Raw genomic sequence first — 50482 nt, 5'->3', positions numbered from 1 at the left:
TTCTGTCCCCCCTCAGTCCTAGAGCAATGGAGTTGGCTGACCATGGACTTAATCTCTGAAACCATGAGCCAAAAATTTTTTTTTCTGGGCTGGGGCTGTAGCTCAGTGGTAGAGCACTTGCCTATCCCATGTGAGGCACTGGGTTTGATCCTCAGCACCACATAAAAATAAATAAATAAAATAAAGGTATTGTGTCCATCTACAATTTAAAAAAAATACTGAAAATGTATATATATACTTTTCCTTCTCTAAATTGTTTTTTAGGGTATTTGAGTCACAGTGACCAAAGCTGACTAACACCAGCATCATGAGAAATGAAATCCTGGCTCAGTTTTTGTTGGAAGACATCATCAAAGATGTAGTCTCTCCTTCTTTTCCTTCTTCTTCATCTGTGATGTTCCAAATATATTCTGGGCACTAGAAATACAGTAGTGAGTAAATAAAAGTCTTTGTCCACGGTGACAGTTTTAAATATGACTGTCCCAGTTAGCCATTGCTATCTCACCAAAACTTAGTGGTATAAACTACAACCTTTCTATTCGATGATTCTGTGGGTCAGGAATTTGGGCAGGATTGGTGTGTGTCTGTTTCACAATGGCTGGGAGCCAAAAGTTCTGGCTTAAATAGTTGGAGATGGCTGGGATGTTCATCTGGGGTCTTGTATTTGAGGCCTTGGTTTTAGCTATTGGTTGGTGCTGTGGATGTTGAATTCTGTCCCGCCCCGAAATATATACTGAGGTCCTAACCGGTGTAACCATGTATGTGACTTTGTTTGGAAATAGTCTTTGCCAATCTGACTAAGGCAATGATTAAATTAATCGATATTGGACTAGGTCGGGTCCTAAATCCAATGATGGTTGTTCTATTAAAGAGAGAATGGGCACAGTGATGCATGCCTATAATCCTCACTATTCCAGAGGCTGAAGCAGGAGGGTCACAAGTTCAAGGCCAGCCTTGGCAATTGAACAAGACCCTGTTTCAAATTTAAAAAATAAAATAGGGCTGGGATTGTGGCTCAGTGGTAGAGTGCTTGCCTAGCATGTGTGAGGCACTAGATTCGGTTCTCAGTACTGCAGATAAATAAATGAATAAAATAAAGGTCCATCAACGTCTAAAAAATATTTAAAATTAAATTAAATTTAAAAAGGGCTGAGGATTTATCTCAGTGGTAAAGTGTCCTTGGATTTAAAAACTTTGGGGAGCATGGCTCTGCCAATACCTTGGTTTTGTATTGCTAGCACTGGAACTGTGAGAGGGTAAGTTTCTGTCATTTTAAGCCACCAACTTTGTGAGTATGCAGCAATGTGTTACAGAAGCTCTGGGAAACAACACAGCTAGGGTTCCTGGCTCTTCTCCATGTTGTATCTGTGGGACTGCTTGTCCACAACCTGACCTCTAATTTCAGGAGCCGGCAGACCCTGTCCCCCCACCCCACGAACCCAGCATTCATCCTCCCCAAGATGAATCTTAAAGAGAAGAGCAGACCTGGCTTGGTTCACTATTTAAAAAATTTATTTACATATAAAATAAATAATATGAATATTAATGGATAATAACACAATAACAATGACAAAAATATTAATAAAACCAAGAGTGTCCCGCACTGACCTGTAGTTTTCCCCACCTTCTTTCCCTGGTTCTCAGGAAAACGTAGTGAGCTAGGTCTTCTGAGCTGGGAAAGCTGAGTCCCAGAGAGGACAGCACACTGGCACCCAAGTCTGCGGGACGGGAGCTGAGGTAAGGGTAGAGTGCTACCCCGGGTCCAGCCAGGGTGGGGGCTTGGGGTTCAGGTTCAGAGAAGCACGCCTCCCCATAGCCTTATGGTCGCAAGCAGAGTGATGGTGAGGCTGAGGTGTGCAGGGCCAGGCTGGCCAGGGGCACCACTTCTGCGATACTGGCCATCTTGGACCGGGTGGTTACAGCCACTTTGAGAACAGCAGGAGACATTGAGACGGGTCAGGCTGAAGGTGTCCGCCACGTGGGAGCCATGGCACCAGGAGGCAGTCGCACAGCCTCTTATGGTGTAGCTCTGGCTCTCCAGCCCTGAGGAAAGAGAAGACCCAGTGAGACTCCCAGCTCTCGGGCCTGGGCCGGGAATTCTCAGGTGGCTGATGTACCACTTGCAGTGGGGGCTGTGTCCTCTGCCACCTGGGCAAAGCAGTAATTCTCAAAGTGTGGTCCAGGGACCCCTGGTGGTGCCTCAGAACCATTCCAGGAGTCTGTGAAGTCAAAATTATTCTCAAAATAATGCTAAATTGGGCTTTTTCAATCTCAAGGACACAGTGGAGTTTTCCAGAAACTCCAGGACATGTGATATTTCGAGAAACTGATGTAGAAGCAGAAATGAGAATACAGCTGTCTTCTATTAAGCCAGACTTTAAAGAGACAGTAAAACATGCCAGTCTTCCCATTACTTGTTTTTTTTAATAGTCTTTTTTTTTTTAAAATACTGGGATTGAGCCCCAAGGTCCTCTAACACTGACCTACATCCCCAGACCTTTTTATTTTTTATTTTAAGACAAAGTTTTACTAAGTTGATGAGATTGGCCTTGAACTTGAGATCCTCCTGCCTCACTCTCCAGAGTCACTGGGATTTCAGGTGTGTGTCACCGTGCCCAGCTTTCCTTTTTCTGTTTTGGAACACATAGTCATTCTTCATTTTAAAAAATATTACTTGTGTTAATGTATAATATAGAGTTTTTCTGTTATCTTATTAAGTAAATGTAAATCATGTTATAAATTTATTAATAGACCTTTAGTTTTTGTTTTAATTTCTAGTTAGTACACATCTACAGATATAACTGTCATAACAATTTTTGAGAGGTGAAGGAGTTTTGAAGCCAAAATGTTCCTGCCTGGCATGGTGGCACCCGACTGTCATCCCAGGGGCTCAGGAGGCTGAGGCAGGAGAATCTCGAGTTCAAAGCCAGCCACAGCAACTTAGCAAGGCCCTATGCCACTTAGGCTTGTCTCAAAATAAAAAATAAAAAGAGCTGGGGATGTGGCTCAGTGGGTTCAGTATTGATACAAAAAAGAAAAAAGTTTTGTCTTCAAATGTTAACCATTGGAATGAACACCTTCTCAGGATGTCAGATGTCCACAGGAAGTCCCACACACCTACAGGAAATCCCACCCCTAAAGAAGTCCACACCTGGAAGGCAGGAGGGTCCATTTCCTAATGGACCAGTCCTAACTCCTTACTACAATTTGGACCCTCCTGAAGGAAGTCCCGCCTTTTCCACTGGAAGATCCACCTTGGTTAAGTTCAACTGGAAGCCATCCTCCTTCAGATCCTTCTCACCCCCAGTAAGTGTCCCTTCCCAGCTTTCCAGAGGGCCTCACCATTAGTGCCTAAGGCTTCCAGACAGTGATCCATGGGGCCATGGCAGTCGATAAGGGAAGTCTCTGTGGGGGAACATCCATGGGTGCTGTTGCCCTCACAGCTGTAACACTGGATTCCATTTGGTGGCAGATTTTGAAGTTCCAGGACTAAGAAGAAAAGAGACACAAGAGACCAAGGAATGAGCAAGCGGATCCTGCCACAAGTTTCCTCTCCAGAATGCCCAAGTCCCCCCACCCCCAGACATCATAGAGCCACCTTGTGGTCGGGAGTTTGAACTGCACCTTCTTTTAGGGTGGATTCTCAGCCTATGGCAGAAACCCAACTGTCAGCTCCCCCTGAGCCCCACTTCTGACCAGGCACCATGCCTGGCCCTGGATAAGCAACTGTGGGAGACAAAACAGTCTCTGCCCTCTTGAACTTACCATTTAGAGCGACACTGTCTGATATAGAAGCTACTGGCCACATGTGGTTACTTAAATTTAAATTAATTGGTGTTAAGTATAATTTAAAACTTCAGGTCACATTTCAGGTGCTCCATAGCCACATACAGTAGGGGCTACCATATTGGACAGCACTGAAATAGACATTTCTGTTGGACAGAATGGGAGAGATCTGCATTGTAATGGGGAAGATGGATTGTGGAAGTCGCCCTGAGGATGCATGTGAAAGCTGAGATTTCAGGGATGAGAAGCAGCCAGCCAGGAGAGTTCCAGGGGAGTCCTCCAGGTGGAGGGTGGCCTCATTACAAAAGCCACGGCAGTTTGTAGAAAGTAAATGAAGTTCACCATGCAAACAGCTGCAGGGTTATGCAGATCACAGCAAGGCTTTGGGTTTGATTCTAAGAGGGAGAGGAAGTGATTGAAGTGCTCGAGGAAGGAGCGTGGCATGACCAGATTCACATTTAAAAGTCACTCTTGCTGCGGTGTCGAGCTTGGGTGGCAGGAGTGGAGAGTGGGCCCGGGGTGGCGGCAGCGGAGGTAATGAGTGGTGTAAAGAGTCCAGAGAGGCAGAGGCACGAAGCATGAGCCTTCTTGAGGGATGGATGGTCTCACTGAATTCTTATGAAATTCTTTGATGAAAGGCTTATGAAGCCCTCCTCCTCTTTTTTGGTACTGGGAATTGAACCTGGGGTGCTTAACCATTGAGCCACATCTCCAGCCCTTTTTTGTACTTTATTTAGAGACAGGGTCTCACTGAGTTGCTTAGGGCCTCACTAAGTCACTGAGGCTGGCTTTGAACTTGTGATCCTCCTGCCTCAGCCTCCCAAGTCACTGGGATTATGGGCTTGTGCTATACCACGCCTGGCTTGCTAGGCCCATTTTTTCAGAGAGGACATGGACAGTCAGAGAGGAGTGGTCTGTCCAAGAGTGGGTGAGTGGCAGTTGGCCAGGAGAGTCTGCCTGGGTGAACCTCCCTGTCCCAGTCCCAGGCCTCATGCCAGTTCCCATGCCCCTTACCTGGGCCCCTGTTGCATCTGGTGGTGTTACAGCACTGCAGGAAGTGGAAAGTGTGGTTGTTGTGAAAGCCAGTGGGACCTGGGCAGCCAGGAAGGTAGCCACAGCCCCGGGAGTGTTGCTCATCCCTTGTGTTTCCTGTGGGGTCAAAGAGAGAGGCCAGAGGTCAGATTGTGGATGAGGGGCCGAGACTGGGTTGCCCATTGCAGTAGGTATTTGGCCATTTTCTGCTTCTCTCTTTATCCCTTTGCCATTTTATTTTGGGTAGCCATAAAGTTTGCCAAAAGACTACATTTCAGCCTCCCGGGGTCTCACCGTCATGTGCTCAAGTTCTGGCTAATACGATATAAATGGAAGTACTTTATGGAAGAAGGAAAACTCTTACAAAACGAGGAGTCCTTCTTTTTGGCCCCTTCTTACTTCCTGGAACTTGAATATGAGGCCTGGCATTCTGGCAGCCATATCAGACTATGAGGCAGTCTTGAGAATGAAAGCGCTACGTAAGAAATGAGGAGACATCTAGGTTGCTGGTGACTCTGGAGCTATCCTAATGGCCCTGGACTTGTTGAGTGAGAGAAAAATAGATCATTTGCTCAAATGTCTGTTATGTTGGGATCTCTGCAAAGTGCAGCTTGGGGAGAAGCAGAGCAGAAAGGAGAGGTTGCCGGCAGGTGGGGGCTCACCTTCCAGGCTCCGGTGGGTCACCACCTCGACACACTGCTCTCCAGGGTAGCGGCATTGCAGGCTCTGCTCCCGGCCCCTCTCGCAGCTCATGTCCGATGAGGTGCAGGAGACACATTCAAGGTAACGGCCATAGCGGGAGTTGCGCGATCGAACTAAGTGGAAGAGGGACAAGTGGGTGAGACTCCACGGGTTGAGCCCTGGAGCTTCTGCTCTCTCAAGGCCGCACCTCCGCATCAGTTCCTCCTTATCCCACCACGAGGGCATGTGACTCCTGAGTCTAAACCATAAAGGAGGTTGCAGCTTCTGCCTGGTTCTTGATTTGGTGGAAGCCAGCCGCCATGTGGTACCATGGGGACTTCTGCATGTGTGGGTGGGGACCCAGACCTTTGCCAAAAGCCATCTGAGGGAATCTTGCCTGGGAGTGAAGGTACCCTGAGAGCCTTCAGACAACTGCAGCCCTAATTGACATCTGAACTACAAGAAAGACCCTGAGTTGGAGCCACCTTGCTAAGCCACTCGGGGATGCTTGACCACCAGATACTTTGTAAAATAGCACCTGCACATTTGTGGCAATCTGTAAGACAGCAATAGACACCTCGTACACTACCTAATTGGCGGAGCGATCAAAGTCTCCCTTGATTGATTCATGATAGCTTTGCCTTCCACTCAGACCTTCTGGTCGAGCCAACTGGATCAGTTACTTTTCCCTGGAAACACTGGGTCCTTCCTCTGCCCAGGCCTTGGCTCATGCTGTGGCCCAGCCTGGCGCGCCCTCCCCTTCCCGACCCAAGACATCTGAGCTGAGTTGGGGCCAAGACTTAAAGAAGGGACAGGACCGTGTGAGCCAAGGGCCTCAACTGGCAAGCCTGCGGAGATTAGGTGAATCATGGCATCCAAAGCCAACTCAGCTCCCTCAAAGAAAAATACCTAAAAGGCCAATAACCCGCGTCTTCTCCCATGAACTTCGTGAAAAAGGACAACACAAATTCCCATCGTGGCCAAGAGAGCTGTCTCACCCCACACAGGGGTCTCCTCGAGGACTCCTCTTCTCAGGCCACTCTGTGAGGGCTCCGTCTTAGGCCCTCTCGTTTCTCACGGCACAGATTCTCTCCCAAGCCATCTGTCAGCATGGCTTCATTTCCGTCCCTCTGCTGGTCACTCACAAACTTGTCTCCAGAAGTCTGAGCTCCAGACCTACATACCCAGCTGTCTCTCGGGTGCCCCCTGGCTGTCCCCACCTGAATCTCCACTGCTGTGGTTTGGATGTGATTTGTTCCCATAGGTCCCTGTGTCGGAAGTTTGTCCTCCGTGTGATGATGTGAGAGGTGATAGAACCTTTAAGAGGTTGTTGTTGTTGTACCAGGGATTGAACCCAGGGGCACTTAACCACTGAGCCAAATCTCCAGCCTTTTTTATATTTTGTTTAGAGACAGGGTCTAACTGAATTGCTTAGAGCCTCCATAATTTGCTGATGTGGGCTTTAAACTTGTGATCCTCCTGCCTCAGACTCCCAAACTGCTGGGATTACAAGTGTCTGCCACTGTGCCCGGCTCAGTCACTGTTTTATCTTTTCTATTTGACTTTCTTTAGAAATAGAGTCTGGCCAGGCACAATGGGGCATTCCTGTGATCCCAGCTTCCCAAGAGGCTGAGGCGGGAGGATCCCAAGCTCAAGACTAGCCTGGGCAACTTAGCAAAATCTTTTCTCAAAATAAAATAAAAAGAGTTGGGGTGCTGAGGCTGTGGCTCAGTGGTAGAGCGCTTGCCTAGCATGTGTGAGGAGGCACTGGGTTCAATTCTCAGCACCACGTATAAGTAAGTGAATAAAATAAAGGTCTACACATCTAAAAAAATATTTAGAAAAAATAAAAACAGTTGGGTTGTAGCTCAGTGGTAGAGCACTTGTGTAGCATGTGTGGGGCCCTGTCTTTTATCCCCAGCACTGAAAAAAAAAAAAAAAAGTGAATTCCAGATGCTCAGATTTATCTTCACCATCCCCATAAAAAATAATAATAATTTTTTTTTTTTTAAAATACCGGGGCCTTGCACATGCCAGGTAAGAACTCTACAACCGAGCTACATCCCCAGCCCCTCTTCTCTTGCAGTGTTGGGGATGGGCTTCATATATGGTAGGCAGGCGCTCTACCACTGAATACTCCCCTTGCATGGGGCTTTTTAAGGGCTGGTCCATTTCAGTTTTGCCCTCACCCCTGGGAACACCTGGGGTGCTTTCCAAAGGCTCTTCAGCTTGGCACCTGCCTGCTGCATCACATGTCTGCTGCAAGTCTGGCTCGGTTCTGTGGCTTCCCAGCTATTTTTTGCTGAGTTTCTTGAAGTCTCACCCTATGCACGTGCAGCTTGCCAATGGCTTGAGGGAAATATGTTTGCAGATTTGGGGACTCCCTTCTCTGTGGCCCCATCTATTCTAGGATTGTACTACCTCTCCTTTTCCAGACACACTGGCACCCCCAGACTCCAACCTGTCTTCTCCGTCTAGCAACTCTCTCTCTGGGCAGGACTCCATTTCCCCTTCTCAGCAACGAATTGCAAAGTACACTCAGGGGAGAAGCCAGGCTGCCCCTGAAACTCAACTTCTGAGCTTCACTTGTTTCCAAGACGAGTGCCTCAAGTGTCTCCCCCACTGGCTGCTCTCCAGTGACTTCCAACCATTGTCTGTCGTTTGTCCGGTGTTTACAGCTGTCATTGGCAGAAGCGTCACCCTGGCACAAGTGACTCCATCGCGGTCAGAATCGCACGTCTCCTTCCCACATTTCCCCATCACTAAGGCCGGCACCTATCTGCCAAAGAGCTCTTCGACCCAGTCCCTTCTGTCCCTCTGCACAGCTGACACCCTTGACCAGCCGCCCTCCTCCTCTGCACAGCCTCACCCACCTCCGACTTGGTTGCCCCTCATCCACTCTGTCTCCCATCCTGAGGGCAGAATGACTGGTTTCTAAACGTGTATGTGATTATGACAGTCCCTCCTGTGTGGGGTCCTGGCTTCCATCTGTGACCCCCTGCTCTCCCAGGGTGAGGTCCATGTTTCTCACCACAGGCCACGAGGCCCTATGGGATATGACCCGGCCAAGTTCACCAGCTCATCCCCTGCATTTCCGTCCTCCAGCCACTCCAATCTCACCCTCCTCCGGCCCTTTGAATGGGTTGCTTCCTCTGCTGGAAAGCCCTCTCCAGGGGCTCCTCACCTTTCACTCCCCAGCCACCAGGGTCTAGTTTAGCTGCTGCTTTCTCTAGAAGCCCTTCTCTGAGCTCAGTCAAGCATTCCCCCTGGGTCCCACAGACCCTGCTTTCCTCACCCCTGCCCGGCCCCCCTGCCTGGGCCTCTCAGGTCCAGCCCTGATTAGTCTCAGCAGACCCATCTGGTGGTTGGGTCTGACACCATTAGCACCCCACCCCACACACTGAACTGCGAGTCCCATGGAGGCGAGGCCCAATCCTGATCAGTTCTGTGTCCCCAGCATTACATAAGTACAGGATGTCATTTAACCAAGTACTTGAAGCTGTCACAGAAAGTTAAGATGGCATTAGAAGTGGGGGTAGAGGCATACAAATTATTAGATTTCTGAATTGACAGAGGGTGTCCCAAGCTCCTTGGGGACCCTTGATCATGCCCAACTTTCTCCCTAGAATGCTCATGTCCCCAGGATCCAGCGTGAGGGGAAACATCAGGCCCAGCAGAGGCCCACCTGGGATCTGTTCCTGCACTGACCACGATTGTTAAGTATCTTGATTGTCGTCTCTGATTAGATGCATTCCTTAGACCCAAGAGTTAGTGCTTTCCTTAAGCACATCTACCTGAGAAAGGAAGCCAGTGTCTTCTATTCTGACACTTCCTTAAAAATTGCCAGGCGCCGTAGGGCACTACTACAATCCCAGTGACTCAGGAGGCCAAGGCAGGAGGATTGCAAGTTTGAGGCCAGCCTCAGTGAGACCTCAGTCTCAAAATAAAAAAAATAAAATAAGAAAGGATTGGGGATATAGCTCAGGGGTAAAGCAGCAGCCCTGGGTTCGATCCCTAGAACCAAAATAAATAAATAAATATTCCTGATGTCATTTTCTTAAAAATAATCATCTGGCTCAGTCCTGCTACCAGTTAAAAGTTTGTGGTTAGGATGGAAGAGAATCAGGATGGATGAAGAAGGAAGACCCAGTGCTTTCTAATGTCACTGTGACTGCACTGACCTTTCTCAACTTCCTTCTTTACCAGGGCCAAAAAGAGGAATCTCTGCTAACAATGCAACATGGGTCCCTTCCTTCCTCACCCTCTCTTCTCCTGTGGAAATTTGTGAGAATTTGACTCTTTCTAAGTCTTTTTCTACTGACCAGAGCCTAAAGCCATGAAAGTCAGGGAAAGGGTTTACGGAAGTTTCTTCCCCAGCTCCCTTTTTTAAAATTGTCCAGATCAAGGACCAGGGGACTTTCCCAGCTCACTGCAGCCTCTCATTCTCTCCTTTCTCTCCTCCCCTTCTCTCTGGGTACACAGGATTGAATCCAGGGGCCCTAAACCACTGAGCGACATTCCCAGCCCTTTTTCTTTAGACACAGGACCTGGCTAAATTGCTTAAAGCCTCACTAAGTTGCTGAGGCTGGCTTTGAACTTGCAATCCTCCTGCCTCAGCCTCCTGAGCCACTGAGATTACAGGCATGTGCCACCATGCCCGGTGCATGGGCCTGTGCTCTCTCTCTCTCTCTCTCTTTCTGAGCTAGGGTCTCACTATGTTGCTCAAGCAATCCTCTCTCAGTCTCCTAAATAGCTGAGACTGCAGGCTTTTGTCACCAACGCCCATTTTATCTCCTCTGTTGACTTCCCTTAAGAACTTTGAGTCTCTGTTTGTGGCTTGGCCCCTTAGCATCTATTGCTTGGATCATTTCCTGTCCCCAAGGAAAAATTAGATTAAAAACACACACACACACACACACACACACACACCAGCAGGACACCTCATTTACCTCTCAAGCATGGGTGCGAGACTGTTAAGGAATATGTTGCATCTTCTACAGGACAACCATCCATGCAAATGTGTGGGCCAGGTGTGAGTTCATAATTGGGAGCAGGACTGGGGATAGTTTGAGATGAGGAAGGGTGGATTTGGGGATAGGTTGGAGTTGTAGACAGTGTGGGGATCAAATGAAATTGGGGCTGGGCTTGGATGGGTTTGAGTTGGGTTTGGTATCGGGTAAGGTATGCAGGGGAGGTTGGGCTGGTGTAGGATTGGGGACAGGATTGAGATGGTAATGAGGATGGGCTGGTTGGGTGTTGGGGTGGTGAGAGATGCCCCCCCCACTCACCAGATCTGGGTTGGTTGCACAAATTGAATCCACACACAGTCTCTGTAAGGCTGATGATCTGTGAGCCGGTCCGGTAGCTCATGGTCCTGTTGGTTTTCTCTGAGTGGGCACAGCCTCTCTCCACCACCTCCAACTCTTCTTCACTTGTGAGGAAGGTATCTTTAGTGCCCCTGAGGCTCCCCTGGGCCCAACCAATCTGTGACACTCCCAGTCTCTGGGCCATTTACTCCCAGGGCTGATCCTTGCCAGATTTCCCTCTAACTCTGTCTAACTCTGTGGTTTCCTGAAGTCATCTCCCACCTCATCCCTCATATGGACACACTGCTCTCTCTTAGTGACCCTATCACTGGGACATTCTGGATCCATCTACCCCTTACCCCTCCCCCACAGCTTAGTGATCTCAACAGGGAGAAGCCTCTAATAGACATTTTTGTTGTTTTTTTTGTTTTAGTACTGAGGATTGAACCCAGGGATGCTTAACCACGGAGCCACATCCTCAGCCCTTTTAAAAACATATTTTATTTAGAAACAGGATCTCAGTGAGGTGCTAAGTGCCTTGCTAGGTTGCTGAGGCTGGCTTTGAACTCACAATCCTCCTGCCTCAGCCTCCCAAACTGCTGGGATTACAGGCATGTGCCACCACGCCTGGCAATAATTTTTTTAAGGTGCTGAGGATTGAGCCCAGGGGCGCTGAGCTCCATCCCCAGCCTTTTTGTTTTATTATTATTTTGAGCTACTAAGTTGCCAAGGCTGGCATCAAACTTGCTAGTCTCTCAAGTCTCTGGGATCGCAGGAGTGTGTTACTGAGCCTGGCTTCTAATAGTAATTTTTGGAAATGTATAGGAGAATGATATAATAAATACTGGGTATTCATCACACACCTTTGTAAAATATTAGCATTTTGCTATATTTGTTTCAGATTTGCTTGTGTGCTTGTGTGTGTGGGTTACTGGGGACTGACCTAGGGCCTTGCACATGCTGGACAAGTGCTCCATCACTGAGTTACATCCCCCAGCCCTTTCCACTTTATTTTGTGACAGTTTCATCATGTTGCCCAGGATGGCCTGGAATTTTATTTACTTATTTATTTGGTACCAGGGATTCAACTCAGGAGCGCTTAACCACTGAGCCACATCCCTAGCCCCTTTTAATATTTTATTTAGAGACAAGTTGCTTAGGGTCTTGCTAAATTGCTGAGGCTGGCTTTGGATTTGGGATCCTCCTGTCTCAGCCTCCTGAGACACCAGGATTATAGGCGTGCACCACCACACCTGGCTGGCCTGGAACCTGTGATCTTTCTGCTTCTGCCTCATAACTAGCTGGAATTGCAGGGCTGCACCACCACAGCTGGCCCAAATATTTTTTAAAGGAATGGAAGAAAAAATATACTGGAAAGCCTATCATAGTGGTGCATTCCCATAACCCAGCTAATCAGAGAGCTCTGATAGGAAGATTGCCAAGTTCAACACCAATCTGGGCAACTCAGTGAGACCCTGTCTCAAAGTAAATTTTGGAAACAAGGGCTGGGGATGTCGCTCAGTGGTAGAGTGCTTGTGTAGCAGGTGGGAGGTTCTGGGTTCAATACCCAATAATAGAAACAAAAGAAAAAAGATGTAGTTAAAATGCCCTGTTTGAACTTCCCAAATCTAGCTCCCTTCATATCCAGTCCAGAGGCAACCATGTATAAGTAGCTCTTACACTATGTATGCAGAACCATATGTATTGCTGTGTTCTGTGTTGTATTGCTATTTTTTTTTTTCTTTTGGTACTGGGGATTGAAGCCAGGGGCACTTTGCCAGGGATAACACCCCGAGTCCTTTTTATTTTATTTCAAGACAGGGTCTCGCAAACTTGCTGAGGTTGTCCTGGAACTTTCAATCCTCCTTTCTCAGACTCCCAAGCTGCTGGGATTACAGGCGAGTGCCACTCTACCTGGTATGTTTTCCATTTGTTTGTTTGTTAGTACTGGGGATTGAATTCAGAGCGTTACCAAGGCTAGGCAAGTGATCTACCACTGAGCTGCATCTCCAGCCCTGTTTTCTATGTTGTCAAGCTAATAGAGGGTATCATGCTTTGCAACATGATTTTTTCCTCTCAACCTTATGCTTTTGATATGGGTCTACCTGTAGACACCTGAAGCTTTAGTTCCTTTCTTTCATTGTTGCCTAGCATCCCATTATGTGATCATACCATGGTGTCTCTGCTGCAGACTGTCTTGAGATTGTTTCCAATTTCCCATAGCATGAACACTGCTGCTGAGAACATCCTATACATGTGTCCTTGGGCATCTGTGACCAAGGGTCCCTGGAGTTTCTATATTCCTAGAGTTGAACTGCTGGCTAGGGTATGCTGATCTTCATCCGAACTAAATAGTGTCAAATTGTTCTGAGCAGCATAGGTGCTGATTTACCCCCTATCACAGGGTCTGTGTCTTCACATCTTCACCAATCTGCATGTTGTCAATATTCAACTTTATTTTTGGTATTGGGGATGAAGCCAGGGCTCTGCGGCAAACTAAGAATTCACTCTATCACTGAGCTATAACCCTAGCCACTATTCAGAATTTTAAATGACTGCCAGTCTGGCAGGTGTGAAATGGGGTGTGTCTGTCTGTTTCTCTCTCTCTCTCTCTCTCTCTCTCTCTCTCTCTCTCTCTCGTTTGCATTTCCCTAATTTCTGGTGAGAGAAGTTTTCTTGGTCAATTGCAATTCCCTGTTGCTCTTGAGTGGGGCTGGGGAAATCTCACCTTCCCCATACGTGAAGGACTGTGGTCCTGCAGAGGTCCTGGCCAAGGGCGCACTCTTCCGCCTGGTGGCACCCGATGCTGTCACACTGCATGCACCGCAGGCCCCAGGAGGCTGGGGGAGGGAGAGAGGGAAAGGAAAGGAGCGAAGCTTACACGATCTGCCTCCCCGCCTCCGCCCTTTGCCCCAATACCAGGGCCAGCTCCAGGCCCAGTCCACTGTGGTTTCTGTGCCACCTCCTTCCCGCCGGTCGGTTCCAGTGCTGGGTTCCGGCTGGCAGTAGTTCCAATCTATTCCTGTCCAACATTCTCTGTCCACAAATCCTTCCCCAAAGTCTCGCCAGAGCCCTTCTCTTTAATTCAGCATCTATCCTGAAAGCCCTACCCCCGCCTCTCAACCAGGACGTTCTGCTCCCTTTTAGGTCCCCTCCCCTCTCCTGGTGCCCTCGGTTTATTCCGTCTCTGAACTCTGCCAGGGCGCTCGAGCCTCACCCTTCCATTCGACCTAGAGGCTGTGCCCCCTCCCGTGCCCTTCTGCTACCGTCGTCGCCCTGCCACCCGCGCCCCAGGTTCTACCCGCCCCGCCCCCCCCACCCTCTCTCCCACCTTCCCTTCCGCCCATCGGTTCTTTCTAAAAAAGAGAAAGAATTTGTTTTCGGTTCTGGGGATTGAACCCAGGGGCGTTTTGCCACTGAGCCACACCCCCACCCTTTGTGTAAGTTGCGAGGCTGGTTTCGAACTCGTGAGTCTTTGGGATTCGGATCCCACCAGTCAACCCTTCCCAGCCCCAGCTCATCTAGCCGCCGTCCTATCCCGGCCCCTAGCTCCTCTCGGTCCTGCAGACCCCGCCCCTAGCTCCTCTCGGTCCTGCAGACCCCGCCCCTAGCTCCTCCCCGAAAGCCTAGTCCCCCAGACCCCCCGCCCAGTGCCAGGCGCTGGGTGGCTCTCTGCGTGAGGGTCTCTGCCCTCCAGCCCTCGGGCCGACTCCCCAACCCTGTCCACTTTCCTCTCCCGGGACCCTATTCCCGCCCACGGGCCCCCAGACGCCCCTTTCACCCAGTTTCTGAGTTATTGCTCATTCCCGGCCTCCCGCGGGGCCGAGAGCTCGCGAAGTGGCTCATTGAGCAGCAGCAGCTCATCCCCCGACCCCCCAGCGCGCCGCCGCTGCCACCTGGCCCTGACTCAGTGTGTTCCCAACTTCCTCTTATTTCTCAGACCCGCTGCCCTACATTTTTCCGGGGGAAGCGGGCGAGACCGTGGAGTCCGAGAGTGGGTACGGAGGGGAAGTGCCCTCGGGGGACGAGTCCAGGGGTCTCTCAGCACCTAGCTCTGAGATGCTGGGCTCCAGGCTCTTTAGATTTTTTTTTTTTTTTTTTTTTTTTTTTGTAAAATGCGACGCGGGGCGCCGCTGGGGAGGAGGGTGTCAGAATCGCACTTATTCAAGAATGGACTGTGCGACCTCAGACCGGTGACTTAACCTCTCTGCGCCTCAGTGTCCTCTCTGATATGGATTAATATAGTGCCCTCGGCCTAGTTTGAAATTGCAAAGGAGCTTAGAAGAGCGCCTGGAATAAAGAAAGCACTCGCGAAACGGTCGCCCCTGTTAAATATCGTCCTTCAAGTAGAATTCTTCTTTTATCTTTTTCTTCCCTCTTTCTTTCTTTTCTTTACCTTTTTTCTTTCTTTTCTTTCTTTCTTTCTTTATTTATTTTTGTGCCAGGGATTGGACCCAGGGGCGCTCAACCCTGAGCCCATCCCCAGCCTTTTCTATTTTTTTTTTTAAATCCCGAGACAGGGTCTCGCTGAGTTGCTGAGGCTGGCTTTGAACCTGTGGCCCTCACGCCCAGCCTCGGGAGCCGCTGGGATGACAGGCGTGCGCCCCGCGCCCCCGCCGGCTCCACTAGGATTCCCGGACGCTAGCCCAGGGCCGGCTCCGGAGCCACGTGAGGGTCCACGAGGATCATTATCATTTTCAGAGCCGAGAACTGAGCCCTGCGGCTCCAACCGACCAGAGTCCTCCCACATCCCGCCCCCACCCGTGGCAGCGCCGTGTCGCAGGCCGGGGACACCCAGCCCCTACCTGGAACGCAGGTCTGAAGCAGCAGCAGGAGCAGCGGCAGCGGCGGCAGCGGCAGGCGGCCCATGCTCGGTCCTCGGCCGGCCTCCGGAGCCTCCCTTCTGGGTCTCCGCTCCCGGGAAGGAGACAGTTTTGTGGCCCTGGGGGCGCTACCCAGACGTTTCGCTAAAGGTTCAGTCACCGCAGAGGCGTGGGCGCCTCCCCTTCCTCTCCCTGGGTCCCCGCCACACCACAGGACTTCCCCTCCCAGGGGCGGGGAGCTGGGCAGTTACGTGGCTTGGCCCTGACTCACCGCGGTCACGGCTCCGTCATCCAACTGCCTGGGTTCAAATCCCGGCTCTTCCTCTTCCTGCTGGACCTGGGGCCATCACTCTTCCGAGCTGTAAAACGAGGATAAAACTTGTGGCCACGGTAGATTGAATGTAGCTGAGTGCTAGATTTTTTTATTAGTTTTATCAGGGGTGTTGGTGGTATTGTGATTACGGGAAAAAATGCCTTCGTTGCTGAGTTGTGCTCGGAAATATTTGGAAGTGAAATGACATGAGGTCATTTACCTTAAAACATTTTAGCTCCAAATAGTAGATATGTCCGTTAAGAAAGATGTTTTTGCAGTTATGTGGGGAAATAGTTCTTATTTTTTATAGGTCCTCATTGAAGTATCCAGGGGTGAATATCCTCGATGTTGATTTGCTTTAAAATACTTTAAAAGAAAATAAAGACAAAAAAAAAAAAGGCCAAGAATTGCATTGACTATATCATATTTATAGGAGCTTATTATGCCATTCTATCTTCATTGCTCTGTGTTTCTAAGTGTGTATAATAATGGGAAAACAGTAAAATAAAATGGCAAAAAAGATAGCCTCCTGTTTCCACCAATCAGCAATTTAATGCAGGGGAAATACCCAGAACAGCTGCTAGCCACGGCGGAAGCCAACATATTCCTTCACATTGACCAAGGATCTAGTTTGTGCTGGGCACTGGTCCAGAAGCCCGAGACACAGCAGGAAACAAAGCGCAGTTGCCACCCTTGTACCCGGTCCCTGGGGAGTAGGTGTTCGCTATCTCGTCTTCCACTGTGATAAGCAGATGGAGAAAACAAAGCAGGCTGAAGGGACACAGGGTGCAGGTGAGGAGTGGGCTGCTTAGGTGGGGTGATCCCAAGCTGGTGGCATTTGACAAGTGAGGGAAGAAATCCTGCAGAAGTGTGGGGAAACATTTTCGGGGAGCGGGAACAGACAGTTCAAAGGCCCGGGGGTGAGAATGTGCCTGGTGAGGTCTAGGAACCACGAGGACTAACTACCTCTACCAAAATGATTATATTATTGTGATTCTTATTAATTCACTGAAGCTTTGAGCTAATACTTATAAGATAAAGTAAATCCTTTCTTGTAAGAGCTGGGGCCCAGTGGTTCACTGTGCAGGTTGTCCCCAGACTATGACAGTTTCAGTGAAGCTCACCCTGGGTAGGTCACCCTGAGCCAACACAGTCCTCTGTTCTGAGCCTGTTTCCTCATCTGGAAAACGGGGCACCTCTTGGGGTTGGCGTGAAGTCTGAACAAGACGGTAACGTGAATGAGGTGGGGAAATAGAAAGCGGGGGTGCTGGTCTAGGCAGGTTTGCGGTCTGGCTCAGCCCCGTGCTCCAGATGACCTCAGGAAGATGCTTTCCTCCACTGATCCTCAGTTTTCCCACCTGTAAAATGGGTCTGGGGTGGGTGGGAGGCCGACCTCTCCCAGAGAAAAGAAAACTCAGGGGAGAGGACCCTCAGAGCTGTAGGTGAGCTGTGGTCACCTGGTGGGTCTTTCCTTTTTTATTTAAGGATGAGGGAATGCACCTGGAGCTCGCTCACCCCACCTCACAGAGCTCTGGCCCCTCCCTGCCCTGTGTCTCTCTGTTTCCTCTCTTTCCTTTGTTACTGACCCTCTCTCCTGCTCTCTCTGGCTCCCTCAAGTTCTCTCTGCCCCGTGTCTTTCTTTCTGTCTTTCCGTCTCTCTGTCTCTCTGTCTCTGCTTCTCCCCTCTCTGTCTCCCCGCGCCACCTTCTCTCTCCGTTTCTGAGTCCGTCTTTTTCTCTGACTCCTTCTCTCTGCCTCTCCCTCTACCAGCACACACCTGTAAGGTTCCGGGTGACGCAAGGAGGGAGGGACAGGCAGGGGTCAGGGCCCTGACAGCTCAAGGAAAGCAGCAGGAATGTCCCCTCCTTCCTCCCTGTGACTCACCTGGGCCTCACCCAGCGCGTGCCTGCCGGGGCTGTGAGCGAGGCCCCTGGGTTTCGGGGGCTTCCCCCGACGAAGGAGAAGAGGAATTTGTGCAGAGACAGAGACAGTGAGAGAGCAGGAGAGACAAAGCAAGGGAGAGACCTAGAGACAGCAAGAAAGATAGGAACAGACTAGAAGGGCGACAGACAAAGGGTCAGAGGCGCAGAGAGAGAGGGGGTGGGGAGAGGGAGATGGAGTGGGGAGGAGTGACCAGGCCTGAGTAAGAATGTGACCCCTAGTGGCCCTCAGAGAGACAGAGTCATTGTGAGTCTGTGACTGTGCCCCTGTGCGTGTGTGCGAGTGTGCATGTGCCCGTGTCTGGGACTCCCTGACGTTCTTTCTCTGCCCTGAGGAATGTCACCACCATCCCCCCAACGCCCGGCTGCTGGGGAGACAGGGTCCTTATCTGGTTTGGGGCACGGATGGCAGGGACAGGGCTACCTGGCCACCTCCTGGACACAGGCCCTCTCTACCCAGGGCCTCCCTAGGGAGAGGAAGAGCTGGGAAACCCTTGAGGCCAATACCCTTCTCTTTCCATTTTCCAGGCAGAGATCCAGAGGGGAGTCTTTTGGGGGCTCACTGGAGATTGAACCCAGGGGCGCTTAACCGCTAAGCCACACCCAGAGCCTGCCCCACCCCTCCCTCCCTCCCTCCCTCCTTCCTTTCTTATTTATTTTGAGATGGGGTCTCCCTAAGCTGTTTGGGGTCTCGCTAAATTGCTGAGGCTGGCCCCTTGCGATCCTCCTGCCTCAGCCTCCCAAGGTGCTGGGGTTACGTGCCCAGCTCAGAAGGGAGTTTCTTCCTCACTCAATTTTGTCGAGTGCTTATGTGATGTAGGGTACGTTTCCAGGGACTTTATCTGTATTACCTGGTGATTCCTTACCATGTCCTATTTTACACATGAAGAAACTGAGGCTCAGAGAGGTGTGGTTGGCTGAATAACGCCCCCCAAAGATATCCAGGTCCTAAACTCTGAGACATATTGATGTCACCTTATAGGGAAAAAAAGGGGGGGGGATCTTAGCTAGAGTGATTAAGTCAAAGATGTATGTGTGTGTGTGTGTGTGTGTACCAGGGATTGAACTCAGGGGCATTTAACTCCACAGCCACATCCCCAGTCCTTTTTCTTTTTTTATTTTGAGGCAGGGTCTCACTAAGTTGCTTAGAGCCTCACTAAGTTGCTGAGGCTGGCTTTGAACTTGCGATCCTCCTGCCTCAGCCTCCTGATCCGTTGGGATTACAGGTGTGTGCCACCATGCATGGCTAAATTAAGGATTTTAAGATGGGGACATTATCCTGCTGATCCAGATGGATCCTCAATAGGATCACAAGTGACCCTGAACAAGGACAAGGAACTGTGACCATAGACAGACGTGAAGAAGGTCGTGAGACGGAAGCCAAGGAAACCAGGGTCGGAGAGGGCAGCTGGCTGGGGCTGTGAGGACCGGTGGAGGGCCGAGAGCCAAGGGGAGCAGGAAGACAGAGCCACTGGAAAGCACAAGAAAATCACTCCCCCTGGCATCTCCTCTTGTAGGAGCAGGACCCTGCTGACACCTTGCTGAGACTCACTCCAGTACTAGAGGACAATGAAGTTCCACGGTTTATGCGACTCAGTTTATGCTAGTTGGTTCGAGCAGCCACAGGAAACTGAGAGGAGAGGCACAGTCACCCTGAATTAGCTTGCCAGCTGGGCATGGTGGCACCTGCCTGTAGGGACTCAGGAGGGTGAGGCAGGAGGATCTCAAGTATGAGGCCAGCCTGGGCACCTTGGCAAGACCCTGTCTCAAAATAAAAAGCAAAAAGGGCTGGGGATGTCGCCCATGGAGAGCGCCCTGGGGTCCCATCCGCAGCACTGCAGTTGGTTAGCCTGGGCGTGTGGGGGCGAGGATTCGAACCCGGGCAGCTGGCTCTACTGCCCAAGCTCATAACCACCGTGCCGAAGGCTGCTGGCCTGGAGGTTGGGTCAGGACCAGGAGCTAGAAGTTTCCTCCCACTCTTTCTCCATCCCCAGCCTCCTTCAGCTCATCCTCAATAGACCTCTTTGGCCTGCCTTTCTCTGGCTTCATGGGGAGAGGGATGATATAGGGAGAAGAAGGGACCCAGAGAAGAACACAGTTTGTGGAGGGTGCAGAGAACAGTTTCCTTGCCCCTAGCACTCTGCACCACCCGGCTGCATGAGCAGAGACCGTCTCAGCAACTCACGGACCGGTGCCTCCAGTACATATGGAACTTCTATCAGGGCATGGATGTGTTTCTCCCCAAAGGATAAGCTGACATCCTGACTCCCATGACTCAGGAAGGAACCTTATTTGGAAACAAGCTGCAGATGATTCATTAGGCTGAGGTCATAGTGGAGCAGGGTGGGCTCCTCATCCAACATGACTGGTGTCCTGGTAAGAAGGTGGCCATGTGAAGACAGAAGCACAGGAAGGTGGCCATGTGACAACGAAAGCCGCGACGGGACTGATGTAATTATAAGCCAAGGGATACTGAAGATTGACAGCCAATCATCACGGACTGGGAAGAGGCGGGGAAGGGTTCTCCTCCAGGGTTTGGAGGGACCCCAACCTTGCTGACACCCTGATCTTGGATTTCTTGACTTCAGAGACTTCAGGCTGGTAGATGACCGGGTTCCTGTGCTTTAGGCCTCCTGAGTTGCTGGAACTTGTTACAACAGTCACAGGAAACTAATGAGACTTCTGTGAACCAATAAAACCACTAGCGAAGGACAGGAAAGGAAGCACAGTGTAAAATAGCCATTTACACCATTTAACTTCTGTTGTTAAAACCAGCCCAAAGGGCTGGGGTTGTGGCTCCGTGGTAAAGTACTTGCCTCGCGTGTGTGACGCCCTGGGTTCGATCCTCGGCACCACATAAGAATAAATAAATAAAGGTATTGTGTCCAACTACAACTAAAAATATTTTTTTTAAAAAAGGGCCCCCCAAATAGGACTTAAAACCAATAGGTATGGCCTGGGGTGTAGCTCAGTGCGGGTTGTTAGGGGAGCTTGGCCCTGGGTTTGATCCCCAGCACCACAAACCACAAGTATTAAATTTCATGGTTCTGTGAGTGGTTTGGGCTACTCTGGTCTAGGCTGCTTTGGCCAGGCCTGGTTAGATTCAGATGTATTATGATCTGAATATTTGTGTCTCCCCCAAATCTCAGATACTGAAATTCTAACCCCCAAGGTGATGATATCAGAAGGTGAGCCTTGGGGAGGGGATTAGATCACCAGGGCAGATTCCTTATGAATGGGTTAATGCCCTCATACCACTGCCTTGAGCCTTCCACCACGTGAGAAAGCAGAGAGAAGACGCCTCTGTTAACCAGAAAGCAAGGCCCCGCCAGACAACCAATATGATGCCACCTAAATCTTGAACTTCCCAGCTTCCAGAAAGGAGAGAAATAAATTTCTATTCTTTATAAGTCACCTGGTTTGTGGGATTTTGTTATAGCAGCTCAAACTGAGACAGACGGCCTCATTCACATTACAGTGATGGCCGCAGTCCAAGGTTTCTCCATGGAAACCGCACGGTCTCCCGTCCTGCAGGAGGCCATCCAGGCCCCACTCGCCCACTGTTGCAAGGGTGCCTGCAGCAAGAGGGTGAGACAGAAGCTGCAAGTCCTCCAGGCCTCGGCTTGGAACTCAGGTAACATCACTTGTGCTACATTCTCTGGGCCAAAGGAAGTTATGAGACCCACTCAGATTCAAGAGAAGAAGAGAAATAGACTCCATCTCTTGTTGGCAGGAGCTGCACATTGACGCCTTCAGGAGTCACAAAAAAAATCAAGGAGTTTGAGAATATGTGGAGTTGGGAGAGACTGTGAAAAAACAGATATTTGTCCAGGGTGTGGGTGTAAGTTTACATTGGTACAACCCTACGGAAGGTAATTTTGCAATTGCTCTCAAAATTATAAACATGGAAAACCCCTCTGGATGGGGGTAAGACCACTTACCACTTTTGGGAATCTGGCACGTTTGCAAAATGAGACGGACACAAAGTTCTTTGCAGCATAGTTTGGGATATCAAATGGTGGGAAGATGCCTGCCTAACCCTGCAACGTGTGGGCACCCAGCAGAAAAAAGAGAGAGGACGTGCCTTATGTAACTCAGGTTACGTGACTGTCAAGTGTGAAAATCTCGGGTCAGAATAGTAGGTCGAGAACATAGCAGCGTAGAAATGCAGGAAATGTGCCCATACTTGCTTAAAATGTGTGTGCATTAAGTAACTTGATGCCTGACGTCCCCTTACCTCCAGTTCCAAACGAAGGACAGGGAAACGTCCCTGCATGCCTGCCCTTCACTCTTTACCCCACAAGCCTTTGTTTGTACAGTGACTCCTTATTCCCAGCCTGATAACCTCTGGGGAGACTGGCTTCTAATCACGAAGCTCTGGGAGCTGCCCTGACTCCCTCTCCCTTCGGCCCACCTTTCCTGAATCAAGGGGTCTGGATGGTCCAGGAGGGAAGTGAATGAACCCAATCCCCAGACTTCTTCCTGCTTCAGTAGCCATTCAAGAGAAGTCAGCGCCTGCCAGGATTCTGTCTTTCCTCCTCCGGGTTGGCACCTTTCCAAAGCAAGCTCTTCAAATGTACACACTGATGGAGGGACCCTGCCCCGTGTCTGGAAGCCCCAGAGGCTGCGGGTGACCTTGGACTTGTCCTTTCTCTTGCTTGGGATCTCTCCTCTGAGCCAAGGGGAGCGGCGACCTCAGCCTGCCTCTTTCACCAGTCAAATTTATGTTGCTCAATTATCGATGATGACAGTGACAGCCACAGCTAGTGCCTGCTGTCCTAAGTGCTCTGTATGCATCAACTTGTTGACTCCTGGCAGTAACCCCTTGATGTAGGTCCTTGGAGTCACCCCATTTTACAAACGAGGGAACTCCAGGCTCCAAATGCCTTGCCCAAGGCCACGCAGCTCAGAGGCAGCAGTGGCAGAACTGGAATGTCAACCCGGCTGCCTGGCTCCAAGCGTTCTTCCCCCTCTAGAAGCACCTTGAAGCCGGGACTCGGCTGCTGTGAGTTCACACAGCACTGAGCCACTGGGGAGCATTCGCTGGGATCACCCCCGCCCCGGCCCCGCAGCCTGGGGCTAAACCCGTTCAGCAGATGAACTCACTGAGGCCCAGAGAGGGGAAGGGACAATCCTAGGGTCCCACCTCAGAGAACTCCATCTTCACAGAAGGGCTTTCGGCAGGAGTCCAAAGCTCCAGGAAGGGGTGACTTCTACAGAGATGCCCCGAGTGCCACCACAGGGCCCTCTGTTCATTCCCATTGAACAGATGGACAAATCAAGAGGGCCCATCCGTGGGTATGGGCAGGAGGGTGAGAAGGACGTCACCCAGCTAGGGTAGGCCAATCTTGCTCTTGTTGAATCCCGGTGGATAATTTAGAGAGACTGAGGTTCAGATCCTGAGGGTTGTTTTGTTTTATTTGGTACCAGGGATTGAACTCAGGAGCACGTGACCACTGAGCCACCTCCCCAGCCCTATTTTTTTTTTTTTTTGGTATTTTATTTAGAGACAGGGTTTCACTGAGTTGCTTAGCACCTTGCCATTGCCAAGGCTGGCTTTGAACTCTAGATCTTCCTGCCTCAGCCTCCAGAGTCGCTGGGATTACAGGTGTGCGCCACCGCGCTCAGTTCAAATCCTGAGTTTTGTGGACCTGGACAAAGCCCTGGAGACTCAGTTTAGATATGTCCAGATTTGGCTGGGAAAAATCTGCCGCCTGGAGACCTTGAGAACCCCCGTGGTTTCTGGTTCCTCCCAGAAACCCCCCGTTCCACAACTGCAAGGCTGTGGGTCCGTGGAGGCCGCCATATGCCACCCTAGCTATGGGGCAGAATTGCCACTGACAATAACCTATGCGGACTGGCAGCCAGAGATTTTGCGTCTCTCTCCTGGGGTTAATAATAGGGGCTTGTCCAGGTTGAGTGTCTCTTAACTGAAATGCCTGGGACTGAAAGTGTTTCAGACTTCAGATTTTCTGAGATTTTGGAATATTTGCATTCACATAATGAGATGTCTTGGGGATGGGAAGCAACTCCAAACGTGAAATTCATTTGTTGCCGATGCACTTTATACACACAACAGGAAGATCATTATATACAACATTTTAATAATTTCATGCATGAAACAAAGTCTTGTGATGGGGGCATTTTCCACTTATAGCATCATGTCTGTGCTTGGAAAATTTCAGATTTTGGAGCATTTCACATTTTGGGCTTGTGGATTAAGGAATGATCAACTGGTGGGACTATTGCAAGGATTTAATGAGTTAACTTCTGTCCCGAGTCACTAGGCAACCCGATATTATTATTTTTTTTAGTTGTAGGTGGACACACTACCTTTATTTTCTTTATTTTATTTGTCTGTGGTGCTGAGGATGGAACCCAGTGCCTCACACATGCCAGGCAAGTGCTCCACCACTGAGCCGCAGCCCCAGCCCCAGACAACCTATTATTAATAATAATTATTAAAATAACAGCACGTCCATATGTCCTTTTGCCTCATGAAATAGCTTGAGGCTCCTGCCATGTGCCTCTCAGGACTCAGTTTCCCCACCTGGGTGTACCCTCTGCCCCTCCCTCCTACTAGGTGTCCTAGCAGCCAGGAGGCTGGGTGGGGCCCCTATCTCACTGGCTATTTGCTTTCCCTCTTCTGGGGCTGCCACCCTGGACAAGGCCCTTGAATAAAAGGCCGGGACACCTGTGTCCTGCTTCCTCCTTTCTGGTCTCAATCATGCTCCGGCTCCTCCCTGCCCTAGTGCTCCTGGGGGCGCTGGCTGCCCCAGAAGGTCAGTATGGTGTGGCCCCTCAGAGTGGGAGACCAGCCCAAGGTCATACAGTCGGTGGGATTTGGCTTTAGAGTCTGAGCCGCAGACCCTGCCACCTGGCCTGGTGGTCAGCGGAGGCAGCTGGTTGAGAAAGAGTGTGGTTCTGGAGGGAGGCTGTGTGATTCTCAGCCTGCCACCTGACTTCTCTGTGCGTTAGTCTCCCCATGAATGAAAGGAGCTCTTAATGACTCTCTGGAGCCATTATCACTAGTCTTTGACTTTGCCTGCCTGTCTCCCCTTTGGCTCTAATTCCGCCACCTTTGGCTTGGGGTGGGAATTGAGTGGCCTGGATGCCAACCAGGATCCCATTGTGTGATCTTGAATGAGACCCCGAGTCCATCTGGCCTCAGTTCCCTCATCTGGACTAGGAAGGCGTGAGGCAAGGTCAGCAGCTGTCAGAGGGGGCTTTCTTGAGCCTTGAGGTTTCTTTGAAGAATCTCAGAGGCTCTGGGCAGATCAAGAAGCCTGGGCAGGAGACAGAATCTCCCCTCAGCCTGGCCTCCAGGGGCAAATTCCAACTTTGCCTGCTCAGTTCTGGGTTTGTGAGCAGGATGGGTGGCAGAATGTCCAGTGGGCATGACCGGTGGGTGAGACAGGAACGGACAGCAGCTGTGGCCTGGAGTCCTCTGGGTCCCACCCCCACACCTTGGCCATACTGTGTCCCCCTCTGGAATGGTATTCCCAGGGCTCTAGGAGAATAGCCTGCCTTCCTTCTTTCCTTCTTTCCTTTCTTTTTTTTTTTTTTTTGTACTGGAATTGAACCCAGGGGCATTTTACCACTGAGGCACATCCCCAGTCCTTTTTTTTGTTTTTGAGACAGGGTCTCACAGTGGCTTAGGGCCTCGCTAAATGGTTGAGACTGGCCTCAAACTTGTGATCCTTCTGCCTCAGCCTCCCTAGTATCTAGGATTACAGAGTGTCCACTGTTCCTGGAGGAAAATGTTTCTTTATCTTTTCTCAACAGCCCTCCAGCCAAGGCAACCCCCAGTTGTATTTCTCAATCCTGGTGTGTGTGTGTGTGTGTGTGTGTGTGCTTCTTTCTCCTCTCTCCTAAACCACAGGGTTTGATGGCTCCTCTCTCCCCACAGGGGCTTCCAAGACGTGTCCAGCCTGCTCTTCGCCGCGAAATTGCACGGATATCGCTTGTCCTTCTGCCCAGGACTCCTGCTTGTTTAGCCAGATACATCTGGGTGGGGGACCGGCCGGGGTGGGCGGAGAGGGTGGACAAAGGAAATGGACAGGGGTGGGAGGGGACAGGCACGGAGGAGCAGCTGGGGACACCTGGGGCTTGTGCACTGGGTCTCACAGCTCAGCGGGGCGCTGCTGGAGCGGGTGTCGGGGTCGGGTGGACGAATGCCATGGGGAGGCCCCACAGTGGCCTCCGGGGAGGGCTTCAGGGGAACGGAGGCCCCAGGAGGGCTCGGGAGGGGAGGCCTTTATTCTCCCCTCCTTGGCTTCCATCCTTAGAAAATGGCACCGTCCTTGAGAGCGGGTCCTGTGTGGTCCCTGGGAGATGCCGAGAAGGTGTCTATGCCCTGACCTACGGTCCCCACTCGGGTCTCTGGATCAGCACCTCGTGCTGTGAAAACTGCAGCTCTCCCCAAAAAGGTTTGTTGGCGGCGGGACCTGGGGGCCACACAGCAGCCAGGGTGTCATGGGGACTTGGCCAGGAGTTTCCTGCCCTGGAGCTTTCTGTCTGGTGGATGGGGGCGAGAAGGGGCACCTCAACTTTCTCATCTAGAAAATGGGTACGAAATAAATTTTGTAGGGAGGGATCCCCTGGTTTGGCCCACGGTGGGCACTCGGTATGTTGTAGTTACGCTTCTTGAATTTGGGGGGGACTGGGGAGAAGCCCAGAACTCTTTTCTCTCCTGAGCCTCTTCTCAGGAATCTCCCTGAGGGCTGGGGCAGCAGAATGAGAAGGTTCGGGGGTGACACACGGGTCTAGGGTGAGACCAGCCGCCTGCCTCGGGCACCAGACTTAAGGAAGAGCTCACCCTGCCCTTGCCCACCCCTGAGACTGAGCGTCCACTCAGGTTTTGTGTCCCTGACATCACAGTAGTCCCAGGGCTGCGTGGGAATCAAGATGATTTTTTGTTGCTTGGTTATTTCTTTAAAGAAAGAATTTGTGTTTGGCAGAGGAACTATGGGGCGAGACAGCACTCAGGGCCACCCGGCGTCCTTCCAAACCGCGAGGGGCCCCGCTTTCTATGTCGGGCACCTTAACAGAAAAACCATGAGGTCCAAGCTGAGAAGTGGGCCTGCTGATCAGGGATTAAAAGGTCAGTTAGGATCATAACCACATTTAAACATCCTGTGTGTGATGGTAGGTTGAAAGGACCACACCTGTTTTTTGTTTTTTGTTTTTGGTGGTACCAGGGATTGAACCCAAGGGGCTTAACCACTAAGCCACACCCCACCCCTTTTTATATTTTATTTAGAGACAGGGTCTTGCTGAGTTGCTCAGAGCCTCGCTAAGTTGCTGAGGCTGGCTTTGAACTCCTGATCCTCCTGTCTCAGCCTCCTGAGCTGGTAGAATTACAGGTGGTCGCCGCCATGCCTGGCCTGGTAATTGTCTTTTGATAAAGGGTCTATTGCCACATTGTCCAATAGAAATGTAACATGAGCCATCCCTGTAATTAAAACTTCTCTAGTAGCTGCATTAAAAAGTTTTAAGTCAACTTATTCAAGATGGGCCTCTATTAAGATGATTTTTAAAAATTTTTTTGTAGTTGTAGATGGACAGAACGCCTTTGATTTATTTGTCTATCTTTATGTGGTACTGAGGATCCAACCCAGTGCCTCACACATGCTAGGCAAGCACTCTGCCGCTGAGCTACAGCCCCAGCCCTTCTTTTTTTTTTTTTTTTTTTTTTTTAGAAAAAGCAAAAAGAAGTTTTATTGATTTGCTAGCAAATGAGAAGGCAGAGACTCATGTGTCAGGGGAGCAGAATGGGATACAAAGGCTAAGTTCCAGATGTGCATATCAGCAGTCATAATTCATAACCAAATGGTAGCCTGGAGAGATAGCTATTTCTTAGACTGCTGGTACCAGCTCCCGAGTCTGGATTTCTTCAGTCCTGTGGTCAGTGAGCCAAAGGAAGGACAGGTAACTTGGCCTAGGATTGGGGGGAATGTTAATGGTTTCAGAGGTCTCCATCCATAGAAGGCTGGCTCCATTCCTTGGGGCTCGGGATGAGGAAGACATCATGGCGGAGAGTTTGGCAGAGGGAAGCAGCTCACATGATGATCAGGAAGCAGAGAGAGCTTAAGATGATTCTTGGCTGGGTTTTTACTTTACTCATACCTAAATGACTTCCTTTTAAATGTTTCCGATCTCTAAGGAAGCATTCAAAATTAATCAGATGGCGGTGAACCTGGAAGGCAGAGTTGTACTCTTTTGCAGAATACCACAACATCTTGAGCCCGAAATAACAGGATCACTTTTGTAATCAATTTTGAAATTCAAGATCCCTAAGAAAGGGCTCTCACCTGTTGTCATTGCTGTGTCTCCAGGGCCTAGAAGAGTGCTTGGTACACAGTTGGTGCTCAAGAAGTGTTTGTGGAATGAATGAAAGAAACTTTAGGATCCAACTGGAAGGTTTTTTTTAGAACAAATGAACAGAACTGGGCTGCTGTTAGTGGCTCCCTAGAATAAATCTTTGGGGGTTGGAAGGAGGCATCTGAGACCAGACTGGTCCCATTTTGGCAGAAAATGATCTGGATTGTTCCTCGAGGGCAGTGAGGGTGGGGCGTGAAGACACATAGAGGGGGAGATAGAATAGAGGGCTGGTGGGGGAAGGAGGGCTGGGGGAGGGTTCCCTCATCTTCATCCCACTCCGAATATACCTACTTCCACCAGAGGCAGAGCCCAAGGCCCAGCCCAACGCAGTAAAGTGTCCTTACTGTTCCGGGGACAATTTCACCTCATGTGACTCCATTTCGATCATGAACTGCACCGGGAACCAGACTGTGTGCGTCACTCTCAACGGGACATGGAGCAAAGGTAAGGGCTCCCTTTGGGAGGTCATTTGCCTGGCAGACTCCCCTCCTACCCGCCCAAATAAGTTTTGAGGTTCATTTGCATACATGTTTGCATTATTTCTTGTTATTGAAGAAAACACCTGCAAACTCTGAGGCTTCACCTGACCATCTTTTATGCTTTCTATGGATTGGGAATTCAGGAAGAGCTCAGCTGGACAGTTCTGGGTTTCTCATGTGTTTAGACTCAGAAGGTGGCTAGAGCTGGAATCAAGAGCAGGGCCAACCTGGGCGCAGTGGTGCATACCTTTAATCCCAGCAGCACAGGAGGCTGAGACAGGAGGATCCCAAGTTCAAAGCCAGCCTCAGCAAAAGTAAGGCATTAAGCAACTCAGTGAGACCCTGTCTCTGAATAAAATACAAAAAAAAGGGCTGGGGATGTGGCTCAGTAGCTGAGTACCCGAGTTCAATCCCTGGTACCTCCACACCCCTGATAAAAGAGCAGGGCCAAGAGCAGTAGGGCGCTGGCTGAACATCTCTCACACACGGAGTCCCTGGGCCTTTCCATGTGATCTGTCCACATTGGTTAGCTTGAGCTTCCCTCACATCATGGCTGTCTCAGGGTCTTTGATGTGGTAGTTGAAGACTTCATTCAGCAAATGAGGTGGCAGCCTCCAGAACTTTTATGACCTAGCCTTGGAAGTCACATAAAGTTACTTCTACCATAGTTTATTGATTGAAATGGTCACGAAATTTCATCTAGTTTCGTGGTGGGAGGTGTAGATAAGCACAGATGCCACCGGTTAATGTGTCAGAGAATTTGAAGATGCATCTTATTTTATTTTTGAAGTTCTGAGGATTGAGCTCAGGGGCACTCTGCCACCAAACTACACCCCCAGTCCTTTTTTATTTTTATTTCAAGACAGGATCTCACTAAGTTGCCAAGGCTGGCCTCAAGCTTGTGATCATCCTGCTTTAGCCTCCGAAGTTGCTGGGATTTTACAGGCATCCACCATTGCACCAGCTGAAGATGCATTTTAAAATTACTAATGTAGGTTTGCAAAACGTTGAGGCAGAGGCTTTTTCAGCAAAAGCCTTAGGATAGAACCATCCTGCTCAGAACATAGACTAACTCTGAAGCCAATAAAGGGACAGAGAGAAGTGGCCTAGACTTCTGCCGCTGGCAGTAAGGTAGACTAGATATCCAAAGTGTCTCCCTGCTCTAAACAGTGGCATGCTGGGAAGGAGTTGGGGAGAGGGATCCACTCTGGCAGGGAGGAATATTTTATCACTGACATTGTTTAAAATTGTTGGTGCATGGTGATAATAAAAAGCAGATTTACTTTTAGTTGATTTTTTTTAATGCTCTACAGACATACACTCCCTTATAGCCTGCTCCCGATGACAGGCTGCTCCCACTAGCCACCCTTGTCTCTTAGTATGTCACCATTTACAGATAAGCTAGATCTTGTACAAAAAAAATATGTATTTTTCATGCCTTTGGAGCTTTCAGGAAGCTAGGGAAATTTCCAAGGGTCCCTAAACAAAACAAAAATGGGAGCAGAAGTCAGAATGAGAGCAATGAGAGAATGTGAAAGTCACAATGGCCCCGAGAACAGATGCTGATAATGGCCCGCTGTGGGTGAATAGGTCTTAGCACAGCAGATTGGTCAGGGAGCTGACTCTGTGTTCCCACATAAGATAGGACCTTCGGAAGAGGCTGAAAAGACCACAGGTTGGTAACATCACCAGGTCTGTATAGAAACAAAAGCAAAGCCTCCCAGGGGAAAACCTCCAAGGATTCCCATAGATCAACATCAACCAAACGTGAGCTCACCATCTGAGCTCCTGAGACACAAGGAAGTAAGTCACCATGAGGAACAGCAGGAACAACAAATCACAGATGTGGACCCACGAGGAACTCAGCTATCATAATTATCAGCTGCAGAACGTAATATACCTCTATGTGAGAGGCCTGAAGGCATGAGTTTGAATCACAAAAAAGAGCAGCAAGAAGAGGCTGTTAAAAAAAAAAAATGGCAAAGTGGGGCTGGGGCTGTAGCTTAGTGGCAGAGCGCTTGCCTAGCACAGGGTTTGATCCCTAGCACCACATAAAAACAAATAAATAAAATAAAATAAATTTTAAAAATGGCAACATAGATTTGAATATGAATCATACAGAACTACTGAGAGGCTGCCAAGAGATGGGAACTTGCTGACATAAAGAGACAGACATGAGGTGGAGTCTTTGACTCATGAGTCTCACCCCTCAACTTCCCCTTATTTCTACAGGAGGTCCCCAAATCCTGAAAGGCTGTGCTACACCAGAGATCTGCCACCTGAAAGTGAGTGACACTCTGGGCCCGGAGGAGGCTGGATTTCATCTCACCACGAAGCCTGATTGCAGTTCCCTGGCTCCTCCCACACAACCAGGTGCTTTGAGCCCTGCCTTCCGGGAACCCCACCCTGTCAGCCCTCCCCAAGCCCCACATTCTCTTCCCAACCCTAAATGTTCATTCCCCCAGGGTACAATGTCCCCTACTCTAATGCTCCCAAGGAGTACAGTTATCCATATGCACACACAAACAGCAGCCCACACACCCAGAAGCAGAAAACCATGGGTACATCCACAGACACGCACAGTTCTATCTCAGCACCCACCACACATGGACAGAGGTGCATGAACTTCAACGTGAACATCCTGTGATGTGTAGAGATCTGAACTCCGTTTAAGGAACAAATATGATGTTCTTTTTATTTCTTCACTTCCTCGTTTGTGAAAGAAGACAGATTTGTCAATCGTCTTCTTTTGGATTACGAAAGAACATTCACAATCGTTTTTTGTCTTCCGGAAAAGAGAGATGCTAATTGGAATAGTATTTACTGGGGTGACAGTATATAAGCGATTTGTTTGAACAGCATCATGGATTTTTTAGAGGTCCATAATGAAAGGCAAAGTTCCCTGGACAGAGCAGCGTTCTCTCAGTTCTAGGGACGTAGAAGATGCCTTTGTTGGCAACTGCTCAGGCAGGATCGTTCTGCGAGGCAGAGAAAGATCTGCTCCCTTACCCTGCAAGCAGAGCAGGAGCATCCTCACCTCAGCTTCCTCAAATTCCCAGCTGCCAACAGTTTCACTTTCCCAAACTAAGCAGTGGATCAAATGAATTATCACAATGAAGGGAGAAAAAAGGCAGACTTGGGAGCTTGAAATTTACAACACACAAAGAAAAAGGGTCAAAAATGATTGCCAGCTACAGGAACTTGGGTCATGGAAATTTTGCCTACATGATCTCTAGGTATAGAGACAAAACACAGCCATGCATGGACATGTGGATCCTCAGATCCATGTTCAGGGACCGGGAAAGACAGGGACAGACATACACAAGCATGCTGAAATACCCATTGTCCGCAGGCACACTGACGCACATTACTGACATCTGTGAACACTCACAGCTGTACCCTGACACATCCGAGTACCCCAAACCTCACTGGAAACAGACACAGCCGGACCCAGCAGCACTCATAGACCCACAAAACCAGCCTTAAACACACACATAGACACATAGATCCACTCATACCCATATGCACATAGACACTTGTGCAGGGGCGGGGGCACAGGAGCACACACAACACCATCGCCCCAGCCCCCAACCAGTTTCAGACACACCCAGACAATTCAACACAGGCATGTACAGCCAGATGTGCACCCAGGAAACAGCCCCCACGAACAGCATCACAGCAAATGTGCACACACAAAAGCACTTTTGCACTCTAAGGGCACACACAGATGTGCCCAGAAAATTTTGCAAGTACACATGCACAAGCTCGCTCTCGCATGCACACACACACACAAAGATTTTCTTTCTCTCCTCAGGTCCCCATGCAAATGTGACCCATACCAAGGCAAAGGCCACCATCTGTTTCACCTGCTCAGACCTCTACCATTGCAACCCTGTCTCCTGCCCGGAGGACAGGAACTACTGCCTTCAGACGGCAGGAATCACAGGTGAGTGCCCACAGGAGTAGAAACAGGCCCTAAGGCACAGCAAGACTTCTTGCCTTTCTGTGTCTGCGGCCTCCACTTTTTATGGCCACTCAGGGAAGAGGCTCGGGGCAGCAGAAGGTGTGAGGTGCAAATCTAATGACATTTGGTTCAGCTCTTGCTAAGTAGCCATCCCCTTGAGAGGCTGAGGCAGGAGGATCACAAGTTTAAGGCCAGTCCTAAGCACTTAGTGAGACCCTGTCTCAAAATAAAAAGCAAAAAGTTCTGAGGATGTGGCTCAGTGGTAAAGTGCCTCTGAGTTCAATCTCCAATGCAAAAAAAAAAAAAAAAAAGGCTCAACCTGTCATAAGAGGACAAATATTAATCAAATTTATTATATATGACAGCAGAATGCATTTCAATTCACAGTACAATAGAGCACAATTTTTCATTCTCTGGTTGTACACAGAGTAGTACACACTTTTCGTGTCTTCATACATGTACTTGGGGTAATGATGTCCATCTCATTCCACCATCTTTAGGGTTTCAGTTTAAAAAAAGTCTAGAGATCTGTTACACAATACTGTAAGTATAGTTAACCATTGAACTGTACACTTAAAATGGTTAAGAAGGTAGATTTCATATGATTTTTTAACCACAATTTTGTGGTTTAAAACAATGGCTTAGCTGGGTGTAGTGGTGCATGCCTAATCCCAGCTGCTCGGGAGGCTGAGGTGGGAGGATCATGAGTTCCAAACCAGCCTCAATAACTTAGGGAGATCCTGTCTCTAAATAAAATATTTAAAAAGGGCTGGGGATAGGGCTCGGTGGTTAAGCACCCCTGGGTTCAATCCCCAGTACCAAAAAAAAAAAAAAAAAACCCAAAAAACCAAAAAACAAAAAACACCCTAAAACAAAAAAACCACCAACTTAAATAAAATAATGCTTTGTTATTTCTCATGATTCGCCATCTTGGGCTCAAGTGGGCAGCTCTTCCACTCCAGGGGGTGAAAGCTGAGGTCACTTATATGGTGAATTCGGCTGGGAACTTGACCGGCACTGGAGGCCCCTCATCCCCCAGGGCCTCTGTTCCGGGGGTTCTTGGCAGCTGTACCTCAGCCTCAGCTTCCTGAGAAGAAAAGGCCCAGGCCTGGCACAGCACCACTGTGCCACAATCTGTGGACCAGAGCAAGCCGCAGATTGAAGGGGTGAGGAAGCAGATCTTCCTCTTGCTGAGGGCGTCACAGTGACATTGCCGAGGGCTGGAGATTCGGGGGTGGCCATCTTGGTATCTGGGCAGCAAGCCCCAAGTTCCCTGTCTCTCTGCTCCTGTAAAGGGGAAAAACTGGTCTTTCCTGTAAACGGGAAGAGGAATTGAACTTGCAGCCAGCTCTCTGCTGTCTTCCAGCAGCATGAATAGTGCACAGGCCCCGGTACTGGGCACTTCGGGAATCCCAGAGAACTGAGTACCAATCTGAGTATCAAGCCCAAGAGGTGCCCATAGGCAGATGGGGGAGACTCACAGAGGCCCCCTGTTGATTGGGACCCATAGGGAGAAGGCGGAGTGTCAAGGAAGGTTTTCTGAGTTGTCTTCAGGAGCAATGACCACACTGGATGTATCATGGGGGCTCAGGCAGGGCGAATGACAATGGCGTGACATTCAAAGGGACTTGGGGAGTTCCAGTAGAGGGTGGCTTGTGGCTGCCTTTCCTCATGAGTCTGCCCTCCGCCTCTCTCCAGCGTTTGGGGAAGGAGACTCAGTGGCCTGGAGAAATGGTTCCTGCGTGGCCTCCAAGGATTGTAAATGGGACAGATCTGTCTCTGCCTTGACCTATGGTGCTCGCTTCGGCTTCTGGGTCAACACCACCTGTTGCCGAGGCAACTGCCAGAAGCCCACTCCTCTCGGTACGCTGCCACCAGGAAGCAGTCAGATAGGTGGCCAAGGAAGTGGTGGGTGACTTTGGAGGGGGACTTGGCCTCCATTGAGGAAGGTAGGTGGGCAAGAACATCAACCCCCATCCCCCAACAGGTTCCCTAAGTCACCTGACCCCAGCTCAGCGGGAAATCTCATTAAGGCCATTCCCCTGTGGTAGAGTGTCTTGAGTGCACCAGGGCCCCGGGAGGCTCTGAGAGTCCTCTTGGCTGACCGTCCCCTTCCCCTGTGCAGCAGCTCTGCCGGCTTCCCGCCCCTTGAGCAAGTTCCTGTGCCCTACATGTGCAGGGGGCCACCAGGGACCCTGCAATTCGTCCCTCTACATGCAGTGTCCCCATTGGATGACCGAGTGTGTCCAGCTGAACCTGATATCTGAAGGAGGTAATGAGATGTGTGTGTGTGTGCATGTTCACACACAGGTGAGTTGAGCATGCTGGTTTTCGATGAAGACAGGCCAGCGTTTGGGTTTTCTCCCCTCCGCCATTTACTGTGTGGCCTGTGGCAAGCAACTTCAACTTTACGAGCTTCAGTTTCTCTTCCAGTCAATGGAGATGGTAGCTGCACACTTTCCCCCTGAGGGTTCATAAGGTCTGAGTGAGCTGTTGAGAGAAGCAATAGGGTAGACAGCACAAGAGCAGGACTCCGGGGCCCAGGCCACTTGGGTTCAAATCCTTGATCCACCACTTTCAAGCTGGGTGATCTCAGGCAGGTGGTTTAGCCTCTCTGTGCTTCCATTTTCCTGTTCAAAAAAGGAGGCAATAAAAGTCTCTAAGACACAATACTGTTGCAAAGAAAATCAGATAATCCGTTAAACTCCTACAGGAGTGCTATCCAAAAGCTATATAATGTGAGTCACATGTATAATTTAAAATTTTCTAGTAGCCTCATTAAACAATTAAAAAGTAGCAGGGGAAATTAACTTAATAACATTTGGTTTAACCCAACGTATCCAGCTATTATCATTCCCACACGCAATCAATGTAAGAGATTGTAAGCGAGATATCTTGCATTCGATTTTTCTAAGTCTTTGAAATTGGGTGTTTATTTTACACTCACAACACATGTCCATTCAGACTGTCTACATCTCAGGTGTTCAATAGCCACATGTGGCTAGTGATTATCATATCGAACAGCGTCACTCTAGAATACAGGAAGTGCTGTAAATGGGGCTGCAGCACTGGGAAAACAGGAAGAAAGGAACACGGGGGTGTGTCTCGGAAGGGGTCATGACAGGCGTGTGTATGAGGCTTGCGGGCCACACGCGCCTTCCCTCCATCATTGAGAAGTGTGTGTCTGTGTGTTTCTGGGGCAGGGTATCCATGGATGGGGTTGGCAGGTGCTTTTGTGTTATGTGTGGGGCGTCTGGGGATGGGAGCCATATGTGATTGAGTATGTGTGTGTGTGCATGGGTGCACATGTGGGGGTGAGTGTGCAAGAGAATGGGTTTGGAACAGTGATTCACAAATGGCCCTGTGAATGTACATACTAGTTCAGCCAAAATGAGACAAATAGGGATCACACTGAGGCTTATGCTTCTTTTTAACATTTTTTGGGGATTGAACCCAGCGTCACTTAACAGTGAGCCACACCCCAGCCCTTTCTATTTTTTAGTTTGAGGCAGGGTCTCCCTAAGTTGCTGAGACTGGCCTCAAACTAGTGATCCTCCTGCCTCAGCCTCCTGAGCCACTGGGATTACAGGCATGCACCACCGCACCCAGCTCTTTTTAACATTTTTTTCTCTTTTTTTAGTTATGGAGAAGTTGGTCAAAGATAAATAAAAATGGGACTAGTTTAATAAATCCCCATTATACCTTTTACCCCACTCTGCTATTGCCACCTGATGGCCTCATATTATTTTGAAGCAAATTCAGATATTGTATCACTTTCTTTGTACAAATTTCCATCTCTCTATATATAAAAAAGATAAGGACTTAAAAATAACCTGTAGTTGTGAGGGTTTTTTAATTGGAACAATGAGACCCTTTTACCTGCACATCCCCCTTCAAGTCCTCCATAAACTGGCCATTTGCATATTTATACCTATTCATAAATCTACCACCTCACCTCATTATATCAAACACACCTCTGAAGAATCATTGGAAAAACTTGCAAATGTGTGAAATCAAGCAGCATTCGGGGTCTCGGTGTTTGTGAGCATTGAACCTTAAGGGAAAGCTTATGTACAAGGTAAAAAGGATAGTTAAGAGGGGCAGCCCTGACCAGTCCCAGGTCAAGGGACCAAAGGAGCCCGGTAGGTCTCACCAAGGACAAGGACTCGAAGGCCCCATAGACACCCATCTGGTGCCAGCTGGGCATGTGCAAGGTGTGTGTGCAGGTGTGACCCTCCGCCCGCGCGCGTGTCCCCACCACGTCTCTCCTAACACTTGTCTCCACAGGCGGCCGAAACCTGAGCTTGCGTGGCTGTGGCTCCCGAAACCTGTGCAGCGCCCGGGGGGTGACAGAAAGAGTGGCTCTGCAGGGCCTGCGGCTGGCCCGCCCGCCATACTGCAGCTCGGGTCGCCGTGCCGTCCTGGAGTCCCAGTGCCTCTTGGGCGCCGCCGCTGGACTCCGCCTTGCCCTGCCCGTGCTGGTGGTGGCCCTGGGGACCTCGGTGCTGGCTTGAGGAGTCAGGCCTGGACCACCCTTCTCCTCCTGCCTCCTCTCTGCATCTCACTGGATGAGGCCCCGGATCCCCTCTTTGGGACACTTCTGGGGCCTGGAAGCTTCTACTGAGAAAGTCAGGGACCAGGGACAGGTTCCTGTCCTAGGCCAAGTGCTTCCCCTAGGGAAGTCCTCTTTCCTGGTCCCAGGAACCCCTAAAAGGCCATCCAGCTGCCTCCGAGGCCAGGCCTCTGCTGGACTAGGGCCAGACCTCCTTGGCAGACAAGGGTCTTCCTGGGGACAACCTCCCCTCCCCCTCCAGACTAGGGTCGTTCTTCCCCTGACTACAAAGGCCACCTTCTTCTCTTTGAGGCCATGGGCCCCAAAGACCAGGCCGCTTTCTTCAACTGAAGGGTCCTGGACACAAGCCACTCCCTCAGCTGGGTCCGTGTCTGTGTTCTCCAACATGAAGGAGCAAATCCTTCTGTCTCCCTCTGAAAGGTCTAGCAAAGTCCCGTGCAGCCAAGGTGGGCCTTGAGGACCCCAGACACCCACTCCCCAAGGCTCCTGGAGCGACCTGTTTCTTTCCTTCTGGGCCAGGATGGGCAGGAGGCTTGGGTGAGGGTCCCCTGCTGCCTGGGCTCGACCTCCCAGCTGTCACCAAATCTGAATGAATCGCGTCCCACAAGGCCAAGCTGTTTGGGCTTCCTTTTTCTGAAGTAGCAGCCTCAGATAGGACCCTGACAGGGTGGACTTCCTCCCCTGGGGCCTGAGGAGGCCAAGGCCATCTTCACCAGGGGTTCTGAGAGCTGGGGTGGGGGCTGCTGGAGACGGCAGTGTCTGGGGCCAGGGGGGCGTAGAACAAATGCTCCGTCAGAGGGGTAAAAATGGGGAACTCACAGTGGGCAGGATGCCGGGAACCTTCTGCTTTCCGCTGAAAGTAACAGAAAATCCGACCCAAGGAACTGAAACCATCCATCATTCATCTAACAAATGTTTATTGATCACATACTGCACGTCAAGCACAGCTCTAGACACCAGGGATACAGAACAGATCCCCTCCTCTCATGGAGGCTGGTGATAGTGGAGGAGACAGATAACAACCCAAATCACATAATATGCCAGAGAAGAGAGAGCTGTTGGCAGGAGGAAAGAGAGTGTTGCCAAGATGAGAGATTTTACATAGGTGGGTTAGGAGATGAGATTTGAATAAAGGCCTGAAGGGGGCGAGGGAGAGGTGGTGCAGCTGTCTGAGTATCCGTGAGGGGGCTTGGCAAGCAGAGGGAAATGGAAATGCAAAGGCCCTGGGGCAGGCACAGTAAGATAGGTAATATTGTGCAACAGGACCCAAAGAACAGAGGGGTGGGGGGTATTCAGGTGTCTTTGATTCAGCCCAAGGAGTCATTGAGAATCTTTCTTTTTTGCATCTTGGTGGCCAGAGCCACACTCGTACAACCAATATCCAAAGCAGAAAGGGTTGGCTTCTCATTCTGGTCTTCTGCAAAACCCTAGGAGACTTTCCCGCATGCCTCGTTGGCCAGCCAGTCTCTGGAAAGTCATGGACTTATCTTGAGTGACTTCCCCTGATCAGGATTCAGTCCCTGGAGTTGAAAAAAGTCCCAGCCTCTCCTAAGGAACAAGGCTGCTCCAGATCTGAACAAGTTGAGGCTCTATTAGCGAGGAAGGAGGAGGGGAGAGCTACAGGGACAAGGCACAAAGAGAAACCACCCACATTTTTTCTTCCCTCCTCCACCTCCCTCTTCTTCTTCCTCTTCTTCCTCCTTCTCCCCCGCCCCTACCGGGGATTGAACCCTGGGGCACCCAACCACTGAGCCATATGCCCAGCCCTTTTTAATATTTTATTTAAAACAGGGTCTTGCTGAGTCTCTTAGGGCCTCATTAAGTTGCTGAGGCTGGCTTTGAATTCAAGATCCTCCTGCCTCAGCCTCCCGAGTGCGGGGATCACAGCACGAGCCACCACGCCCAGCCTAGGTTTCTTGATAGAAGGAATTTAATAAGGGGAGTTGCTTATACTGAGAGAAGAAGTGGTGGAGGGAGGAGGGCTAGAGAGCAAAAAGGGAGAAAGGGAGGGTGTTCTGATCACTGTGGCTGTGTAATAAGTGACCCCAAAACTTAGTAGCATGAAATTATTCGGGAATGTGACTCGGGAGTTTGGGGAGTCTTTGTTTCTGCTCCATGAGGTCTGGAGCGTTAGCTGGGGTGGTTTGAGGGCAGGGGGCTGGAGCCGTCTCCAGGCTCATATACATAACTCTGTCAGTTGATACGGTGGTGGCTGAGAACTTGGCTGCTGCTGCAGCCAGAGAACCCTGCACATAGCTCTTTTGTGTACTTAGACTTCCTTATGACATGGGGCCTTGGCTTGTGATAGGAGGGATTTTAACACAGCCAACCCTCCCCTCCAAGATTTCCATCGTAATCCCCTGGACTATGAATATAATGGAATATAATAGAACATGATGATATTATGTTACATGGCAAGGGGATTTTTCATATATCATTAAGTTTAGCAATTAGTTGAGTTTGAGTTCAGTAGAAAGGACATTATTTGGGTGAATTGCATCTACTCCTGCAAGCCCTTTAAAAGTAAAGTGTGTTCTTTTGGCTGTGGCCAAAGAGGAAGTTAGATGTGAAACATGCAAAGGATTTGCTGTGGCATCGCTGGCCTGAAGTTGGAGGGGGTCCTGAGAATGGCCTCTAGGGGCTGAGAGCAACCCTCAGTCCTGTAAGTGCCAGTAACTGATTCTACTGAAAATCTAAAAGAGCTTGGAACAGGATCCCATTCCCAGAGAAGAATCAGCCTGGCCAACACCTTGATTTTGGCCTTGACAGATCCTAAGTAGAGAATCAACAAGCCCATTGGATTTGTGTGTGTGTGTGTGTGTGTGTGTGTGTGTGTGTGTGTGTGTGCGTGCCAGGGATGAAACCCAGGGGCACTTTACCGCTGAAATTAAGCCCTTTTAATTTCTTATTTTGAGAGAGGGTCTCACTAAATCATTCAGAGCCTTGCTAAATTGCTGAGGCTGGCCTTTTCCCGTGGTCCTCCTGCCTTAGCCTCCTGAGTCACTGGGATTACAGGTGTGAGTCACCATGCCTAGTATTGGACTACTTTTTTAAAAATATTTTTTAGTTGTTGATAAACCTTTATTTTACTTATTTATATGGGTTGCTGAGAATCGAACTTGTTGCCTCACACAGGCCAGGCAAGTGCTCTTTCGCTGAGCCTCGGCCCCAGCCCCAGCCCCTGGACTACTTTTGATCTACAAAACTGAGATGATAAATGGGTGCTTTTGTTTTTAATTTTTTTTAATATTTATTTTTTAGTTACAGTTGGACACAATACCCCTATTTAACTTATTTATTTTTTTGTGTTGCTGAGGATCGAACCCAGGGCCTCGCGTGTGCTAGGAGAGCACTCCACTGCTGAGCCACAACCCCAGCCCTTGTTTTTAAAATTTTTAATTGTAGTGAAATATATAACATAAAATTTGCCATCATAACTGCATCTAAGTATACAGTTCAGTAGTGATACAAATATCTGCATTGTTCCATTACCGATCTCCAGAACTTTCATCTTGCACAACGGAAATTCTGTACCCATTAACAAAAACTCCCCATTTCCCACCCCAGCCTTTGAATGTGACTTCCTCTAGATCGCACGTGTAGGTGGAATCATGCAGGAGTTATTCTTTTGTGACTGGCTTATTTCATTTAGCCTAATGTCCTGAGCTTCATTTATCCTACAGCGTGTGCCAAGATTTCCTTTCTTCTTAAGGCTGAGTTATGATCCGTTAAATGGACACACCACGGTTAGCTAATGCGTTCACCTGTTGATGGACCGTGGGTTGCTTCCACCTCTTGGCTACTGTGAATAACGCTGCTCTGAACGCGGATATTCAGAGATCTCGTCAAGAACCTGCTCTCAGTTCTTTGAGATGTATACCCAGAAGTTGCATGTTGGGTCATGTGTGTTCAATTTGGGGGGCGAGGGGGACACCATACTGTTCTCCAGAGCAGCCACCAACAGTGCGCAAGGGTTCTGATTTCTCCATATCCTTGACGACACTTGCCATTTTCTGATTTCTTGACCACCTTGTCTGGAGTAGCCAGCCTGATGGGCGTGCACCTGGGTGCTAGTTCAAGCCTCTGTGGTAATGTTTTAGTCAGCATTAGATGCAATCGCTGCCTTTATGACCCAGCCTTGGAAGTCATGTAGCATCATTTCTGCTATATCCTGTTTGTCCGGGATCAAGGAAGGGGAGCGAAGAGTGGTAATGTCCTAAAAGAGCATGAAGGACCTAAAATATTGCTGTGGGTACTTCTGTAAAGATACAGTCTGCCGAGGAGCTCCTGCGGGAAGTAGCTACACCCCTAGGGCAGAGGGGCGCAACCAGCTTGTGCTGGGACCCAGTGGTCGGCTGTGTGGCTAGGGTTGGGACCACAGAGGAGGCCCCTCCACCGGTTCCACAGAGGCTGACAGAAGCATGGGTGTGGAAAGCACATCTCACCATTCTTTACCTTCAGAGGGGGAGTGTCTCCTCTTCTCAGGTGACATAAGGGCCTGGGAAATGTAGTTTTCTGACTTCTAGCCCCAGAACTACAGGGCAGAGAAGAGTCCCTTCCTCTCTCTCAGTCCAACCTCCTGTGTAAAATGGGAGTTGTGAACATTCCTGAAGAGGCAAATGACTACTAAGTGCCTAGTGGGTAATAAGCACTCAGTGTAAGGGAGTCGTTAGAACATTACTTGCCCTAGCTCTTGGGGCTGCCATATTGAAAGACCACAGACTGGGTGGCTTCGGCCAAGAAATCTATTTTCTCACAGCAGAAATAGCTGGACTCATCTATTGCTATTGATTCATGATTGGAAGAAAGAATGAGATACCCATAGAGGGACCGTGAGTGTGGGCACTAGCAACGTGAATCAATTCTGGGTAGATGCTTTAAGAGAGTTAAGGGTGGTCTTTCCTGTCTCTGCTTTCTTGTAATGCTGGCCACAGGGTTCCAGATCAAGTGCGCTGGCTTGGGTCCCGGAGCAAATAGATGTTGCTCAGAGTTCAGCTGACCCCACGGGACATGTGAAATGAGTGAGAAATAAGCTCTGTTATTGTATTAAGCCACCAAGACACTGGCGTTGTTTGTTATTGCAACATCAGTTGGCCTATCCTGACGAATTCAGAGGTCTCTAAGGCAATAGATGGCAGAGGGGGGTGTAGAACCAAATATCACTAATTGAAGTCTCAGATAGGAGAAGATCTTTGGACTCAAATATTCCTGGGTTTATAGTGTGGATTCACGATGGTTGTCTGGGTGGCCTTGGACAAGTCTCATAACTTCTCTGAGCTTTGTGTGCCCTTGTACAGTAATTTGACTTTCATATTTTAAGATATTATCATACTGTACATAAGGCACAAGGCTTGGCACATCCTATTCTTTTGATAAATAGTAGTCACCTCCCATGTGGCTAATAATCGGGACAACTGTGCTATTATTTATCTGCATTATAAAGGACAGGAAATTGAGGCTTAAGTTGAGAGGAAAGGTTATTTTGGCTCACAGTTTCAGAGGTTTCAGTTCCTGATTGGCCCTTGGCTTTGGGTGTGTGTGAGGCAGAACATCAAGGCACAGGAAGCTGCTCGGCTGGTGGCAACTGGGATGCAAAGAGAAAGACAGGAAGGGGGGCAAGGGTTCCAAAATCCTTTTCAAGGGCACTCCCTTGATGACATGACTTCCTCCAACCGGGACCAGCTAGGTTCCACCATCTGCCACTAGTGCCACACTCCCAGGACAAGGCCTTCAACACAGGCACTTCTGAGGGACATGTCAGATCCATACTGGTATATCTCTTCCCATTGTCTTCCGAACTTAAGCAATCCTATGTATGCATTCACACATCCGTAGAGATATATACATTGTGTGTGTGTGTGTGTGTGTGTGTGTGTGTGTGTGTGTGTCCTCATACACAGGATTATGGGAATTATTTATCTTCCAAAAATAAGATGCTAGTCACGGGCTGGGGCTGGGGCTCAGTGGCAGGGCGCTCGCCTAGCATGTGAGAGGCCCTGTGTGGGGGGCCGTCGTGTTGAGTGACCAGCATTTTCCTTCCTGAGGTCAATAGAGGCTCTGTCGGTCACTTTCATAGTGATCTGGCCACATTTGTAGTGGCCCTAGACAGCTATCCCAATCCTCGAAGTAGCACAATGTGCCTTCCTGCAGCCCCATGGGTGGAGCTACGCTCACCTGTTCCTTTGTGATACTACCCCTTTGCTCTGTTTGGGATAGAATGTTCCATGGAAACGCCCTTTGTGTGTCCCCTTCTTTTACTCTGCCTTTGGGTGTGGCCTTCCTAGATGTCAGTCAACTGCTGACAGCAGACATCACTAAGCTAGACTCAGCCTGACCTGAATCCTTGCCTCATTTGAATAGCTTCTCCTCAATAAAAGGGGTCAGCACGTGCTCTCTCTCTCTCTCTCTCTCTCTCTCTCTCTCTTTCTGCGGACCCTTAAGATTAGAGGAACTGTCACAACCCCCAAAGAACAAAGTATCTCTGTCTCTTGTGTGGTTATTTCCTGCAGCCCAGTTCCCCTGGAGTGACCCTGAGTGTTTTTGTCGCGAGGAATGGGCCAGCCCTGGGTTTGAACCTCAGCACCACATATAAATAAATAAAATAGAGGTGTTGTGTCCAACTACGACTAAAAAAAGGAGGAGGAGGAGGAGGAGGAGAAAAAGAAGAAGAAGATACTAGTCAGAGCTCTCTGCATCCTACTTTTCAGTACTTGGAAACCCTCCAAGTCATTCGATTCCTGGTTCTTAATGACCGTATGGTGTGGTTTCATGACCCGTGGAGTGTAGATACCCAGATTTACTCCGTCATTGTCCTTTTGAAGAGAACTCACACAGTTTCCTTTTTTTTTTTTTTTCCTGTCCTATTGTGAGAAACTCACTCAATTTCCCTTTTTCTTCCTCCCACGATGAAAGATTCAGCGGTAAACATCCTGATGACGGGATGACGTGTATTATCTGTTATGTTTTTACCCGTTGTAAAGAGTTTACAATAAATTGAAAAGCCTGGATGACATAGCCCTTTCATACATTTAAATAATTTTCTAAAACATATAATAAAATGATATTGAAGTTTCCAGTGAAAAATTAAAAGAAATAGTGGCCCCCACATCCTGGGTTCACGTCCAGCCAGAGGAGCCCCCTGGACATCCTTTCTTCCCTGTAGACAGACCCCAGGAGCAGGCGATTAAGCTACTTCTGTCCTGAAAAGGTCAATGGAGTGGATTCTCAGGAGCAGGTGCTGGGTTCAAGTCAATGTGTGCATTTACTTTACCATCAGGCGACGTTGGAGGGGCCTCAGAGTGTCTTCCTGAGCCCATCTACCCGAGGGACATCTGCTTCTCTAGTCAGGCAGAATCAGGCTGCTCAGCCCTCCCCCTGCCTCCTCTCTACCCGGTCACCTGAACCTTAGGCAGGGGCAGCTTGGGGTTCTGATCAATGCTGTTCCAAGCCACATTGGGCCTGATACAAAAAAGCCTTATGCTCCTGTGTCCCTATTAGTGAATTCATGCATTTTTTAAAAAAAATATTTTCTAGTTGCAATGGATCTTAAAAATCGAACCCAGTGCCTCACACATGCCAGGCAAGCACTCTACCACTGAGCCACCACCTCAGTCCTGAATTCATGCATTTTTTTTAAGGACTAATTTCCCCCCGGAATATCAGACAAAACAGTTGAAAAGTTATAAAGTGGATATATCAAAACTCACACTGAGTTTCAATTATACCAAAATAAAATGTACTATAATTTTATTTCAGCACAAGTTGATTTGAAAAAAAAAATGATTTAGTATCATCACTTGGTCCAGAGAAATGGTCAAGTATGGAAATTCTCTCAAATGAAAATGCAGTTGAGTAGATTTTAAAAACGTCATCCCTGAGTTTGTCTCCAACAAAGTCAGGCCGGACACTTTTCCTTTTGCTTCAAGTACCAACTTGGCTTGGGACATGGCACCAGCCTTTATTTAAAACCTTGACATTTTGTTCAGCAAAACATCATGGATTTTCTGCATTAATTTTGATGTGTTAAAAGATTGCATTAAAAATATGTGTCTTGGCCACTGAGCTTTTTAGCACCCGCTTACAATTTGTGCACTAGGCCACTTCCTCAGTTGGGCCCCAGTTCTGACCAGACCGTATCACTGAATGCAGCAGGGCCCCCTGTGTTCCCAGTTTACTTCTCACTAGTCTGAGGGTTGGATGGGCTCTGCCGGTGGGTCTTTTACCCCCTCCCCCCCCCCAGAGTTGACTGGGACCACTCCTATGGCTGCATTCAGCTGGAGTCCAGTTGTGGCTGGAATGTTCAAGATGGCTTCAGCTCCTCTCTGGGCAACTGCTGTCTCTCCCTGGGTCTCTCCAGCAGACATGGCCCCTCAGGGATTCAAGAAGGAGAAAGCAGAAGCCAGCACCTGGGACGACCTAGACTTGCAATTCTCAGAATGTTGCTTCTGCCACATCCTGTTAATCAAAACAAATCGTGGGGGCTGGCCCAAATTCAAGGAGGGGAAGGAAACTGCCTCCTACTAGGGAAAGAACGGCACGTGCCCACACGGACGGGGGATTGACAGTGGTTCCTTCGCGTCCGCTAAGCCTCTCCCCTTACCCTGGCTTTCTTTCTATTTTCTTCTCTTTTTTTTTTCTTTCTTAATTTCTTTTCTTTTCTTTTTCTTTTTTTGTACTGGAGATTGAACGCAGGAGCACTTTCTCCAGAACTCCCCCCATTTTTAAAAATTTGAAACGAGTTCTAAGTTGCTTATAGCCTTGCTAAATTGCCGAGGCTGGCCTCAAATTTTCAATCCTTTGGCCTCAGCCTCCAGAGTCACTGAGATGACAGGCATGCACCAACATGCCTGGAACTGGGTACTATCTTAATTATTTTTGTTTATTATCTATATTTTTCAAATCTATAAGCCCCATGAGAGTAAGGACCATCTATGACTCATTCCCCACTGTATGAATGAATGATTCCCTGTGGATTAACTTCAGGTTTTACCCCGGGTTATGGGGGGAATGAAGGCCGTGATGTGTAGACATTCCTAGGCAAATGCTTTAGAATTTCTTAGAGAGACCCAGGCATGGTGGCACACACCTGTAATCCCAGCGACTCAGGAGTCTGAGACAAGAGGATCACAAGTTCAAAGTCAGACTCAGCAGCTGAGCCAGGCCCTAAGCAACTGAGACCCTGTCACAAAATGAAAATTAGAAAGGGCTGGGGATGTGGCTCAGTGGTTAATCACTACTGGGTTCAATCCCCAATATTCCCCCCAAATAAAAGGATTTCTAGTAGCAAGAAAGGACAGGGAGGTGCTGCGACACACAACTAAACCAGTCAGGGTCACTCCAGGTGAACTGGGCTGCATGAAATAATCACACAGAGACAGAGAGATACCTTTTCCTTTGGGTTCTCTGATGGCTCCTCTGACCCAGGTCCCACAAAGGAGGCAAGGCAGGCTAGAAAGAGAGAGAGCAGCCTGGAACCTGGTTTTATTGGGGAGAAGCCATTCAAACTGAGGCAAGGGGTAGGATTACAAAGGAACAGGTGAGTGCAGCTCAACCCCACCAGGTGACGCCTCCTCCTGGGGCCATGCCTCATTATCCAAGCAGAGGTAAAGCCCTAGTAATCACAGGGTGCAAGGATGGTTCAGAATCTCTTGCTCAGGGCTTACGGGCTTGTATTTCCAGAGCAGCTCCCGACAAGGAGGGAAAGAGAAGGATCAGGAGCCGGCAGGAGAAATGTAGGGAGAAGAAAGGTGGAGTTCTGTGAGCTTCCTGAGGGGCCATCTAGGGCTGTTGGTCACTGCTGTGTCTCCAGCTCAGCCAGCCACGGCCTGGCACACAGCATGTGGCAAATGCCTTGAAAGGGTTACGAGGGCAAGTGACTGTGGAGCTGGGCATGTTGGAGGTGCTGGAAGGGGGCTCGTGCGGGCTGGGTGGGAAGTTAATGTTTCTGGTGATGTCCACCCGACGTTTCCAAGGTTGCAGAAAAGCTGAGTTCTACTGTGTCATAGGTGAGGAGCACAGTGTCGCACACAGGCAGTGGCCAGTCAGGTGGCAAGTCCTCCTGCTTCACTTACACGACAGCCTCACCTACCACGCTGTCAGCACCAGCCCTTTCACCATCCTCCCATCACGGTTGAGTCCAGAACTCCCGGCTGGACTGGAGGAACAAAATCGATTGTTAGAGGCAAATGTAACCTTTAAGATCTGTTTGGGGGGCCCAGAAGAAGCAAGCATCTCTCAAGAAGTGGCTTCTCTCTTGTTTCAAGTTTCACAGCCTCCAGCAAACTTCAACCTCCTTGAAGCAGATTCTCGGGTTCTTTGTGGGGAAGAACAGTTAATGCACGGGATGATGTGTACACAAACACAACGAAGGCAAAGCAAGATAAGGAACTGGTTCATAAGGGAATAACCCACCGCGTTAGAGGAAGAGTTGGGCAACTTTTCTGCAGAGCCCAAAGAATGCCAGTGGGAGATCAGCATTCAGAACCCCTGAAAATGGCCCCTCCTGGTGAAAAAATGAGCTGAAGGGATGTTGCAAAAGTTACACCCAATACATATTTTTTTTTAAGGGAAAAAGCTTTGGATGGGAGGTTTCATTTAATGTGATGAAGGCATATTCTTTAGTGGATTGCAGGGTTGGTTAAGGTCATGGAATTGTTTTATAGTTGGATTGTTGCTTATGCAGATGCCAGAAGAAGTGCTGATGGATATTTGCTAAATTAATGCAAGATTATAGACTTCATGAACTTTTAAAACCAAGTATGGCCAATCAGGGTGGTGGATACCGGTAACCCCAGCTACCCAAGAGGCTGAGGCAGGAGCATCTCGAGTTCAAAGCCAGCCTCAGAAACTTAGTGAAGTCCTGACAATCTTTCTTCCAACTTTTCTACTACCGATGGCAATAAGGGTGTGTGATCTCTTTCTGTCTGAGGATTTAGAAATAGTAATTCAAGCAGGATTGGGGCTTCTGTAAATGAATCAGGCAGAATGAATGCAACTTGACATGGAAGGGATGTAACAGCACTTTCAGGTCATTTCACATCCCTTTGAAGGTGGTTCCTGACAAATTAATCCAAGCATTTTACCAAGTCAAATACAACTCAGAAAACAAAAGAAAAAGAAAAAGCTTGAAAAAGAATGCTCAATAAAAATTAAAGACATGGATAAGCAAGTTGATAATAAAATATTATGCACAAGAAAAAGGCTTTAAAAAGAGCGCATTGAACCAGGTGAGGTGGCGCACTCCTGTAATCCCAGCGGCTGAGGAGGCTGAGGCTGAGACAGGAGGCAGGAGAGTTCAAAGCCAGCCTCAGCAACTGAGCCAGGCCCTAAGCAAATCAGTGAGACCCTGTCTCTAAATAAAAGACTAAATGGGGCTGGGGATGTGGCTCTGTGGTTGAGTGCCCCCCGAGGTCAATCTCTGGTACCCTCCCACCAGGGCAAAAACAAAATAGTGCATTGAAACACTAGAAAAAAACTAAATGCGGTTCCAACTACGGTGAAGATTTTGTGTTACAGCTAGAGAAGGAACTGGTCCAAGCAAGACTGAGGGAAGCCGAGCCTCCGTGTGCAGTAAAAGAGATGCAAGATAAAGAACTGGAAATAGACAAGAGGACCAGTGGCCTTTCCTGATGAGAATTACATCACAGGCGTCGGGGAGCAACTCATCGCTGTGAAACTGAGAAGCAGAAGCCATTGTAGAATGAAAGAACTGAGAAAGCAAGTCAAGAACTCCAAAGAACGTGGGCTGCACCACCTCGCTGGTGCTGCCGGGAGATGGAAAGACCCACCTAAGAAAAATGGGTGAACAGATGACCCTTCAACTTAGAGGAGCTGAAACACAGGCAGAAGTAGGAGAAATGAAACAAAGGATGGCGGAAATAGAAACAGAGCAGAATCATTAGTAACCACCTTGGAAGCCCAGAATAGAAGTCCGCAGGAGAAGGCACACGATGGCTCAGTACAGAGCAGAGACTACTTTACCAGTTAAGCCACTCAAAGCACAAATGAGCCAAACTTGACCTCACAAATGAGGAAGGAGCGGAGGTCTGAGATGGGGGAAGCAGAATTACAGTCCCACGTTGCTGAGCTTGAAATCCAGAAAGAAGGGAAGCTTGCAGGACAGCTTAACCCCCTGTGTCTGTCTAACAGTGCACCAGGGGACTGGAAGATCAGATGGCAAAGCTGAGTCAGGAGCTCGGAATCCTGAATCCTGGTGTCCAGCCGGTTGGAGGAGCTTCCCAGACCAATTGCCTTTCCCTGCTTTCCCCGCCTGCGGGGCTGGGGGAACCACAGGGCTCCAGCTTGCTGGGCAAGCCCTCTTCTCGGGCCATGGGCCCAGCGCGCCACCCCCTTTTGGATGCAACCCACACTGTCAACCATTTGGTAAGAGATGATGGCCTGATGCCTCTGGACCTGACTGTGGCAGATGGTGGTGAGAGCGAAACCGAAGACAGGGTGCTGCAGACCAGAGAGCAACCAAATGGTTCAAAAGGAAGAGAGTCACAGTCTAGGTCACCGTGACCTAGGCTGCAGGTTTCTTCCAGGGATCGGGCACCGTATGGTTAGGGATTTTTGGAATATGTTTCTTGTGTGTGTATTTTGTTTTACAATCTCATCTGCCTTTATCTTTGTCAAATTGTCACCACTGATTTTTCCTTTGCCACAAAGTAGACTGGAATATGATCAACGGTAAAAATCAGGTTCTAACAGCATTACTGAATATAAATGTTTCTTCTTTAGAAAATACAATTATATCTAAATCTGGGAACCATTTTGAAATTCAAAACGATGGAAAATTGCATTTTTTCCCCAGATAAAACTGCTCTTGTGCAATACTTTATGCTTGGTGAACGAATCATGTATTTATGTTTATCAGTGTGATTTTAAGGTGAGTGACTGTCTAGAGACATTTGACCAAGACATCTGCTTTACCTAGTCTTTTTGGGTTTGGGGCATTTCCCCCACACACCCACTAAAATTACTGTTTAATTAGTGGGCCACTGAAGGTTCTTAAGCACAAAGCCTTTCTTTATGTATAGTTTTAATAAACACAAATTAATTGTTAACTATTTTGAGAATTTTATTTTAATTTCACTTTTTTATGCACATATGATGCTTCCATCTGTCAGGTACTGGTCAGAGTAGTAGGTTGACACAAATATATCGTTCATTTGTACATATTTATAAATCTGCATACCCAACAT

The 50482-nt window shown here is 49.1% G+C and overlaps 1 protein-coding gene and 1 pseudogene across 1 annotated transcript; one reads left to right on the top strand and one right to left on the bottom strand.

Annotated features, from left to right (window-relative positions):
* Positions 1 to 1559: 1559 nt before the first annotated feature.
* Plaur (plasminogen activator, urokinase receptor) lies at positions 1560 to 15760 on the bottom strand. Its single transcript, XM_076838616.2, has 7 exons — positions 15611 to 15760; positions 13534 to 13645; positions 10788 to 10930; positions 5481 to 5633; positions 4801 to 4935; positions 3343 to 3489; positions 1560 to 2043 (listed from the first exon to the last, which is right to left on the bottom strand). Exons 1-7 carry the CDS (start codon positions 15672 to 15674, stop codon positions 1793 to 1795), a joined length of 1005 nt encoding a protein of 334 aa, XP_076694731.2. The 5' UTR covers positions 15675 to 15760; the 3' UTR covers positions 1560 to 1792.
* A 12890-nt stretch (positions 15761 to 28650) lies between these two features.
* On the top strand, positions 28651 to 49799 carry LOC143383155 (EVI5-like protein; annotated as a pseudogene).
* The last annotated feature ends 683 nt before the right edge of the window (positions 49800 to 50482 follow it).

Source organism: Callospermophilus lateralis, chromosome 18 (assembly GCF_048772815.1).
Source record: "Callospermophilus lateralis isolate mCalLat2 chromosome 18, mCalLat2.hap1, whole genome shotgun sequence".
NCBI lineage: Eukaryota > Metazoa > Chordata > Mammalia > Rodentia > Sciuridae > Callospermophilus > Callospermophilus lateralis.
The sequence above is the reverse complement of the archived record's forward strand: the minus strand, read 5'-3'. Positions and strand labels throughout refer to the sequence as shown.

Bases quoted from the DNA above. Each gene is read 5' to 3' on its own strand.
- Plaur (XM_076838616.2), bottom strand. From the start codon at position 15,674: ATGGGCCGCCTGCCGCTGCCGCCGCTGCCGCTGCTCCTGCTGCTGCTT. The intron at 13,646-15,610 runs GTAGGGGCTGGG...TCCCTCCCCCAG, and splicing joins GCTTCAGACCTGCGTTCCAG to CCTCCTGGGGCCTGCGGTGC. The intron at 4,936-5,480 runs GTGAGCCCCCAC...TTGACCCCACAG, and splicing joins GACCCACCGGAGCCTGGAAG to GAAACACAAGGGATGAGCAA.